At 44.0% G+C, this 71111-nt stretch overlaps 4 protein-coding genes and 1 non-coding gene across 9 annotated transcripts; 3 read left to right on the top strand and 2 right to left on the bottom strand.

Annotated features, from left to right (window-relative positions):
• Window positions 1-21971: 21971 nt before the first annotated feature.
• On the top strand, window positions 21972-22043 carry TRNAW-CCA. The gene has a single exon. It is a non-coding gene; the product is annotated as a tRNA-Trp (tRNA).
• A 149-nt stretch (window positions 22044-22192) lies between these two features.
• On the top strand, window positions 22193-28567 carry LOC101764860 (origin of replication complex subunit 3). 2 transcript variants are annotated; one of them, XM_012848858.2, is made up of 18 exons: window positions 22193-22353; window positions 22436-22549; window positions 22628-22852; window positions 22971-23145; window positions 23236-23405; window positions 23494-23624; window positions 24054-24327; window positions 24437-24511; window positions 24686-24762; window positions 24835-24925; window positions 25063-25256; window positions 25719-25788; window positions 26314-26393; window positions 26486-26563; window positions 26762-26837; window positions 26989-27116; window positions 27662-27829; window positions 28091-28567. In XM_012848858.2, the coding sequence occupies exons 2-18, from the start codon at window positions 22499-22501 to the stop codon at window positions 28194-28196; spliced, it is 2169 nt and encodes a 722-aa protein (XP_012704312.1). In that variant the 5' UTR covers window positions 22193-22353; window positions 22436-22498; the 3' UTR covers window positions 28197-28567. The 2 variants fall into 2 exon arrangements, with proteins under 2 accessions (XP_012704312.1, XP_004983136.1); XM_004983079.3 differs by having other exon boundaries at window positions 22427-22549.
• A 1068-nt stretch (window positions 28568-29635) lies between these two features.
• Window positions 29636-32557, bottom strand: LOC101753527. Its single transcript, XM_012849009.2, has 4 exons — window positions 32030-32557; window positions 31293-31438; window positions 31113-31223; window positions 29636-30401 (listed from the first exon to the last, which is right to left on the bottom strand). Exons 1-4 carry the CDS (start codon window positions 32523-32525, stop codon window positions 29802-29804), a joined length of 1353 nt encoding a protein of 450 aa, XP_012704463.1. The 5' UTR covers window positions 32526-32557; the 3' UTR covers window positions 29636-29801.
• A 5699-nt stretch (window positions 32558-38256) lies between these two features.
• LOC101763505 (uncharacterized protein C18orf8) lies at window positions 38257-45611 on the bottom strand. Of its 4 annotated transcripts, XM_004983076.4 has the most exons (15): window positions 45351-45611; window positions 44378-44479; window positions 44191-44250; window positions 43788-43867; window positions 43435-43679; window positions 43099-43358; window positions 42710-42863; window positions 41748-41857; window positions 41563-41650; window positions 41177-41488; window positions 41017-41091; window positions 40307-40914; window positions 39854-39962; window positions 38702-38881; window positions 38274-38600 (listed from the first exon to the last, which is right to left on the bottom strand). In XM_004983076.4, the coding sequence occupies exons 5-15, from the start codon at window positions 43588-43590 to the stop codon at window positions 38439-38441; spliced, it is 2214 nt and encodes a 737-aa protein (XP_004983133.1). In that variant the 5' UTR covers window positions 43591-43679; window positions 43788-43867; window positions 44191-44250; window positions 44378-44479; window positions 45351-45611; the 3' UTR covers window positions 38274-38438. The 4 variants fall into 4 exon arrangements, with proteins under 4 accessions (XP_004983132.1, XP_004983133.1, XP_004983134.1 ...); XM_004983075.4 differs by lacking the exon at window positions 44191-44250 and having other exon boundaries at window positions 38257-38600; window positions 45351-45610; XM_004983077.4 differs by lacking the exons at window positions 44191-44250; window positions 44378-44479 and having other exon boundaries at window positions 45351-45610.
• A 22684-nt stretch (window positions 45612-68295) lies between these two features.
• Window positions 68296-70187, top strand: LOC101763102 (tyrosine decarboxylase 1). Its single transcript, XM_004983074.2, has one exon. It carries the CDS (start codon window positions 68381-68383, stop codon window positions 69875-69877), a length of 1497 nt encoding a protein of 498 aa, XP_004983131.1. The 5' UTR covers window positions 68296-68380; the 3' UTR covers window positions 69878-70187.
• Window positions 70188-71111: the final 924 nt, after the last annotated feature.

The following is a 71111-nucleotide window of genomic DNA, read 5'->3' as shown; positions in this document are numbered from 1 at the left end:
AGGAGGGTTCAATCGAGTACTCGTAGCCATTGACAAGTTCACCAAGTGGATTGAAGTCAAACCAGTCACTTGCCCCAAGGCCGATTGAGTCCTCGACTTCCTATATGAGATTGTACATCGCTACGGCTTCCCCAACAGGATCATCACTGATTTAGGATCCAACTTTAACAATCATGACTTCTGGGAATACTACAAGAACAGCGGAATTGATGTACGATATATCTTCGTCGCTTACCCAAGGGCCAACAACCAAGTCGAGAGAGCCAACGGCATATTACTCGAAGCTCTCAAGAAAATACTGCATGACATCGGCAACACGAAAGGAGGCAAATGGCTTAAAGAACTACCCAATGTTCTTTGGGGACTACGCACTCATCCATGCAAGACTACTGGGCACTCTCCCTACTTCCTTGTATATGGGTTAGAGGCCCTCCTCTCTACAGACATCATGTGGCAATCTCCCGCAGTTGAGCAGTATGATGAAGGAGTATCAGAGGAAACAAGGCGCCTAGATCTAAACAGTCTGGAAGAAACAAGATGTGCAGCACTGGTTTAGTCAGTCAGATATCTTGATGGGCTTCGATGCTATCACGACCGTAATGTCAAGGAACGTTCCTTTAACGTGGGTGACATGGTCCTCAGACGCATTCAAGACACATTAGGGCTGCACAAACTCAACTCGCCATGGGAAGGTCCCTACGTCATATCCAAAGTCACAGGGCCTGGATCGTACCTTTTACAGGAACTCTTAGACGCAGAAGTACCAAACTCTTGGAATATAGAGCATCTCTGTTGCTACTACCCGTAGCAGACTACAAGACATGTACCCGGGTCCTCACCCATAGTTTATTAAACTCTTTGGCAAACACTACCTACATTTGCCTCCGCTCGGCTATTCACAGCCACTCGAGCTCTTCAGCTCCACTCCATCAAGTCTCTTCGAGTTATCACAACTCGTCGGCTACTCACAGCCACTCAAGCTCTCCAGCTCCGCGAGCCCCAGTGCTCCACCCTCGACTTGATTACATCAAGTCTTTTCGAGTTATCACAAATCGTCGGCTATTCACAGCCACTCAAGCTCTTTAGCTCCGCGAGCCCCAGCGCTCCTCCCTCGACTTGATTCCATCAAGACTCTTCGAGTTATCACAACTCATCGGCTATTCACAGCCACTCAAGTTCTTCAGCTCCGCGAGCCCCAGCGCTCCGCCCTCGACTTGTTTTCATCAAGTCTCTTCGAGTTATCACAACTCGTTGGCTACTCACAGCCACTCAAGCTCTTCAGCTCTACGAGCTTCAACGCTCTCTCGCCGACTCATCTCTACAAGTCTAAGCGGCTTCACAAAGCCGCAACTCAAGTCATTCCACTTACTGTGCTACAACGCCCTACCCACAACTTATGATAACAAGCCACGACTACAGTGCTAGTCACTTGTTCTTCAAAGGCACAAGACTGCCACAACTATCAGTCAAGGAGTACTCAAACTAACTTGCACTTTTCGCATTAACAAAACCCCGTAGGATTACAATCGACTACCCAATAAAGTCAGAATATACAAAGTACAACACAATCACACAATAATCGACAGTGACAGGAAGAGTACCCAACGCAGGATCAGGATCAAAAGCACAAGATGAAGTGCACTCCCCAAAGCTGCTCCTTGGATAGCTTCAGCGCACAAGTACTTACCGTATGCCACACCTCCACCTCTAATCAGGGAACCGGATAAAGACCGCGGAGCTCATCATCCTTCACTTACGAGTTCTAGAACGAACTGAGCTAGATCACGAGTTGCAAGACAAGGCATGTGGAAACCCCTCCTACAAGGATTCTTCTAGCATCGCGGCTATCCCTACGAGCGTGATAGTATGTGGAGGAAAGGTGGCACTAATCTACGAGGAATCTTCTAGCACCGGGACACTCATTGGATGCTCTTTACTATCAAACAACAGCAACCTAAAGCAAGCCATCGCTATACTGAAGGGCATGATCTTGATCGAGTACCTAGAGGCTCATTTATAGCCGAAGGGTTGCAACTGCCAACTGCTTGCAGTTACTGCTCACTCGTGACAAATAGCCTCAGACACTGACAAGGGCCAGACAGACGACTTAACTCCATGCATGTAACCACATTGAGCACAACGGACAAAAGTGAACAGTGTACCCGTGCACCCTCTCAAGTACAAAGCAATAATAGCTACACTACCCTCATCAGCAACTCAAATAATTGAAGACCACACCGGATACTACAACTACTCGATTACTCGGATTTGTTTTCTCGACTATGAGGTCAACCAACAATTCTCTAGGAAAGATCATCAATCACATCAGAACTCAAATTTCTCAATAGAGCAAGATTTGCAAGACCATTGTTCGATTACATCCACAAATATTCGGCAAAAAAAAATACAACACGAGTTCAAATGATTAGAGTTCCTCCAAGGATATGAACTCGGTCATCCTCGCCGCAATGGGCTTAGGCTCTTCAACATACTGTGCATAGGCGTCCTCTGTGCAGTTTCAGGCAATACCATCTCCAGCCGCCGACAAGTTTGCCCTTGGGTAATACGACTTGACAACTGCGAGGACTTGCTTGTAGACAGTCTTGCACAGTTCAGCGACTCTACCCGGGTTAGCTCTTAGTCTCTCAACCAACGAGCGAGGCTCAGCATCATCTTCGAGTGGAGCAATAGCATTGACTGCGTCCTGAGCAGCACTAGTCAACTCTTGGAGATCACCCTTCAGCTTCTCCACAGTTTTAGCATTACCTCTACAGGACATCATAGCCAATGCCAGCATCACTCCCATCCGATGCTTTCTCTCCTTCTCGCGCTCATAAGCCACCTGAGTTTCAGCCAGTGACGCCGTAAGGCGGACAGCCTCATCGGCTACCCGGTCGTGAGCATTTCTCTAGTCAAGCAGTTGGCTACTCGCAGTGGCCTCCTTGCCTTTGAGCTCTGCAACACACAGATAAGAGAAGAATCTACGACTATGATTAAACATACTCAACAACTACGAGTACTCACCCTGATATCTCTGATTCAAAGATCTATAGCGATTCTCCAATCACTCCTGAGGGACTTCATGATCGCTCCTTTCAATCGCAAAAGACATTGCAGCCTCCTCATGAACTCTCAAGGAATCTGTAAGGCTGCGACACTCTTTCTCCAATTGTGCCACCCGCTGTACGGCTTTACTGCGCTCCTGAAGAGCCTGAGTATTTTTCTGGGCCTTGTCATACAGATCCTACAACAACACAACACAAGCATCAAAGACTTGCCAAAATATAATTACTCGAAGAAAATGGGTTATGTACGCACCTGAAAGCTCTAGATAGCTCTCTTGATCTCTGATTCCAGTGGTAGCTCGAGTACCGGACCCCCAATGCTCTTGATGACTTGAGGATCTAGCACTTTACCGATTACAAACCATGACAAGAAAAATCAAGGTTAGCTACTAGGTATAAGGGAGCCCCCCCTCAACAGCATCTCTACTCCAGTAACATACCTGTTGTGCTAGCTTCGCCTACTCCTATCGCAAAAATCAGTGCCAGGGCATCAGCACCAGTCACGCTCACAGTTGACGCAAGTTCAGCCGTTGTAGGCGGCACACCTCCAGAACTCTCGGGGACTGTAAGATCCTCCACTGAGCGGATGACCTCCTGCAGTATAGTCATGGAAGCACCCACGAGACTCACGTCTTCGATCTCAGGTGCATCATCCATAGTCAAGTTGACTACGAGCCCAGAAATGGTAGTCGACAGACCAGCCTCAACCTCCGTCTCTACCTCGATGGGAAAAATGTCTTCGGCATCCCTGGATCGATCAAGTCACAAGATTATCATCCGGCTACAGAGTACAAAAATCATCAAAAAAAAACAAAAGACTTCACAAGTCCTTACTAGGCTGATCGCGGTGGCAGACGAACATGCCTCTTTTCGACTACCACCGGTTGGTCACTCGGTACTGGCTCCACAGGGGCCACGAGAGGAAACTCCTCCACATTCTTGCTAAGTCCTGAAAGAACCAAGGTTGAGACTACGTACGCATGACTACTACTAGAGCAGATCGCGTACTCACCACTAGTAACATCCTCGAGCAATGAGGCGTCAGCACCTACTTCTGGTCGATGGCTCTAAGACCTCGTTCATCAAAGCGGTGGCCTCATCACCTACTAGGTTAGTAGCCTGCCCGAGGGCTCCCAGCTCAGGGGCTACCGGCTCGGGGGTTACCTGCTTGGGGGCTGCTGACCCTAAGTTTGACGGCGCCTCCTGCACGAGCAGCTCTTCAACGGCCGCGACACTTGCAGCCGCATCTCTGGCAATCGTGACTACTTCAGCAGAAGTAGCCTCGTCATCACCAAAAGTCAAGTCGACGGCCTTTTCAACATACAAACTAATATCATCAGTATTCTACAAGTAATACGACTAAGTCAACAAGAAACACAAAGTACTCAAACAATTACAACGCACGACTACGCACCTTGGTACCTTGCGACTCCTCGGGGGTCAAGTCCGAAGCAGTCGCAGCATGCTGAGTAGCGGGTTTTTTCCGCAGTACTCGACGTTTCTTAGCTGGAGGAGCGGAAGGAGCATCTTCAGTTTCATCCTTTGCTACCTCCTCATCCGTGGAAGGCGTGGTCCAGAAACCAGCCTGCACCCGGGACTACAAACCACAAGACAACATTGTTACTCGAAAAGTACTACTTGTCAACAAAATCAACCGACTACATCTTCGACTACACAAATGAACAAAGACAAGCAAACATACCTCTGCTGGTTCATACCAACCGTCCAAGTGTTGGAGGACTCCTAGGAGTACTAGCACTCCTCGATAGTTCTTAAAGAACTTACCCAACAATGCCTTCACGTCATCGTCAGATACGTCTTTAGGGGACATACGCGACGGGTCATTAAAACACATGTACTCGAATTCCCAATGAGCATGCTGCTGCAGGGGCTGTACTCTGTGCTTGAGGAAACTGGCAGCTACATAGATCCCAGTCAACCCTAAAGTTTTCAACTCGGTAATCTTCGCCAACAAATCGGTGACCTCACGGGTATCCTCAGGCTCCGTTACCCAGTTGTCTGCATGTTTTGGAGCATGGCCGGTGACTACTAGCAAGACAGGATCATGGTTCCCATTATAAAACCATCTCTTTTTCCAATCGTCGTGGGAATCAGGCAGGTCATACTCGAGATACGCACCCAAGTTTCTCAACTTAAACCTAGCTCCTCCAAAGACTTCTGTCCTAGTCCCACTAGGTTGTGGCTTACACCGAAACAACTTCTTGAACAAGTCCAGACTAGGCAGAGTACTCAAGTAAATTTCCCACAAGTGTACAAAGTTAGCCATATGCAGCACACTATTCGGATTCAAATGGACTAGCTGAAGATTATAATACTCGAGAATACCTCTGAAGAAGTCAGAGGTAGGCACCGCTAGGCCTCTCTCGACAAAGTGAGCCAGCATCACTGTCTCCTTGGTGTGTTCGTCGAATTGCCACGCATGTCCATATGCAAACCTTCACTCAAGCTCCACCTTCAGTTGGAGCAGCTTCGCATCAACCAAGGCTTGAACCACTGGCTCCTTCATCATAGAATGCTGCTAGGTGGCCCCAAGAGGTGGTGGCGCAGCCTGGTTCGTCGGGCCACACTTGGGCGCCGGCAACTCAGGCTCCTTGCCCTTCTTGGATCTGGATCTCCCCTTGTTGGTGGTTGTGGCCTCCCCTTGGATCTTCTCAGGCTTCTTGCCCATCTTATTGGTACGCATCAACTAATCTTAAGGAAAAAAGGGGGTGAGGAAGGCTGCAGTGATTTCTCTTCAAAGCTTGGGTGAGGCAACAATGGCAGCGGCGGCGCAAAAAGAATTAGCAACGCTAGGGTTGCAAAAGGGCGCCAATTGCAGATCTGCTGAAACAGGCATGCCAAGAATTAGCGTTGGGCCCCCCTATTATATCAGCAATATTTCTGGGATCCACCCGTTAATCAAGCAATGGTCAGATACGATGCAGATTTACCACCAGATAGTGTCCAATGGCCACTCTGACCAAGATATTGATCCCTTTCCCAACTACAAGTAGTAGCCCAAGTGCTCGTGGGCTGCATATACCATACCCGTTGGGTAAAGTTTTCTTTTTCTGAAGACTAAGATAAGTCAAAGCAAAATTACAAGTTTGACCCTCAGTCTGATTCTTCAATTCAACCTAAGGCTCGGGGGCTACTCCATATGGAGTGCGATTGTCATCGCACTACCATATAAAAAAGTTTCAAGACAAAAGTTACTCGAAGCAAACATCGGGAATTGCTAAGAGTACCTTCCAGTCACGGACATCTCCAGTACTCGAAAGATTGGACGCAGCAAGAAGTACTCGAGGAGCACTAGGAGACTCGGGCGACATTCTTCAAGTACTCGGAACTATTCCTCTCGACTAAAAAGTACTCGGGGGATTGTCGGCTAGGCACCCTCGAGCCCACTAGTAGACTGGTACGGACCCGATCAAGGGAACGTACCCAAAACCTGCTCGGAAATGAAGACTATCTGTTGGGCGCGTAGGCTTCATGGACTCCCCCGAAGACTTGCTCGAACATGAAGACTATCTGCAGGGCGCGTAGGCTTTATGGTCCCCCCGAAGACTAGTCGGGTCCAAAGGAAACTACTCTACCGAGTTAGAGTATGACTCTGTAATGAACTCGACTAGGACTCCTACCCTATAACCCTGCTCGCCCGACTATATAAGGGCGAGCAGGGACCCCCTCCAAAAAACAAGTGCAACTCAACACAAGATCAATACAACTAACACACAGGACATAGGGTATTACACGATCTAGCGGCCTGAACCTATCTAAATCGTCTTCCTTGTGTCACCATCGACTCCTTGATTCTCGACGACACCCACCACACAAAAGACCACCTTGGGTACTCCCTAGGCGGGTTGCCGGTCTAAAACACCGACACCCCCCCCCCTTCATTCCATTGTGTGAAATGCGTTGGTGCCCTTTTTGTATTGGAGATTGTGCCATCCTTGGGACCTTTAAATTTTGAAATAATTTCTGCTAGAGGTTTTCATATTCGAGTATTCTAATGATAAGTTGATAAAAACTTGTTTTCAAGTTTTGTGGACTTAAAAATTTAGCATAAAGTTGGGTCGAAATTGCAACACTTGGTTGCTTCAATCATAAGGCTTGTAAATCTGCGAGGTTGGATAAAATTTTGTATAAATGTCGATTATGTATAGCTTGTAATCCTGAAGCTTGAATAAATTTTCTCACGCAAGAATGCGTGACTCGTTTGCACAGAAACGCTAGTTTTCGAGGTGTTTGAAAATTAAAATTGGTGCTGCAACTTTTTGTTGCTTTTGCCCAATGCTTGCGCAGAAACGCAAGTTTTTCATCGCATAGAAATGCGAGGTTTCGCCGCAACTTATTGTTACTTTCGGGTTTAGCTTGCGCGGAAACACAAATCCTGCTTGCGCAGAAATGCAAGTTGATAGCCTCTTCGAGGCTTGACAAACATAAGATAAGGGGGAATTGTACTTCATTAGAATGTGAAAGATTTACAAGGATCCTCCTTGTTAAAAGCCTTGCCTCCAGTGTGGAGCCCCCCTAGCAAGGAAAAGAGTGCAATCCATTTGCGAAAAAGTAAATACGATAAAGTAAATTTTGTGCCCTCAACATTGTTTATAGATTCACAAGTCGAAAGCTTTTGTAAGTGTAGCGACTATGGGTAATATTTGCGTAAGTTGTCCACATTCCAAGAGTGTGGCAACTCTACTCCAAGCTGATCTGCAAGGTAAAAGGATCCTAGCCTGTTGCTTCGAGTGACAACATATGGCCCTTCTCAAGTTTCTTGTAAGTTCCCGAGGTTCTCCCAGTTTTTTCTCTTTTTGATAACTAGATCTCCCACCTTGATTTATTTTTTCACTACCTTCTTATCCCTCCACTTTCTTGTTTCTTGTTGATACTTGTCAAGGTTTTTTGCTGCTTGGAGTATGTCAAGCTCTATCATGTCTTTATCGATCTTTTCATTGTTTGAGGAAGCCTCGATCTTTAGCACTCTTAAGCTTTCGTTCTTGAGTTCTTTAGGTGTCATTGCCTCAAAGCCATACAAAAGCCAGAAAGGTGTGAAGCCTGTTGCTCTTGAGGTTGTGGTGTTGTGAGACCATATGACTCTTGGGAGCTCGTCTACCCATCTGCTTCATCATTTTCTACCCGTGGGATGTGCAATATGGTGAATCCCTTGAAATATTTCTCCATTGATCTCACTGTGGCTAATTACTTTACGAGCTCTGGCTCTCTAGCCTCGCTATCTTTCTTGATGTGCTCTTGTATCACTTTTGAATCTGATTTCACAATGAATACTTGTCGGCCCAGGGCCCTCATTTTCCTTAGCCCCAAAAGTAATGCTTCATATTCAGTAGTGTTGTTGGTCGACCTTGCTTCATTTTTGAAATCAAGCCTTGCGGCGTATCTGATTTTCACACCCGATGGTGAAGTGATGATGGTGAACACTCCAGCCCCCATGACACACCAAGCCCTATCGCAGTGTATGATCCACGGGACCTCGATCTCAGTTTGGCTAATGCATGGAGATGTCCAATCTACTATGAAATCAGCTAGAACCTGAGATTTGATTTCGCTTTTTTTTTTAAGTCCACCACGTACTCAGACAGCTCTGATACCCATTTTGTTATTCTTCCCGAGGCTTCCCTGTTTGTGAATAGGTTGTGAAGTGGATGGTTGGTGACCACTTCTATTTTGTGATCCTTGAAGTAATGCCTTAGCTTGCGTGCTGCCATGATTACGGCATAAGCTATCTTTTCTAACTCTGAGTAGAACAGCTTTGACCCTAATAGTGCTTCTGATGCGAAATATATTGGTGTTTGTCTTGGCTTGCCCTCGATCTCCTTTTCTTGTACGAAGGCGGCACTAACTGCGGAGTTCGAGGCTGACAAGTACAGCAGCAAGGGGGACTTTGGCTTGGGCGGGCACAGCTTTGACATGTTTGTTAGATAGTTCTTTAGTTCTGTGAAAGCTTTGCTCTACTGTTCCCCCATTCAAATTTCTTGGAGCTTCGCAACACTTACAAAAAAGGTAGGCTTCTTTCAGCAGCTCTTGGGATGAATCTGTTGAGAGCTGCTATTCTTCCTATCAACTTTTGCACATCTTTTACGAAAACTAGTTCCATCGTGTTGATGAGGGCTTGGATTTTATCTGGATTAGCCTCAATGCCCTTGGTTGGGACCAAGCATCCCAGGACCTTGCCTCGCTGAATTCCAAATACACATTTTTCCTAATTCAGCTTTAAGTTTGCAACCCTCAGATTGGCAAAGGTTTCCGCGAGGTCATGAATATGATCTTTTCATTTGTCACTTTTTACAACAATATCTTCCACGTAGGCTATCATATTTCTTCGAAGTTGTTTACTCAGGACTATTGCTATCATTCTTGAGAAAGTCGACCCAGCATTCTTGAGCCTCTCAGGCATTCTTACAAAGCAATATGTCCCGAATAGAGTTATGAAACTTGTCTTTTCCTCATCTTCTTTTTTCATTCGCACTTGGTGACAACCTGAGAACATGTCTAGTAGTGACAACATTTCACTATTTGCAGTGTCATCTACCACTTTGTCAACCCTTTCTGGTGGGAGGTCATCTTTTGGTCAAGCCTTGTTTAGATCAGTGAAATCTATACACATTCTCCATTTGCCATTCTTCTTCTTGACTAGGACTGTGTTTGCTAACCATTCAGGGTACATAACCGCGCGTATTACATTGGCATGAGCTAGCCTTTGAACCAATACTTTCATAGCTTGTATCTTGTCTTCTGATATTTTTTGAAGCTTTTGCTTTTTGGGTCTCACGCCTTTGTTTATTTCTAGCTTGTGTTCTATTATATCCCTATGGATCCCTTGCAGGTCACTTGCGGACCATGCGAACACAACCTTATTTTTGTTCAAGAACTCAATTAGCCACTTTTCTTCGTCGGGCTCGAGGTTGGCCCCTATTGTTACAGCTCTGTCTAGAATGCAGTCATCTAGCAGCACTCTTTTGGTTTCGCCATCGGCACTCATTTTCACCTTTTCTTTGTCTCTTTTAGGTTTGATGTATGGTTTTTTCTTTTCTAATGGCTCAGTCTCGTCCGGGCTTGCTAGGTGGTGTACATTTTTTTGGCCCGGGGTTGCACCTTTTTCGATGTTCCTAGATGTTTGCTCATCGCCGTAGACTTTGATGACTCTTTTCATGGCTGGGATTTTCATACACAAGAAAAGCTACCTTATAACTGCGTCAAACTTGTTAATGAATCCCCAGCCAAAGATAGCGAAGTATGGATAGTACATCTCCACAACGTCGAACATTATATGTTCTGTTTTGGCAATGTCTAAGTTTCCAAATGATACCGGTAGTGTTATGATACCGGTAGTGTTATTATTCCTAAGGCTCATACTGGTTTTCCACCAAAGCAAAGCAGTGGCACTTCTGTCAGCTGTAGTAGGTGAGGATCGATTTTCATTTCTCTAAATGTGCTTGCGAAAATGATATCTGCTGAGCTTCCGTTATCGACTAGCACTTTTCTGATTTTCCATCCTACAATGATAGCCTCGATCACCATCGCATCATTATGCGAGGCTGTTTTGAAAGTCTTCTTCCGTGAAGGAGATGGGCATGTGTGCCCATTCTAGCTTGGCTGGTGGCCCGTCAAGGATGATGGAATGGACTTGTCTGAAGTAATTTTGCTTTTGTATTTTGTTCTCAAACTCTAGAGAGGATCCACCTGCTATTGGTATGATCATGTCGTAGGTGGGCAAGGCGTTTGAATTGGTTTTTGGATTTTCGAGTTCTTGTGAGGATCCTCCTGATATTGGCATTATCATGCCGTAGGTGGTTAGGGCTTTGGGGTTGTTGTTTTGGGTATTGTTAGGCTCGGCTTTAGGTATTTGATTGGGTAGATTTGGTGGAGGTTGTGGTATCTCGTGTAGAGGCTGGAAAGGTGCGAAGCTTGCAGTTTGCGAGGCTTGCTGGCTTTAAGGTTGAAACTGTGGTGAAGGTTGCCACATCATGGTAGGTTGGTAGTTGAAGGAAGGATTGGCAAATGAGTTTGCGAGGTTAGGTGTATAGGTAGTTTTTGGGTTTGTTTGTGAATAAGCTTGGAAGTATGGCTATTGCGGTCAAAAAGAGGTATGGTGGATGGTTTTTGGTGCTGCGGCAGCTCTTTTTTCTTCAGTTATTCTTTTGAGGGTCTTTTTTGTTTTTGGGCAGAAGTCGGTCACGTGATCTAGTTCCTTACCATGAAATGTGCAATAGAACATTCGAGGTTGATTGTTTTGATTGTGCGGCCTCAGAGGTTCTCTGCCTCGACCTCTCCCTCTTCTAGAATGACCGCCTCTTCGCCCATTGCCATAGCTTGTTTACTGTTGTTGTTGGGGTTGTCTATTATGATCTTGACTTTGCTGCTGTGATGATTGAGTACCCTCGATTGGTAACATATGTTGAACTGGGTATGGCTGTTGGTGTTGTTCGAAATTATTTTTCGAGGCATGCCAATTTTCGTATTTTTGAGCTTGCCTTCGGCGGTTTCTCTCCATTACTCTCTTTCTGTGGTCCTCATCTGACCTATAGTACTTTTCCAACTCGACGAACAAAGCTTCCATAGCTTTCGGCTTTTCTCTTGTTAGGTGCGAAGCTGTTGGGCCTAGTGTTAGCCCTCTGATGCAGGCTGCTATGGCTACGCTTTCATCCACATCCGGAGTTTGTGACTTCAATTGCACAAATCTTCTGACATAATTGGCCAGGGGTTCTTTGTCTTTTTAGATGCAATGGAACAAGTCACTTGGGTCTGTTGTTGCATGATGGAAGCCTTGGAAGTTTTATATTAGCTTTGTCTTGAGATCCATCCAATTGTATATTGACTGTGGTGGGAGTAATGAGTACCAGTTCAGTGATGCTCCCTCGCAGGCTATAATTAGGGACTTGGCTAAGACAACATCATCTCCTCCAGCTAATGCTACTGCAGCTTCATAGCTCATGAGGAACTGGCGAGGGTCATTTTGTCCATTGAACTTTGGCAGTGAGACCGCTTTGTAGGTTGGAGGCCATGGAGCCGTTTTTAAGCCCAAGGACAATGGAGAATTTTAGTCAGCTGTTACATAAGCGCTTGTCATCATTGGGACATTGTGCCCACCGAGGTTAGGATTTCCCTGCGGGATGCATGTGTCGTTCATGACATGCTTCTATCTCGAAGGTGGTGGTTGCGGTGGCGTGTTTTGTAAGTAATGAAGTTCATCCAATTCTTCTTGCAATTCTGGTAATTGTTTTTTTTCTTGATTTAGTTTTGCTATTATCCTGGCCACTAGTTGTTGTGCTTCCAGCTCTTGAGCAAATCTTTCTTTTTCTTGTTTCAGGGTTTTGAGCTGATTTAGCACTAAGGCCAATTCTTTTTCTGTTGCTCCGAGTAAATCGTTTCTTGTGCTTGTCTGATTGTGTTTGGTTTGTTATCTCCGCCCTGGCCCTTTTTTTCTCACTTCTCGTTCATAAGTTGGCCTCAACTCTCTTTAACCTCTCTAAGGAGTCTATGTCGTTTTGATCAATAGGAACAAGTCGTCTCTCTTGCTCTCTCTCGCCCTCAATGGCTTCCTGCGGTGCAATATTCTTCTTCTTTGGCTGTGGCATCGTGGGTTGTTTTGTAGCTAAGAACACGGTGGGCGCCCTGTTGGTCTCAAAGGAATTTGACACCGAACAAACTGATGAATAAAAGAGAATAACCCTTGAAAAATAGAAAAGCAATGTGTCTTCCTTTCCAATGGGGTAGGGCTCTCCTTTTATAGTGACCCATGAGCCATTTTACATTCCAAAAATATTCTTCCTCAACCACTACATTCCTAGGATATGCCATACATAAAGGTCATTGGCGGTATCGTGTACAATTGAATTCCTCCACGTGGCCACGTTTCTCACGTCTCCATCCTTCTAACCTCGAGACTTCGCCCTTGCGTCAGGTCGATCCTCTAGCCTCGTGTCTCCATCCTCGATCCGAGATGGTCGTCTAGCCTCGTGACACCTAGTTCGTTAAGCTTCTTCGAGAACTCATAACTTCATGAAGTCTTCCTCTGAGTATTAATCCTGAGTAAAGAGCGAAAAGGTAAAAGCTTGGTGTTCGGGACCAACTCCGAACATCCAAGGGTTAGCTCAGTCGGAGTTTAGTCATCAGTTATCAGTTGCCAGCTTCGAGTCCCTCCAGTAACAAAGAAGATGCGAGGGTACGAGTTTTATTGCTAGAGGAGTTCCCATGGAACGTGCGAGGTTAGCTAAGTTCTATCTCTTAACTCAAAACTTGCGAGGTTAAAGGATTTTTTCCGTACGACGCTTAAGGGTGTTTAGGTTCTGGCGATCCCCAACAAGTTTAAATAGTGTAAATAATTAATTTATTAGCAATATTAAAATTAACATCATTTGTAATTAGTATTTAGTAATATAAAAAAAGTATTAGATAGCTTCATTTGGTACTTTATTCTTTGCGGAAACGGATAATGTCGGATATTTCACATTTTGTCAAATACGAATCTGGAAATGGATAGAGACAAAGACTTAAAATCGAATCCGGATACATCCATTTGACATCCACATTAAAAACGAATACGAATACAGATATCCATATTAGCATTATTAGCGGATACGAATTCGAATAATTCGGGTTTCTAGACATCCATATCCATCCCTAACCGAATCAATCGGTGAGCCCTGAGCCGTAGTCTTGCACTGCCTTCCATCACTGACTGATTCGCTGCTTGCTACTATTACCACCGTATGAATTAGTGGATGTAGTGAAAACATCCCGAGCCAAAACTGAGCTGATGTTGAGCCGAGCCGATGATCACCGATTGATTCCGTGATGATCACTGTTGGCACCGAATGAATCAGTGCATACAGTGCACGCTCCTTCTTAACTAGCTCTGCTGCTATTCCTCTTGTCACCGAGTGATTCAGCGACCTCTCCAATTGTCACCGTATGAATCGGTGAAATGTGTCGGTGCACATTTGCAGCAGGATTCGCTTTGTGTCTTCACGTGTCTTTGTTTTAGCTTTATTACCATCATTTGCATACCTTAGAAAAAGAATCTCTGGATTTTCACTATCATCTGGATGCAATAGAATTTTCTAAGTCTTTCTTTTTCTTCTCATTTTGATGGCTTTGGAATTCATTTTGTGACCTATAAAAGATCTACAAAGTACAACACGTTAGTCCAATAACTATGTTATCATTAATCATCAAAATTACTGTGATCATTTTCGTAGTTGTACGTAAAAAACCTTCCGTTAGCTTTCTTGTCCGTATGTCTACAAAATAAACTTGAACACTTTCTCCCCAAACTTTTACCATCAGTACATCACGTGTCCGATCGAGCATATCTTTCTCATGCCCTCACGGTACAACCTCATGCGCGTGGACGGGACTTGGTAGGAGGGGCTAGTAATTACAGCCGGCGTTGCCATACGTAGGCGCCATAGCTAGATGATGTGGCCCTCAAATCTCCCTCATCAACGACGACGACGCTTGGCCTCAAGGACATTGTAGCTTCAACCACAAGGAGATGATCCCGGTGGAGGAAGAGCAGCCACTGGCTACCGAAGAGGACATGCTGCCAATCGCATGCAGCCGTGGGCGGACAACGCAGATGGAGGGGACGAGGGCACATGAATCCCATGGGCTTATTTGAGGCCTGAGATCTAGAGAAGTTTCCGCTGCATTGCATCGTGCGTGTGTCTAAGAGCAGAAACAGTAACAGTTTCCGGCGGTTTGTGTTGGTACGCAGAACCGGCTCTGTCTTCACGTTTCCGCAGCCCATCACGCTGAGGAGCTTCCAGTTCTACAGGCCAACAATCTATAGCTGTCTGGCGATTTGGGTCGCTACGTACTCGATCTCTCATAGTAGTATAGAGTAGGTACCTACGAGCAACGATACCGATGGCATTCAATGTCGGATGTCGACTTTTTCGTGTATATCGATGCTGCAAGCTTCGTCCAAACGACACCAGAGAGGTCGACCCACACAGACAAAGAGATATTGACTTTTTTTCACATCTGTAACTACATTTGAACATTTATTTATTTTTTAAATTTCTCATTTAATTTAGGATTCCCCCTCGGGGAAATGGAAAAATCCTTGAGGCTTGGCGGCCCCGGGACATCATTTGTCATTTGTCAAGTATCTGCGAACTGAGCATAGCTCATCAACCGATATACCACCCGCTAAAGTTTAGCACCTGTCACATCGGATGTTTGGATACTAATTAGGAGTATTAAACATAGGCTAATTATAAAACTAATTGCACAGATGGAGTCTAATTCGCGAGATGAATCTATTAAGCCTAATTAGTCCATGATTTGACAATTTGATGATACAGTAACTATTTGCTAATGATGGATTAATTAGGCTTAATAGATTCATCTCGTGAATTAGCCCAGAGGTTTTGCAATTAGTTTTATAATTAACTCATATTTAGTCCTTCTAATTAGCATTCGAACATCCGATATGACACTGCTAAAGTTTAGCACCTATCAAACACCCGTCTTTTTTTTTAACCTATCCATTCCGAGTTTAAGTTCTCGACTGTACCTACGAGCAACGATACCGATGGCATTCAATGTCGGATGTCGACTTTTTTGTGTATATCGATGCTGCAAGCTTCGTCGAAACGACACCAGAGAGGTCAACATCATTTGTCATTTGTCAAGTATTTGCGAACTGAGCATAGCTCATCAACCGATAAGTGTCTTAGTGTCTTTTTTTTTTACCTGTCCATCCGAGTTTAAGCTCTGGACTCGGCATAGTTACTCGTATTATTCTGAACCTGTCCACCCGAGCATAAGTTCTCGACTCGGTATGGTTACTCGTATTTTTCTGAATTTATTTCAAGATTTAACGAGCATTGTTCTTTTAGTGATAAACAATGTGCTTATAAATAGCGAGGCACCACTACATCAATCTCGAGATCTGCGGGCTCAGTATCACGGATGTGCTCATAGAGGTAGGGTTGCGTGCGTATTTTATAGGGGTGAGTGTGCGTGTATTTGTGATCGTTTGTGTGTTTCCAAAAAAATAGATTCCACGTATTTGGAAAAAAAATTGACCATTGATTTATCTTGGAATACATTATCAATTATTATAAAATTAATATCATATTGAAAATATGTGAAATAGCTGTATAACTCATTTCCACTAAGCATAGATACTATTTAACTAATCGTTGATCAAAACTTATGAAGTCAGACTTTTTCAAATACTTAATATGCCTTAATAAGAAATAATAGAATATTTCTTGGCATGTCTTTAGTACATCCTCCTGTTGGTCCTCTCTTTGCACCAATCTCCAAAAGCGTAGCCAATAAATCCACCTGAAAATTGCGAGGATTACGGTGACATTAGAACGTTTAATGAAGACAATATCATTACGAGACAACCATATGGACCAAAAAACTGCCGCTACCCCTGCTAAGTGTTGAGCCTTGGTAGTATTATTGCACTGCTGCATCCAACCACCAATTACATGATGCATATTACTAGGTTTTTTAAAGAATTATTTTAACCCATTTTAATCTAAAATATTCAAAAAAGTCTGTGCCAAACTAAATTTCCAAGAAGTAGCCCATTTGATCACGCCAAAGGCTGCGGCTCGACTAATAGGGCGGTCGCGCTACATCACGTGGCGCGACTAGCCCTCCACGCTGGCGCGGCGCGTGATGGGAGGGCAATGTGGATGCTGAGCTAGCCAGGCTGAATCGCGCCACATCCTTGGCGTGACTCAATTGCGCCAGGGCGCATGGCACGACTCAACCCATTACAACCAGGTGCCGCCGGGCCCTCCCTTTCTTCCTCCTCATATCCTTCCTCCCGTTCCACCTATCAAGCTTCCTCCACTCTCCCATAGCGCTGCCCCTCCCACTCCCCCTCTAGATCTGCTCCATCCCCTACCAGATTCGAGGGGGAAATGAGTGGAAATCGATCCTTGAAGGTACCTCCTCCACTTGAACCAACTAGTTTTTCTTTATTTGTGGTTTTGTTGGGATTTGAGGTGGTTAGGGTTTGGGTAGGTTTTGGGTTAGAATGTGTGATTGAGTACGGCACCGTTAGGTGCCTTGTATCGATGAATTGATTGATTGTAATGCGTGTCTATCGTGTAGTTTGTATTGCATGCTTGGATTTCCACGGCATTTCATGCTGTAGATGTTGTTGTTAAATTATAGCATGAAAAAATGAAATGTAGCATTGGGAATGTATTAAGTAGAAGAAATGGTTTATTGCTGTTCACGGAAATGTAGAAGTTATGAATGGAAGTGTTTATTTGTCGATAAAGATATAGAATATTAGAATTGGTTATTACATATGTTTTCATATTAAAGTTATGCTTATTACATTTGGTAGTGGAAGTAGTGTAATATTAAATGTGCAACATTGATCCTTGATTATGTTATAGCACATGCCATATGGTTAAAGATTTGCATTACATTGCTGAAATGGTTTTTTAATATTTAATTTAGTAAAATGGCGCACAATCCGCGGTACCCCTCCTTGATATGTTCTATGATGAGCACCACCATGGGAGGATGCTTGAAGACGTAGAGATGGGCAACCGGTAACCGGGAGCATAAAGCCGGGTGGATGGAGGGACAGGGTGCATATGTTGCTTGGAGTCTGGCTAGAACATCCTGCACAAGATGTGAAGGATATGAAAACTACAGGAGTGAGTTTGGCTTGGCTGGTCCAGCACTTTAGTAATCGACCACCCGCTGATGCTCAGGCGGGAGTTATTGCTAGGTACTCCCGTGCATGGTTGCGGCATATAGTGTCTCTGTTCCTATTCTCCGATTCTAGCAGGAGCACCATATCTTGGATGTGGCTACCAATCATTGGGCAAGAGTGGGAGAACATTGGCACTTATAGCTGGGGATTGCAACTCTTGCATGGTTGTATCGTAGGATGTGTGATTCCTGCAGGAGTATCGGAAATAATGCTAATCTTGGGGTTGTGCCTACCTTCTTCAGTTGTGGATGTGGGAGTGCCTTCCAATAGGGCAGAGCGCCTTCCAAAAGGGTTAAAATACAAAATCTTGTTTTAACTCCCAAAGCAATGGTAATTATATGCCATATAGTATTAGCAAAAATGCACTAAAAAAGGAGGTATTTGATAGTCTCTTTATGGTTAAAAAAACACACTTTAGGCTGTCCTACCAATTCCTTTTGGCCAAGTTGTCCTTGGTCAAAATAAAACCTTTGCCTAAGTACCATAAAAAAAACCCTACATCTTGAGAGGTAGCTTTAGTTTCCATGATCATTTTGCTTGGACTGAAACGGGTTGAAGAAGCATTTGCTTATACATAGAGTGTACTATGAAACTGCACTGGAGTGTAAACCCCATTTAAATGTATCTTGCCCTTCACATGTAAGTGAACATCAACTAATCTTTCAACCATATGATTCTAAGCATTTAGCTTATCCCCAATTATTGGTCTTCGGAAGGAGAGTCTAAGCAGGATAGAGCTCGTTACCTCCGACACGATGGAATTTTTCCATCTAACCACAATATACAAAGAGGGATATTGTTGGCTTAAAGAGTATCGCCCAGCCAAGTATCATTCCGTAATCTAACCTTGGCCTCATTTTTTATGTCGAAGGATCCCGTTTAAAGTAGCCATGTTTCACTTTCATAAGTCCAGCCTAGAAGTGAGAATATCACCTGGCCGACCTTGTGCTTGTGTAAGTGTGTTCCCTTAATTTATATGCGTATGAGAAATGAGGTGGTAATGGACTAACTCATTCTGTTCCTCGAACCACATAAGAGTTGAAGCAGTGAAATAGGATGAATTATTTCATTCTTCAAGCAAAGCAGCATATTAATTCACATGCACCCCATGTATGTAACATGTAGACGGCAATACCACATGCCACTCCACTCTTTACCATAGAAAAAAACCGAACTGGACCAGTAGTTGGACGAAGAAACCATGAACAAGTGACGTCTCTAGTCGGGTCACATAAAAGATTGGTTAAGAAAAAGAACCGGAGATAAGCGGCATATGCTATTAGACCACAAGACGGCCAATTCTTGTAGGCCCAAAGCCTAAAATTAAGGGAAACTTAGAAGAAAAGGTACAAAATTGGGGTTCGAACCCACTACCACTTAGAAGAAAAGGAATGGAGTAGTTGTGTTGTGCGAGCGGGCAGCCCAGGCGCAAGGGTCCTGGCCTAGCATTGAGGTGGAGCTGACCATCGAATGGACGACAGGATCTTCATCGAAGCTGGACGCATGCGTGCAATGGCGCGAGCATACGCAGACACGAACACAATCTCCATTCCACACGGAAGTGACTAGCTAACAAGAACAGAGCAGCATATGAGAAAACATGTGCATTCAACTATATGGGCTTTCCAAGTCTTTCATTTTTTAATCAATAGTGAGATGGATCATAGGTAGATGAGAAGTATATGGGGTAGGTAGTGAATCAACAGTTAGATGAAGAGAAACCAATGGGCAAGATAATCTTTGTGGTCACATATACATGTGGATTTACGTTTTCCGAGAAACACAATGACAATGGAAAAAACTGATATGTGGACCATACCCTTTTGCAACAAAAAAATAGCATTTCACAACATTTCTCTCTCCTCTTAAGCTGTAAATGAATTTTTATTTGGTTCGGTGCCTACCGATAGGGATGAAAATGGGTCAGATACGAACGGATATATACGGATGTTGGTGGTTGAGTTCATGTGATTTTGACCACCAACATGCTTTGGAAATTCATGATCTTAAGCCCCATCGTAACAAATTTCATTTAAACTGATGAGTTCCACAAGTTTTGGTGACTATTTGGTTTCAAGGACTCACCAAGCAAAATGGGTGAAAAGGGGCAAAGTGGCCCGGCCGCCCGACCTTCCTTAGGTTGGCTAGCCTAGCACTATGGCCCGTCACGGCCACCTTCCTCCTGCATGCAAAAAAGCACACTTTAGAGCCAATCCAACCATCAACCGATCAGGTGGTGCATCCTACGGCCGAAAGGCTTGACCTATGGATTGAAGGACCCACATGAAGCGAGAGACAAAGGCTTCAGGCTCTGAACCACCACTCAGCATACACGCTACAATTTGGCACATGTAGTCAGTTAAGAAGTGGAGATGAAGCAAAAGAAGCTGAGCCGAGGCCAGCCGGACTCCCCCGGCCGACTGGCCTAGTCAGGAGAATACCCTGCAGAGATGCCCGTACAACCGCCATCCAGGGAGTAATCAGGAGCATCTGCAAGAAGGCGGTGCCAAGTGGCACCCATTCCAAGCCGGCTAGCCTCCCTTTGGTGCCGCTACGTGTTGCCTTTGTGGGCGGGCCACTTAACTGCCACAACTGCCTCCTGTCCGAGCAACCGACTCCTAAAGGCTATAAATACCCTCCTAGGCCTCCACTCTCAAACACACAATCTTGGAGAGAAGAAGAGTCTCAAGGCAAAGCCCTGCTCTACTCAAAGTAGAATTAGGGAGAGTGCGAGGTGAGAGTCCAAAGACGAGCTAGGTTTATCGCCCATCTTCAACTTTATCGCCTTGGAGGAATGAAGCTATATTGAGTTATGTTCCTCATCTCTCGTTGGTAACTCGCATGTCTTTCTGGTACTTTAGCTTCTTGTTTTATTTACCTACTTTGATCTGCAGGATCCCTTGACGGCGCAAGTAGCAAGTTCTGCTTATTTGCGTATGCTCTCTACATAAGTACACGGTAGGAGTATTTAACTAGCTAGTTTAGGTGTGGTGCCTAGGCTCGTTTAGTTATCTTGGGTTGTGTTCTACCCTGTGGAACTATGTGGTAGGTGGTTAAGTGGTGACAACTATGTCTGTCCATCATATTCCACCATGTTCGGGTAGTATCATAGGAGTAGTAGCTGACTGTTCGAGATTCCCTTCTCACCCATGTCTGAATCCCTTGCTGAGACCCCCAAAGTAGATCAAGTTTGCAAATTGCAAGTTGTCTAGGTAACTAGTTGGCTAGCTAACATTAGACCCTCTACCCATCACCTCTCTTGTCCCAAGTTGGTCCGGTTGAACACTTTTCTAGCTACTAGTGTAGGTTATCATTCCACGAATTTGATATCCAGTTTACTACTCGGTGAAAGCTACATCAGTATCCGTGCGCTTACAGATTATATCTATATAGGCTAAGGCTGCCAATAATTGATACGGATACATATAGTTATTTTTTTCTCGAAACGAATTCAGATATGAACAGTGCCCAGATGTGTCAAATATTAACATTCATCCTATTTGTATATTATATATGCAACTTTGAGTATTTAGATTCGGATACGGTATGGATATTGAATGTCCGGATTTGGATACAAACCATTTGAGTGTCTAGACCTCTTCGGTCGGACATACGAATAGATAATATTCGTACCACTTTCATCCCTACCAACCAGCAAATAGACACAAAGGAGGAGTGTTTATCACCGAATCCAACATTAAACGATATCCACTGACAAATGGCATTTTTCTATAATACCCAAGTGCAATTACCCTTACTCACTAGAGCTCGGTATTAGTCAGGCCGGGTCGGGTCAAAAAAAATTCCGATTCATTTTGAGACAAAAAATTGTGCCCACGACCATCCCATAGGCATTGTTGGGCCGGGCCCGAGCCGAGCTCGAACTTCCCATTATTTTTTTAGTTGAAAATAAATCAAATAAATTTTTTGGACAGGACCCAACCTGAATCTTTTTCGAGCTTGGTTTTTGCTAACCACATCTAGTCCCATAGCAAGAGAGGCCGGGCAAAAAAAATGCTCTGGTCTATTACTCACTAGTTGACCACTGTCCACGGCATAGGGCGCTTGCTTCTTGGCGCTCCGAGAGAATCACTTTACAGCCCGGCCGTAGGAGGGCACCACCCGTTTATCGAGTCTAATAGTATCAATAAGTATTCCATGCCTAATTTGTAACAACCGGATCCGTGGCGCAATGGTAGCGCGTCTGACTCCAGATCAGAAGGTTGCGTGTTCGATTCACGTCGGGTTCAAAACCCCGGTCCATCAAACGGGTTCATATTTTTTTATCAAGTTTATTAGATGCTCGGGCTACAGGGCCGTTTCCTTGTGCTTGTCTCGTGGGCCGGGCCCAGTTTGTCTGAGCCCCCATGTTGAGGCGCGGCCAATTGCGCGCGCTTTCTCCCACAATCCCGCGCCGCTTCTTCCTTTGGCGCGCTCAGCGGCGGCGACGCACGGCAACTGCAGCAGGGCTCCTCCCTTCCGGCCTCCCCCGCACTCCGGCAACCCCCAAAGGTGCTCCTGACCGGCGTAGCCGCCGTAGTCCCCATCGAATCCGAGCAGGTGCGAACTTTCGCCCTTGTCTTTTACATCTCCTCCTCAACGCGCCTCCAACGCCGTCGCTTATTGCGCCCAGATCCGGCAGTGAAGCTCGCACTGCTAGCGTTTTGTTCCGTTCCGTTCCGTTCGCTAGGTCTGCGCACCAGCCATGGCCGCGCCCCCCGGCGACGCTCCCCTCACCGCCGCCAACAATATCCAGGTGCGCTGTCCGTTCCCGACTCGCCTTTATCCCCTCCATTCACGACTGCTAAACTGATCCCTCGCCGTTTCTTTGCAGCCGTTCTTCGTCCTCCACAAGGCAGCCGCGGCCGCCGCTTCGTCGGTGCCATCCTCCCGGGCTCGGCGGCGGATCGATGCCTCGCTCCCATCCTCCCCCAACCCCAAATCGGCGAAGAGGTCCCGTGACGTTGATGTGCAGGATGAGGAAGACTCGGAGCTGTACGAGCAGCTCCGCCTGGAGGCCTTCCACCGAACCTGGTCCAAGATCCAGTCCACCATCGATGTATGCACCCTCTAGCATCTCTTTAATTCCATTCCGCGTCTCAATTTTTACAGGCTCTGATGAGTGCGGTTTCTCATCTTGGAATTTTTTTCTTTGGATCCTTGTCGATTGCCACCAGGAGGTCCTCAGGGGCATCAACCTCAAGCTGTTCGACCAGGTGCTGCAGTGGGCGCAGGAATCATTCTCTGCAGTCCGCGCCATTGCAAAACCCTGCCACGCTGAAGTCCAGCAGCCGTACCCTCTCCTAACTGATGTGATCTGCAGAAGGATACCGACTTCATTTGTTCTCACCAGTCAGTGCTCCCTGACAAATGTCCAATAGATGATTGTCCCCATTGCAGAAGAATTGCATATTGATGCGCTCATACTTTGGTCTTTTGCAGAGAATGCGGAGTTTGTTGATGACATCACAACATTTCGGGATCTTGCGGAGCATCTCCAGTCCAATGGATGTCACCTGGCCAAGCTGTCAGCAGCTGAATTGTCAGTGAAACATGGAGTTGGGGGTTGCTTTAGGAGCCTGTTGAGGCAGCTACTATCAGATGTTCCAGATGTGAGTGACATGACTTGGCTTAAATCTTTTATGGTGTACTGGTAGTCCTAATTAAGTGTTCTCATGTGGCCTATTCTCACTACAAAAGGTTGCTGATGTATATTCGCTGGCATCTTGGTACTGTGAAGCTGAGAACTATGATCAGCCTATCGTTATCATAATTGATGATTTGGAGCAATGTTCCGGTGATGTCCTGGGTGAGCTTGTGATGATGCTGAGGTATTATATCCCATAGCATCCATGCATTTGTTCAATTCCTTCGGCATATGCGTCCATCTTCCATGCTGACCCAAACATAAATAAGTACAAACTTTTCTAAAAAAAAAGTCCATGTTGTTACATCAAACAAGGACCATGTCTTTGTTTCAAGTGACCAACCTATCCCATTATGATCGCGTTAGATTCCTCGTTTGATTTTATCTGGGAAAGCATAGATGCGTATTGTTGTGGCCCTCACCTCACTTTAAATGTGTTTGTGCTCCATGGAACTCACCTTACCTTATCTATATCTTTGTTGGAAGACTGTCAATTACAAACATAATATGTAGTTCAACTAAAAGCTCAAAGTTATATATTCTGTATGTATAGACTACATTTGAGCACATACGTAGTATATTTGCAGCTTAATACATGATCTCTGTGTTGCAGTGAATGGGTAATTAAAATTCCAATCTTCTTTGTGATGGGGATAGCAACTACCCTTGATGCACCTAAGAAACTGCTCTCGTCAGAGGCTCTTCAACGATTAGATTCCTGCAAACTTACCTTGGGGTCTCCCTCGGATAGAATGAATGCACTTGTTGAGGCTGTCCTTGTTAAACCATGCGCTGGATTCTGCATCAGTCATGAAGTTGCAACATTCCTCAGAAATTACTTCTTTAGGCATGATGGAACAATAACTTCTTTTATTAGTGCGCTCAAGGTTAGTGCTTAATATTCGAGTATTCTTCCATCCCCCTTTTATGTTATTGATTATGTTGTATCTGTTTTCTTCATATGCTATGGGCAACTAGGACTAACTCAAACATCAGCTTGCATGCAGTAAGCACTTCTCCATGGAACCTCTGAGCTTTTTGTGCATGGGAGTACTTGAGGAAGATTGTGAGGTTGCTGTTATTCATATTCTGAAGATCATACAATATTAACTATTTACATATTACTACTAGTATCTATATTAAAATTTTTAGTCTCTCCTATATTTATTGTCTAATTACTAATTGATGTATTTATTTTGACTTCATTATCCAAATCTGACTTATGGTTGATTTACTGTCATTTAGGAATTTTGGCGTGGTAAATTTGAAGCACTACCTCAAGTGATATGGAAATACGCTTTTGGTCTTCCCTCATGTTCAAGGTATAAGACTTGGAAACACAGTTTTCGATAAGTATTTTAGTGTAAAACTTTAGTATAATGTTTGCATTGCAGTGCAAAGAACTCAAGCAATTCTAGCAATGACATGGTAAAAGGATTGTCTAACCTACTGAAATTACAAAAGGATTGGGGTTCTGTTCTATTGGTAAGCTTTCATTGCATCCATGAATTGTTGTATTTTTCTGTCAATTTTTTCAGTCATTGCAAGTTGTCAAAATTAAATCTTAGCTCAACTGCCATAGTAATAATAATATATGTGGTTTATACATTATTTTTACACAGTGCCTGTATGAAGCTGGAAGACATGACAAAGTGCAGCTTTTAGATATTTTCTGTGAGGCAGTCAACCCAGATCTGCGAACTCAAAATGCATCAAACAGTGATCTGTTCGTCTCTAAAGTGAACAGTGAAAAATTATCAGGAGTGAAGCCAGGATCCGGTGATGTGTTTATGGCCCAAGTAATGAATGCAATAAGGTAATATGTTAAAATTTGGTTTCAGGATTTGGATGCACCAATCTACATTATTACCATTATTAGAACTGGATTGTTCGAGGATGTGTTCTGGTGCAATGATCAAGGGCTGAGGCTACATGATCGGCAACCTGGGTTCAGTTCATGTTGAATTATATGCATAGGAACTCTTTCCTGGACCTGATAAAGAAAAGGAAGGAAAAGGCAGCTTAACTGGGGATGAGAAACAACAAAAACAAAACTAGGTCCAAAGAATGCCACTGTTGCTGATCCTATGAAGCAATATCGAGTCATTGACACAAGTAATTTTTGTATGAGTCATGCAGTCAAACTTACTGATTTTGTCGTTTGAATAACTTTAAAGGAAGTACATTTTAAAGTACATTTTTCTGTAAGATCTATTTCCACTTGCAATTATGTTATTCTTGAGAGTAAGAGTGACTGAAATGTGTTCTTCTGGATCAGGTACCTGCCAATGAAAACTTTATTGCATGTCCTTGAAGTTTGGAGCAACTATGTAAAGGGAATTAGTGAGGTAAGCTCACTTCTGCATTATTTCTTCTGACAAACAGTTCGGCATGCATAGTACTGAGCTATAAGCTAGTTGAGCTTCTTGAATGCTTTTTAATGATCTCTTTCATATTGCATACTGTTTATTGGAAAATACGTATGCCATCCAGTACCTTAATATACCAGAGATTTTATGTCATTTGTTTCTCTATAGTAAACCACAGGAATTGATTTATTATATTTTGCTATCCAAATTCATTTCTGTGAAGCTTAAACATTTAGTTATTATAGGTATTTCTGCTTACAGTGATGGCTTTTGCTATTTCTTTTGAAAAATGAGCTATCTTTTTGTTCCTTGATGTTCAAATCATAGTTTTTTTTTCTTTTGTTAAACTACCTTCAGAAGATTTTTCCTCTGACACCATCTTTGACCAAATGGATACATTAGCCCTTAGTTTAATTGAAGTAACCAGATTTGAATTGCGGAGTTCAGACATACTAGTTGCAAATACAGTTGTGCTAGTTCTCAGAGTGCTTATTCCCTTTCTAGATCAATGAGAAAGTGAAAGAGCTTCAGTCAACCACAATTGATGCAGATAGTGCAAGGACCGCAAAGGAAAAGTGGACTAGGTAAGCCCTTCCCATGTAAAATTTGACCAAATGGATACTATTTTTTTTATTACCTGAAACTATCTCACTATCAATTTCTTATGCTACATCAGGAGATCAACTGGCAGTGCTGGAAATGGGACAGCTCCATTAAATGAGAAAGCTGCCATGCTATTACAGGATGTTACTAGGTAAAAGATATAGAAAAATTATTAACTCTGTATAATTAAACCTAGTTTTTCACATGACCTGTAAGATAAGAAATTTCATACACATTGAGATTGTGTTGACATCATCAAAGAAACCACTTTTATCATTTTATTTTAGAAAATTCTTTTATTTTTTCAGTTAATTTTTTTCTCAACATCTGAATTCGTATATTCAAACAGGAAGTATTTGGTGCCTGTTGAGTGTTTACCTTTTCATGAAATTATCTGCTTCAAGAATGTTAGTGTTCTGCAATCTGTAAGTTCACTTCTGACTTACTGATGGTGTTAAATTATCTAGTCCTGTTCTGAAAACCAAATTGGTGGTATCATGTTACATTCAGTTTTATAATAGTAGCAAACCTGTATAAGAACATTATCCTGATTTCTAGCATTGCATCTCAATCCAGGCGCTGATTGGAAATCCAAGAAGAATGGTTCAACTTGATCTACTGAAGTCACAGAGCCATCTGAAATGCTCTTGTTGCAGTAGAAGTGGGACTGCTGTGTCAGGATCATTGCATGACACATCAATTATGTAAGTCCATATATTCATTTAAATAACATTTGACTGGTTTCTGTAAAGTTGTGATTCTTAGAATATAAATGCTACTGCGCCATGATTAAGGGAAAGCAATGACAAATAGTTTATTTACCCCTTATAGTACAATTCCAATAGAATATATGCTTTCAGTTTTATCAAAAAATATATATATCGATGAACCTTACTGCCAAAGGTAAGGATTAAGGAACTTTATTGAATTTGTCCATGTCTCTAGATGAACTGCTCATTCAGTGGGGACCTCAAGTATGTGGGATGAAAATGATTGCATGCTACTTATCCTTATGTAAACCCTAATCAAAATACTCTTTCCTACATGCAAGTCACCAATTACCCACCCTGTGAACAGTGCTGTGCTGCCAGTTGGGCTTTGCATCCATCCAACAAGCTACCATTTCAGCTTAAGTTTGAAGGACCCTACAACATTAAGAGAATAGGAATCCAATTGAATTTTGTAATGAACTCTGGAGATTAATGTTAATTAATCTTGGTGAGATGAACTGTATCCTTCTGCTTTGCAGGTGCAATCTAGCCCAAGAGTATGGTGATGTAATTAACCTTCATGATTGGTACATATCCTTTGAAGGAATTATCAACAGCACAAATTCAAAAGTCAAACGGAAATCATATGGTTCTCCCTCAAAGAAGAAATCAAAATCTACACCTCCGGAGAGTGAAGCTATGATCCAGTATCCTTCAACTATAAGCTGTCCATAAATATATTTCTGTAGTGCTTCTTTGCTCTCCAAAAATAGGAAATCAGAAATTTGAAAGCATGATAAGAGCCTAATTTGGACAATCCACTATTCTGCTACTCACTACTACGTTTAGAATCATGCGATTAATTTGTAGGGGAGTGTGGAACCACTGATATTTTCCTTAAAATATTGGTTCATTGTATCTTATACATGATTCTAAGTCAACATAATCCTTAACACAATGTCTTCCAGAGCAAGGTTCTGCAGAGCTGTTACTGAGATGCAAATCACTGGCCTTCTTCGGATGCCAAGCAAGAGAAGGCCTGATCTTGTGCAGAGAATCGCCTTTGGTTCTTAATAGTTTTGTGTTGGCATGCTATACAGGGGTGAAGAATTCGCTACATATGGGGATTGGAATGTACCAAGCTGAGCAAGCTAGATTACTTAGTAACTAGTGGTACTTTTCTAAGCTCTAAGATGGCTTTATTGTTGATGGAGTCAGAAGGCTCATGATAGTAACATGTGGAAGGTTCAATTTGTATGGGTACATGTAAAGAATGAAGGGTCTCATGAACCTTAAGATGTGAGCAACGAAATGATGCAGCGGCCACCTGACGATAGCTTTGTCCCTTTTTTTCTAGGGTAGTAATGAACATGACCCGTGGGTTACTGACATTTCTTTTCCGTAGAGGCGACTTACTCAATGAAGCTCTGGTCAACGTTCTTGTAGTGGAGTATACTCCGTTTTTATTTATAAGGCCCACACGTATAGCAAGATTTAAACTTTGCAAATTTTGACCAATAATTTGATTATTAATTTTTTTATAATGTAAACTATATGTATGGTTGGATTCATGATCAAATATACTTTACAATGATCATAATCCGTCCCGCAAAGAGCCCAAAGAGTGTTTGTTTAGAAAATTTCAGACATATTAGTAGTGATGAGAAATGTCTATGTTGCCCTTAATAACTAATACTAATTGTGATTGAAAATTGTGTTGTCCCGTTTAGTTTTCTGGATGCTAAATAAATGCATGTGCATTGGAACTAGAGAAATAACATCAACTGGTCATTTGATTGGCTCTACACGCTTCTTCATATGATTTTCTTTATTGGTGTGATTGTTGCTTTAATTAGATAATGTTTACCAGGAAGTTAAAAGACACTCTTTGTAGGACCAATTTTAGACCAGTCTCAGTGTACAGTTTGATTGCACAGTTACCAAGACTGAGAACTAGATAACTGTGCCAGAGAAGTGTCATGTGGGAGGAAACTCCTCTCACATCTGATGAAACTCTCCTTATAAATGACTTTGCCAAGTCAGCAAAAATGTTGATGTGACATAAAATTTAATGCTAATGAAATTCTTCATGAAACTCCATTGAGATTGGCCTTAGAGTTAAAAGTACACTCTTCGCGGAACGAAAGAGTATAATATAAAATAAATGAATGATCAAAATGTTATTTGAAAAACCATGTCAAATCATGCGCTACACCATATGGACGGCCGAAGTATATACTTTGTGTCACTAACTGCATGTATTCCAAGATTATGAACCTCGGGAACCGAAACGATCATGGGTGTATTCCCAGGCAAAGCAGGTTGCTAGGACAAAATAGCGAAGCATTTTGATGGAATCATTGATAAATAATAAGATTCCACGTTATTTATTACTATCAAATGGACCAAAAAATTAATGCTAATGCTTCCCCTCCGCATATCTCAAGGTATGCTATTGATTAACTTTATTTTTGTTAAAGCAACACCCGTTATATGAGCAATGCAGCAAAAAATAAGCAGCAGATGGTAATCATCACCATTAGCATGTCCGCGAGCATACGGATGCCTCCTTCACAAAATTCACAAAATCGAGGGGCATATGCATAAAACACAGGCCTAAAATACTATCCGAAAGAGCGTAACATCCAGTAAATGCTGCAGGACAACTGTAACAATAGTTCAGAAGCTGCCATCCCCCTGCTTGGTAATGGTCAAAACAAGACCAAAGTGGTCACTAGGGAAGACAGGCAGTTCAATCTTCCGGATCTCTTTCCGAACCTTCTTCTCCTTGAAGTATGACACGCCCGGTATCGCCTCCTTCCCGATCATATCAATGTTGTCAATCTTGAAGTCTTCCAGCTTGCACAGAAACCGGTCCATTCGTTTCTGCAGCTTGCGGTTGCCTGACAGCATGCCGTTGGCCTTCGTGTCGTAGGTCCAGCCATTCTCTCCAGGCTTCAGCTCAACCCAAGCATCAATCCACCCGTCCTGCAGAGGGAAGGGACCGTCTCCTTTATCATCCCAGTTCATGTCCCCACAGAGTATTGCATTGCGGCAATGTCCCAGAATTTCCAGGGATTTCTTTGCCTGATCTACGCGTTCTTTGCTGTACATCTGGTCCCACTTAGGAGGTGCAGGACATGGGCTCTCTAGGTGGGTTGTGGCTAACACCAACTTCGTCATCTCTCCTGTGCTAACACTTGCGATGCAAAGTTCCCTTCCCATTATTGAGTTAGAAAATGGGATGTATTTAGATAGCTCAACTGGCACTTTGCTCAACTGCAATTGTTGAGGTTGAAACAAATCAGTAAAAATAAATGAACTGCAGAAAAAGGATATCTGGACCATAAAGGGAACAAAGCAGTAACACTAGGAAAAGATCAAAGTTGAGGAATCTAAACTAAGCACAAATTGTGAGAGGGATTCATAACACCTGAATTCATAAAGGACAGCTTGTGAGCATGATAATGTCTGGAATGTGTTAGTGTCCATGTGTTGGCAGTAGGAAACCGCGTGGTGGCACCAGGTCAATGATAGCTCAAGTTTTTTAACATTACAGACTGTGGGATGGTGATGGTGATTTAGCTCCACACTATTGAATTTGCCCATAGAGTTCAACTATAGACTTGAGGTGAGTACATCAAGTAACCATGATACCACATGAACCCAACACAGCATAAGTTTTTTATTAAGTTTAGCTATGAAACATGCAGTCAAATTCTTTAAACTTGACAAATATATGCAGACTTTTGGATTGACCATATGAATATGAAAATATGCATAACTCTTTAAACTCCTCCATATTTTGCAGGCCTTATATAAAATGAAAAAATGTCTTAAGAGGACATGAAAAGAAAAACATTCAGTAACTTCTTTTGGTGAAGTTAGAAATGTTTTTTTCTATGCAGGTTCTGTTGCAAGAAGTGAAGCCATTCATCCCATATATCTGAAATCATATATATCAAACATGAAGTTGGAGAGAAGAACTACCTGCATGCAGTAATATGGCTTCAGAATAGCCATCTCCTGTGACAACAAGCATTCGTATTGTTGCCACCATTTAGATTTTTGCATAAGAAGATGTATGTATGGTGTAACCTCCTGCAGATCCACATATCAGATTCCATTGAGAAGAGAAAAGGAAAATAACACAAAGCTCAAAATGGGGACCTGGAAGCATATAAAGTCCGGGCTGTGGTGCTTAATAAGATCTCCAAGAGCATCCATTCTTTTGCTCAGTTCCATATCCTCCCGGAACCAGACATTGTATGTCATGATTTTGAAGGTCTTCTTATCCAAATGAATCCCTAGATTTGCTGTGGAAGACATTTTGAGTTTTCATGTGACTATACTAAAACCAAAATGCACAAGTAACAGCTTGAAACAAAAGCAATATTCATAAGTAAGAGCTTGAAAAAAAAAAGAGGCCAGGAAAGAAAAAGATAACAGCAAGGTCTACACAAGTCATACATCCATTCTGCTTAGTGGTGCATCATGCAACAGAAATATAGCGACATGGCCACATGGGTATACCACCTGAATAATGACTACCAATTGGCAGCTGACATAGCGTTATTACTCTTATTGGGAGTTTGGGACGCTCCTACTGCAATGCCTCATCTGTGGCAATCCATCATGTCCCTTTTCAACACATATTGACCGGGATCAGAATTGTTAAATACTTGTATATTTTTCACCACAAGCCCGCACCCCCACCCCCTCAACAATTGGAATAACAAATTTCAATTCTTTTCTCAAAAGATATAACAGATAAGTAACATAACATAGCACAATGCAGTATATAGGGCAATAACATGACGGAACGGATTGGGGGCAATTCACCAGCTCAAGCAAAAACATCCCAATCTGTCGAACCTGCAATGTAGTAAAGAGGCCCGCGAGCGAACCTTTCTTGGCGGCGGGCGCCTTGTCCTCCCCGTCCGCGTCCCCGCCGCGGCCCGCGCTATCGCAGAGCTCAACGACATCCGGTGACGCAGCGCGCTCCCTCTTCCTCTCGCACCGCCGAGGGGGCGACCCGGAGGCGTCGACCAAGACGGTGGGGGTATCGGTGTGGACCTCCACGGGGGGCTCCGCCTCCGCAACCGCCGGAGAGCGCCCCCTCTTCTTCCCGCACCGCCGCGGGGGCGACGCGGAGGCGTCGACCACGATGACGGGGCTATCGGCGTGGACCTCCACGGGGCGCTCCGCCGGAGAGCGTTCCCTCTTCCTCCCGCACCGCCGAGGCGGCGACGCGGGGGCGGCGACCACGACGACGGGGCTGTCGGCGTCGACCTCCAAGGGGCGCGGGGCCTCGCATGCCTCGCAGGAATCGGAGCAGATGGGATTTAACAGCGTGCACTGGGCGCAGGACCACTCCGGCGGCGAGCGGGAGGGGGAGGTCATGGTCGGGGCTCGGGACTGGAGGCAGAGGCGGCGGTTCTCGGGCGGCGGCGGCGGGGGGGAGGGTTAAAAAGGGCGTGCTGGCTTTTCGAATTTCGAATGGGAATGCTGCCGCTTTCAAACAGAGCGGCCACGGCTGATCTGGCCCGTCTGCTGACCCGATCGGACGGATCCTTTTAACAATCCGTTGGGGTTCCGTCCTGGTGGAATTTAAGGATCGTCTATATTTGGAACAAAATTGTGTTGAGGATCTCTACATATGGTTGCCGTGATGTATTACCTAACTGTAAGTAGAGGAATATATTGGCCGCTTAATATTTCTTTTTAAATCCATGCTTCCAAATTCCAACTAATGGCTGTATCTGAAATAGTAAATCAATAAACTTTACAAAGTTACGATTGTATAAACTACCGCAGAGCTACATTTTGAAATATAATTTTACAAAACTATACTTTGATGTGAAAAGGTAAACAAAATAATAACTATTGCATATTTAAAAAAATGAAAATTGCATTGGAAGAACTATTTCAATCATCAATAAAAAAATATTCTTATTCACATGGGACACTTATAAACAGCAATGTAAAATGATTCAATACGATTGGCGTGAAAGAACCCAACTTTTAGAAAATAGCATCAAAATGGTAGCACCAAAAGACTGCAATCTTCACCCTTTTTTTTTCATGGAACTGTCCCCTTTTTTTTATCCGCTTTTCTCTATGCCAGCATCCGTTCCGTCCGTGCCAGCTCTGAACGTGATGTTGGGTTCTCCCACACACCATCACTGTGTACGCGCGAGCCCGCATCATGTATCAGTATGTGGCGGCAGTGGGGTTGGTACGGATCACGCTTGTACATACCTTTGCTTGTACATACCTTCTCCAGCTCGGTCGCTCCAACTTGTCCAGCAGCTCGGTAGACGCCGCACGGCATGGTACTATGGCAGTGGCACGCGTGAGACTGTCACGGATCACATGATGGACACAAAAGTGTTGTGGTTGCGAGCATTGGCAAGGGAGTTACTTAAGGCTGGACCAATTGGTAATATATACCAGGGTGTTTGGTTAGAAATTTCCTTGTCTAGAATAAAATGATCTGTGAATGCATATAGTTCTTGTTATTAATGAGCATATCAAGTGATTGTGAGGAATGAGATGTTGATAGACTAACCTATTCCATTTCCCAAACTAAACAAAAAAAATGAGAAGATGATGAATCGCACCCATTACCAGCACCTAATGGAAGAAAGAAATACTAAGGCCTCACTTGGTAGGATAATGAGCTTGTTTAGTTCCAATCCTGAGCCAGGTAGCTGCTCTCAGGCATCAATCCTGACCTTAGGCAAAAAACGAAATGAATCACACATTAGGACTAAAAGCAAACCCTACGTACATACCAGATTCCTCATTCTGGAAGGCTGTTCTTGCGAAACGAACCTGCCACAAGAAATCACCTAAAATAGGCCGAGAGCTACCGATTATTATATTAAAAAGATCCCCGACTGGGTACAACAATAGAGTCACAAATGTAACTTCCATAATATAGCTCAACTCAAAACAAAACAAACTCTATGGCCGATCGGGTTGAGACATCGACACACAATGCTAACGCTTCAGCACCGACTCCCACGCCGCACCACCACAACTAGGAGAAAAAGCCGACAAGTAGTCAGCACCGTCATCCTAACGATGTCCTACGCCGAACCAGCTACTGCCATGCAGGATTGGCCGCCACAGTCCGCTGCAAGCCGTGTAGCTACCAGGGCTCATCCACCGTGCCGCCGTTGTCCTCAGGTCACACACATATGATCGTCGATCTCTCAATCCACGGCCTTGCGTCGGTAGAAGTCAAAAGAGGAGCACACTGCACTACATCGAAAAGGCCACCGCTGTGCATGACCCAACGTCGAAGCACCGCTGCAGCACCGTACACACCAAACGACCAAAACACCGCACCAGATCCTGCAGCATCGTACACACCAAACGACCAAAACACCGCACCAGATCCTAGCCCTCCAAGGCAACTCGAAACGCGTGGGGGCCTCGTCACATCCACCGTCGCACACTACTCCTCGGACACATCACCTTAAAGCGAACGGAGCCTCGCCACTTCCGCCGCTGGACTCCACACCAAGGATCCGAACTTGCTTTGCCGCCAAGGGTGATATGGTGCCACCAAGCTACTCTAATAACTTCACCCCCACCTTGCCGACACCGAAATCTCAGCTGTACCATGTGCACATACACAAAGCTTCCAGAGACAATGGCTCATCACTTTAGCAAAACGTATCAAGCGTCGACCATAAGAGGGGGTGTGCCAAAACACAAAGACAATACCTCCAAGAAAGGGAACGGTGCCCAAAGACGTTGCCGTCATCGTAATCGGTAAAACCGATTAAGACTTTCACCCGTATTTGTGCACAGCCCACCTCACACATAGTCGAACGCCGGCATCAACACCACTCCACCACCGACGTAGATCCTCCTCGTCACAGGCCGCTGTCACGGCCCCCACCGCGCACCACTGCACAGCTCACGCCGCCACGACACCACGCGAGCGACTACCGTAGCACGACCATGGCCTCGTGGCCTCTGATCCGCTGCACCTCCTCGCTTGCGTGGCCTCTACCCGCACGTCCTTGCCGGCGTTGCCGAACCTCCTCGCGCCGCGCTGGGTGCCACCACGGCCTCCACGTGCCGCGCCGGTCGCAACTGCACGGCCTCCTCACGCCACGCCGGACCTGCAGGTGCGCGACGTCCACACGCTTCTCCGAGCTACTACCACGTGGCTTCCCCGACCCTGGGAAACGCCGTAGGCTTCCATAGCCCACTCGCGGACGCCCAAAAGCTGCACTTGCTGCAGCCGTTGCCGCCTACGGCAACATGGCCGCCGCAGACCACATCACAAGACGCTCGCCTTCTCCTCCACTGCTTCTTGCCCTCCACGCAGATCCAGCCGGGAAGGCACCGGATTCGGCCCTGCAGTTGCCGGATCTGGCCAGCGCTGACCTCAACGGCGAGAGCCATTGCTGGCGACCGCCACCAACATAGAAGACAAAGAAAGCTGCTGAGACGCGAGGAGAGGAGGGGGCTCGCCGCCGCTGTCCTTGCACTAGCATGGGCTTCCAGTCAGGTGCTCCATCGACGGCGGGAGGGAGGTAAAGAAGGGTGGGGCTCTTCGGCGGCGGCGCAGGTTTCCGCCCTTGTCGCCCCTGACAGGAGCGACGCGGTGGCGTCTGTTCAATTTCCTGAAAGGTTGTTCTAAAGAGTATGGTTGTAGACTGATTCCATAGCAACAGAATGCAAAAGCATGTTATGCCCTCAAATGTCTTGAGTGGTCTATTCACTGTTTTGTGAAATGTTTGCATCTCATTTATAAAATATAAGAAAAATCCAAAATTAATAAATTGAAACAAAAACGCATCATGCATATATACATACTTAACCAATTTTTGGATACGGAAGTGGCACGGGGGAATCACTTCTCAAGTCCGGCGAGCACTGCGGTACAATTGCGGTCCACGACCTAGAAAAGATTAGGTACTGGTGGATTGTTGCATCGTGGCATCTGAATCACCTAGATTGTAAAATCTAATATAAAAAACAATCAGTGTGTTTCAGCTTTAGATTTTTTAAAGCTCCTTTGGAACATAGGATTTATGTGGAATTTTGTAGGATTTGAATCCTATAGGAAATTTTTCCATGTGGCCCTTTGGAGTAGAGGGTTGGCCATCTTCCAATCCTTCAAAATTTCTATGGAAATATGGAATGGCTCAATCCATAAAATTTTTGGAGGAAATCACATGAGGTCTAACCTTTGTAAACTTTCCTTTGTATCTATCTTTCTTCCCATTCCTTTTCCCTACGTTGTATCCGAAACCTTTATTACTGCATTCTCAATTCCTATAAGAATGCAACTATCATGCAAATTTATTTTTATATTTTTTCTATTCCTATATTTTAAGATTCCTTCATTCCAAAGAGAGATGTTCAAACAGAGTGCTTTACGTCCTCTTACGAGTTCTCGTTTCGCTGAACAACAATGGTGAAATGGTACGGTCACGGACTCACGGGTCACTGATTCGCAGAGTCGCAGTTGCCGTTGTTGCCCTCACTGCTTTTTCTTTTTTATTTCGTGCGCAGTAAGTCCGAGTGCGACGCCACGTCGCTACCTACACAGAGAGGTTCTGGCACCCACAGATAGCTTGACACGTCGCAGTCACCCCGCCGCCAGATGTCCATGTTTAACTCAACCGGCGGCGTTTGGGTCCCGTCCCGTCCCCGCGCATGTGGCAGGCTTATCCGAACCCGGCCGGCTCCGCCGAGCAGGTCAGCAGTCGGCGGGGTGTATATAATACAGGGCCACCGGCCAGCTCGCGATCGACTCACCGGAGCCTGAGAGCAGAGTGCAGAGGAGGAAGGTAAAAAAGGTCGCTGTGTGTGAGCGAGCTTGCAGGGCTGCAATGGCGGACATCGCGCTGCTGGTGGTTGAGGAGTTCGAGCGGGGGACCAAGAGGGCAGCAGCACTGAGGCGGGGGAGCCAAGAACCGCCCGCCGGCGACGGTGACGGCTGCGATCGCGCTGCTTCCGCCTACGGTAGGAGCAAGCAGAGCGCTTGGGTGGCGGCATTGGGGGCCGGGACGCGCTCGGAGACCGGGGGGGCGCTGGGTCTGGCCGCCGCCGACGGCTTCTTCTCAGCTTAGCAGTCTCTCATCCCGTCTGGACTCTAGTCTGTAACCTGTGGAGGCTTTGATTTCTCTCTCGCTTTTTTCTTTTTCTGTTTTGTGTATGTGGCGTTTTGCAAACCTGGAAGTTGATTCTGGAATGCGAATCTCGATCACTTTGTTTCTACTGCTTGCATTATCTGTTTCCAAGTAGCATTACCTTGTTTTTTTTGGAGAGAGTAGCATTACCTTGTTTAGTCAGGCGTATAGGAGTATTATACAACGAGGCAAAATTTCTTTTACTGCTACCAAACACCAGTATCGCTTGCTAATTACAGTATGTTTCTAGAAGCTACCACAAACAAGCCCAGAGTTTTCTAGCCTTTGGGGTGGTGAAAATTTTAGCACATGTCACCTCGGAGATTTGATACTAATTAGGATTATTAAACATAATCTAATTACTCAACTAATTGGATAGATGGAGTCTAATTCGTGAGACATCTAATTGCACAGATGAAGTCTAAGTCTAATTCTAATTCGCGAGATATCTCTATCAAGTCTAATTAGTTCAAACTAATTGCATAGATGGAGTCTAATTCGTGAGACATCTAATTGATGGAGTCTAATTCGCGAGACATCTCTATCAAGTCTAATTAGTTCATGATTTGACAATGTGGTACTACAGTAACCATTTGCTAACGATGGATTAATTAGTCTTAATAGATTCGTTTATAAATTAAATTTCAGTAATTAGCTCATATTTAATCCTCCTAATTAGCATCTGAACATCTGATGTGACCGAACATCCGATATGACCCTGTTAAAGTTTAGCACCTCGTATTCAAACATCCTCTCCTTCCCTAGCACCTCGTATTCAAACATCCTCTCCTTCCCTTCGACAACCGCAACACAACTCGATCTGCAGCTCCTGCACAGTGCTCTCCACTGCACGCCATGATATACCATCTTATTCTGGGTGAGCCCGTAAAAGGATTCGATTTTATGGGTCGTCGGATCACAAAGGTTACAGACCACAACGATCGACAAAGATGGTTAGGCGATACACCGGATTATGGACAATTCGTCATTTAGCAACATTTTTTGTATAATATTTTATTTATTTATGCAGGGGCTGCTAAAAATATCACTCCAGCAATGTCAATTATTCTACAGAACGTGCTAAGTCATTTCGGCGCAAGAAGGTTGTACAACAAAAAGCCGCTCAAACCATTTCGTAACAATGGAAAGCCGCTCAGACCATTTCGGACAGGATGTGCCGGTATCTGCCAAAGTCCGACGTGGCCTTGAAGCTCGGGGTGAACTCGCAGAAGAAGCTCAGCACCGCGGCCAGGTTCTGCGCGCTGTTGTTTGCCACGGCTTTCTCCAGGAACAGGGCGGGCTGCACGGTAATAACCTGAGCCAGTCGTCAGGGTAAGTGATCCCATGATGCGATAAAAACGTTTCGGGGAACAAATGCAAGGTGAATTGCTGGCGACGGGCGAGAGGTAAAAGCACCTTGTATTTTCTGGCGTAGCGTAGGGCCTCCAGGTAGTACCCGTCTTGCAGAAGTGCAGCGACATAGTCATGGTGCAGGCTCCGCTCCCTCAGCATGTCCAGGCCCAGCTTCCTTGTTGGAGGGTGATGCTGACCCAGTTCCATGAGTTGCATTGCCAGTTCCTTGGAAGGCTCAAGGATCTACAGGGATTGATCGATAACCAAAATGAAGACATCACAAAGTGTCCAATGATAATCAATATCAGCATCACTTGTCAAACCAGAATGTGAATTCACACTTGGTTCTGCCATATGTTAATACACTGACTGTTAACCACTAACTTTTGGGGAATAACTGGAGGTAGAAAAAGCTTTATGAAGTCAGCCCAGCATTTTACAGAAATACCATAGAAATTTGTGTTCCCAAAATTTGGTGGCCAAAAGAATCCCATCTGTTGAACGATCAAATGGACTCAGGGTCTCAACTAAATAAACAAGCAAAGGGGTCTGGTTACACAGAATTCTTTTGCTCGAACCACGCATGTCATTTCATTAAGGTAGAAAAAAAAGTACACGAGTCTGGTCAGACCCCACTCGAGAAAAGGAACACCACACGCACACTCACTCTAAGGAACTAAAACCGATGTGCCACGGACTACAAAGGGACACGACCAGAGACCTTCAGGGCCTAAATGCCCAAGGTTGGCGACCTGGCCAAGAGCTCCTGGAGCTTTCTTTGCTATGTACCAGTTATTAGACAAAAATCCAAACGCGAACTATTGAACGAAAGGTAATATCATAGGCAACCAACAAGTGAAAAATTCCCACTCTAAATGAAATTACAAACCAATATTTCCACCTTATTTGTTTTGACATTGCCTCTACTTGTTTCCAGTTTTGCAGGTATAGCACTCAGGGAGAATTAGCTCAAATAATTGCTAAATAACACCACAACCATCTTGGACTGCACTTTTACATTCCAACATATTTGGCTGAATGACAGTGCTGTCATCATCTTTTCCACCAGAGTAACAAAGCATGGTATACTAGGCAAGCAAAATTGATGAGAATGCCCAATTTATCATCATTCGACAGTCCATATCCCGTATCATGAAACATAGCTCAATAGTGAACAAAATAATCATAATTGAAAACTGAGAACAATAAACTGACCTTGTTTGATACAAACAGTGCTATTTCAGCATAACGGTTGCTACGAGCTAGCAGCGTTGCCATCATCACATAAATGTTGGGAGGAACCTTGAGGCCAGCCTTTGAGGCGCTGCAAAAAGACAACAAAGTATTTATCCTTAATTTCTTATCTTGTTTTGCCTTGAGATAAGATAAACAGCATGCACTAAAAAAAATCAATGCATACACTATAACTGATGAAGTCAACACAAGAAAATAAAAGATAAAACGGATGGTGGCAGTAATTTCTTAGAGGAATGATCATCGCATCACATTGGCTAGTGTAAACGGAGTGAATGGTTACATGGTCACATTGCATGGAACCACCATGCCAATCACGTGGCGCTATATTGCAGATTTATTGTTCTTCTATATCATGAACAAGAATATTGATACTCCTCAACAATTAATGAATACTAAAACAACAAGAAATACCTCCGCAGAAACTCCATGATGACAGCAGTAAGATATGCGGGGTCACCCATCATCTCATCTTCCACAAGTGCAAAGACAGACTGGAACATCTCAATTGGAGAAATTGCCACACTTCCAGCATGTTGTCCATGCTGCATAGATGTGCCTGAAGATAACGGTCTGCTATCTTCACCTGCAACTTGCTGTCTTTTGTTGATAGCATCAGATGTTTGGTAACCTGATGTTCCCTGACTTGTCACTCCTGATACATTCGTAATCTCATCAGAATCCGAAGATGTATTTAAAGCTGCCCTGTCTATTCCATGATCAACTCCTGAATTTGCCTGCGCAGATCTATTTACAACCCCACCAGCTTGGTCTGGGTTCACAGAAGGACTAACTGTTGTTGCAGGACTAGTTTCCTGAGAAATCACATGGGAACCTTCAACAGGTTGACTACCCAACTGTTGGCTTTGCTCATGTGTTCGCCTAACCCCAGGAAGACCACCTCCCATTTTCATCAAGCGAGAGTAGGAATCAAGAACAACATCCATTGCCTTAGCAACCATGGTTACCGGCCTCCTCTCCAGGATGATTGTACGAACTATAGAAAGGCATGTCGTCTTAACCTGAATCATAATAATAAACATAAATTGGTAAGATACAGGTGATATTTGGCCAAAATTGAACAACCAGATATGCTTATCCGCGAATTAATAAAATATTATTACCATGCTTGCATCAGACTTTCGTCTCTGAAGGAATTCCAAAACAGAAGGAGCGTCAGAACTACTAGCAGCAATAGCCTGTAATAGCTATGCATGTTAGAGAAAACAATGTATTTACAGTGAAAATATTGTATAAAAGCATCAATTATTAGCAATTTCTTACCTCAAGATCTAAATGGAGTCTCCATAAGAGCCCATTCTCAGCATCACAGATCAAGTCAGGGATGAGAAAGTTCCAACCATCTCCATAAATGGTTCCACCATATGCACTAGATTGACTATCTGCAGTCTGAGAAGGTTGCCTACTATTGCTGGGCAGCCCTCTCACTAGCAGTGGAAGTGGTGCAGAAACTGGTGCATAAGAATCCAAGGACACATCATAAAGTATGACTACTTTTGCATCTATTTGATGAACCATAATTATGTTGTCAACCGCACTAACTGCAATTCTGCTTGAGTAAGTAGGCAGGGTACACTGAAATTAAAAATTGTGAGTTAGGGGCCAGACATTCCTTGTAAAGAAAAGAAACAGGGAAAAATAACTCAGACCTGCTGTACGACAGCATCACGGTAAAAACGATACAAATTCAATGACGTACTAACTCGGTCAAGCTGCAAGCAGTAAATCCTACCATAGCTGCCATATTTGAGAATAAGTTAGTGGAAATGTTTTGCAAAAGAAAGACAGCATAAACTGTGATGGCTAAAGTTTTGCCAAATTTGAGAAAGCATACACCGTTACAATGTGAACATCATCTGCAGCTAGAACAGGCTTGTTGTTTGCTTCAGTTTTAGACATCATCATCTCAAACTTCGGTATTTTGACAATCCCACCAGCAGAAAACTGACAGAAAGGAATGATAAGAAACTTAGCACACAACTAACAGAAAAACAAAGCATTTGTTTGGAACTTAAATACATAAATAAAGGCTAACTTGAGAAATAATCACATTGAAGCAATGTATTCAATCTGAATAAATAATCAGCACCCAAAATAAAAGAGAAAACAAGGGAGTTTCTGCAAAATTGATTGTTGTAAGAAACATTTGACATGCTCAAAGTTTCGCATGGAAAACTAAGCTCAATATTGAATTCAGAAAACAGGGCCAGCAGGTAAATAGCATCAAGAATATATTCACATTGAGACTATAGTATATATGTCAAGGTGTCTCTCCTGAATTTGGGACAAGATCCTGTAAAAAATCTATTGGCATATATGCACATATGCAACTATATTGTGTCAATGTGAACATTTGCTTTTTTCCACATAAAAAACATATGCACAGACTGCTGAATGTGCATTTGCTATATTGAAAACAATCCACGTAAAAAATCCTGAATACATTTGCTTTTTCCCTATATTTTTACATAAAACATATGCACAACAAGTTACAATTGCAACTAGAAAGTTTCCTTCCACATATGACATGTTATGTCAGTTATTATCTATAAGATGTTATATACTCTATAAATAAGAAATCTAAATTTACTCGCAAGAAAATGGTAAGCTTCAACAAAGTCGTCGGAAAAATTCTCATCTGGGGAACTACCTTATAGGACAGCCACAGTATCAGCCAGCACGTGACTCTGGCATGGGTCAGGACGGTAAAATGCGAAAGCATCCGAATCAAAGACGTACTAAAGGAATTCATTACTTGGAATCTGGAGGATGTTGTCTCAAAATGGGTGCCATTACCTGATAACCAGTAAACATCGTGCATTGCATTCCAGAAGCAAGAAGAATCAGCCTACTTTCATGTGTGTAGAGATACCAGCTCACATTGAATTTCTTTGATTCCACCAAGCGAAAAGCATGGGACTGAGGCTCGTAGGCAAGCAGATCTAGGCCACTGCAACAGAAACTTACTGCATAAATGACTTAAGAATATGTTTGTCTCCTTTTATCATACAACTAAAATACGAAATAACTTGACATTACTGCTCCGAAATTGATTGACAACATAATAAGAACACAAATAATAACATGATTTATTGGCAAATAGCTAATAGTTACATGCTTCTATAAAGGGGACTCATTATAGACTATCTGTTCATGATGTTGTAGCTGTAACACATTCCACATACCTTGTTTTAACAAGTATAACATCACATGTGGGGCAATCTGTCCAGAAAAAGCCAAGAATAGTTTCGGAATCGGCTCTGCACTTTTTGCTACAGGTCTCCCCTGTTTCTCTATTTCTGAACTCAATTTCATGTCTGGAACGTTGAATCCCGATGACTTTATGATCCAGGGAATATCTAACTGACAAGACAGGTCCTTCATTCACTGGATCAGAATTTGGAGGTCCTGGTGGAATAGATGGAACTATTTTCCAGTACAAAATCTGCAGTATGGACAGGTTAACTTTAGTGATAACCAGATCTTTAGCAAAAAAATCAGCTGATTAAATGTTCATATACCCGATCAGCTGTTGGAGCTATAAGGAACTTATTTGCATCATCATAGAACAGACCCCGGATGTCTGGTATATCGCATCGCAGTGGAGGATGTTGTACATAAGCATGAGACAAAGCCCCAGGAGTGCCCAAACCACCTTGCATCTGATTGCCCAGCATTCTTTGTCACCTCAATTACTAGATAGACTGCTTGTTCAACCAAGCAAATAAGGCTCCACTTGTCGAGATGACTGAAACTAGAAAGGGACCTGCAGTCAACATGGTACAGTTTTTCTTACTACATATAAGTTGATAACAAAATAGCATGATACCAAATATTTTCCTTTGGTTTAAAAATCAAGAGCCAGATTTCTCACCTGAAATCCACAGCAAGTGCACCAAAAGAGATTAAAATTGAACTTTCTACAAATATGGAACCTCAAGCTTTGTTCTTAACCTTTCAGAACAGAAGAGAGAGCACAGTTACAATTGATGACTTATAAACAGGAAAGCTACTCATGTTTCAGACATTAGGGCATCATACAGATTCCAAAGACTAACAGAAAATAGATGTTTCATTTTTGAATAGGAGCTGACTCAACCAATGGACCACGACATTGAAGGCAACAGACACCAATATTCCTACATGACCTAGATATCAGTAGATGAAGTGAGCACAAAGACCCTTTGCCCTTGGCATATAAATTGCCTGCTTCTAACTTTAGGATTTAATTGGACAAATTTAGTAATGAAGCCATAACTCCAAGCCAAGCCTCTTACAGTTTGAATGGACCTCAACAATGTGGTGTTCTCATGTACACACGTTTGTTTCTGGAGGACCTAGAAAACAGGTGATTAACTTATTTAGGATGAAATGATCACTTGGAAACAATCTGGGCACTCAAGTACATGCATCTAACTTTATGATTCAATTGGACCATATATATCTGTTGGCAGAGAAAATTACCACAGTCTGCATGCATGCTCTGAGCGCTAGAAACTCCTTAGAACACATATTATGTTCAATCTCAGGGACCTTTGAAGCTATGCATCTCCCATAATCTTTTGCCTACATTTACATAGCCAAAACAATAGCATCCACAACATAAGTAGAGCAAAGACAAGGCAAGTTGGCACTAGATCTTTCAAAATTAGGCACTCTTCATAAGGTATGCAACCAAGGCATTTGGTAATGTGTACGACCTAACTAAGACAGGGTGTTTAGCATTTTGCTTCAATAAACTTCAAAGCCTTTTAAATACTTGCCATTTGTCTGGCAGGACATACTCCTATTTAGGCACATACTTCAAAGCCTGAAACTAAGACAGGGAGGCGTAACATGCTTTCATAATTAAAAGGCTTTAGATTGAGCCGATTCATATGCTAACATTGCACATATCTATAAGAAATGAGGCTGTATTTTCCTAAATAAGGCACTTGGCCGTTGGTCACAGCAGTAATAAATCGCTACAGGAGGATTTTGGATGCACAAACTCTCAAACTGTGCTAGGATTGGCACTGGTTTCCAACATCAGAACTGAAGTGCTGAGATGCTCCAATTACACAGGATATGAATCACAAGGAAACTACTATTACCGCGAAGAGCAACTAGCAAACATCCACAAGCACTCTAAGCAGCAAATCAGCAATCTATAAATGGTATTTGCAGTTAGACCAAACAAACTAGAACCCATAGCCCCGCAACTCGTCGACTGCTACCACCACCAGAGCATCGGGATCACATGAGCAACGAACTGCTGGCAACAAATCACCACACGGCCAATCAATTCCCCATGCCTGTACCGGCTAATCAGCAACCCTTATAAGCCCTACTAGGTTGGTCGTACTAGAACTTGACGCGGCCGATCGAATCATGAGCCGTCACCCCATAAGCATACACGGAAGGGAGGCTAGCGTGCGAGCGCGAGAGAGAGCGGCACCTGGGATGCGCAGGATGCGAGGATCCGGGCGAGAGCGGAGGAGGATGCCGCCGGCTTCCGCTCCTTCATCCGAGCCCCAGCCGGATACTCAGGCCGCCATGCCCCCCACACAGACCTCACCGCAGAAGCGCCTCCGGGAAGAGCAGAATTCGAGGGGAATATCGCCGCCGGAGTTCGTGCCAGGCCGCGGCCGACGAGTTGGGAAGCGCTCGGGGCCTCGGGGGTTTGGTGGGGCGAGCTCGTGCCGGCCCGGCGTTCGCCGCTTACCTGCCGGTCTCCTGGGAGCGGATGGGTGAGGAAGCTTGGGCTAGGCTGGGCCGTTTGGGTGCTTTTTGCGGTGGGCTTGGTTTCTCTAGTCGAAAGATGCCGTTCAGAGCCCAAACTAGGGAGAAATAGAACGGGACCGTGGAAATGAAGGCATTTTCTAGGGAGAAAACAGGGAAGAAAAATAGACGGCTTGATACTGAGCAGCACAAGGTTCAAGATTATGGAACTTCTCGACAATTTTTGCAAAGAAAACATAAATTTCTCGACAATGTAGTAAATCCTTGAGGTGCCTTTTTTTTTGAGATCGTGGAAATCTCAAGTATGGATGGCAATGGGCACATTACCCGCAGGCGGAGGGTTTACAGACTCGCGCTCACGAGGCAAACTCTGTACCATGCCCGCGCCCGCGCCCGCCGCCAGTTACGGGTAAGAAGTTGTGCCCGCCGCCCATTCATGCGATCTCCAACTCCGATCTCCAACTCCAATTGGAGATAGGTAAAACAAAATCGCTATGAGTCGACGAAGCCTTTCTAATGAAACTGGTGCTGGATTCATCGTTAGATGATGATGATGATGAATTATTATTCTCTGTTGCTCAAGTGGCCATGAATGCGGATAAGTCTGTTGATGAACCAAAACATTATGGTTCCATCCATGGGCATCAAGTACTTTGGCGGGATAGATAGGCAAGGCATCTAGCCATGAATGCGGATAAGTCTGTTGATGAACCAAAACATTGTGGTTCCATCCATGGGCATCAAGTACTTTGACGGGATAGACAAGCAAGGCATCTGGCGGGATAGACAGGCAAGGCATCAGATTGTATCAAGATTATTTTTCAAATGATCCTATGTACGGATCTAATTATTTCATTCGACAGTATGTATACAATAAATTTATTTGGACAATTTTTTTTATAAATTCATATATATGTGTCTCATTACTTTTCACGGGCAGGTTTCGAATGAGGCGTACACTGTTTGTACCCATATGGGATGCCGTAGAACAACATAAAGAATATTTCGTGCAGAAAAGGAACGTTGCTAGTATACTTGGCCTTTCTAGTTTGCAAAAGCTTACCGCAACATTTCGAATGTTAATTATGGAGTAGCAGCTGATGCTACTGATGATTATGTTCGTATTGGTGAGAGTACTGCTATTGAGAGTCTGAGAAGGTTTGTCACTGCTATTGTGGAGGTTTTTGGAGAGTACTTTAGAGAACCTAATGAAGATGATACTGCAAGATTACTTGCAATTGGAGAGCATAAAGGTTTTCTCGGTATGTTGGGGTCGATTGATTGTATGCATTGGAGGTGGAAAAATTATCATTCAGCATGGCAAGGTATGTACACAGTTTGTGGGCCAATTGCATGCACAGAGCACTACACATTAGCAAAATTAACTCAAATCTTTACAGAAACCTAGGATCCAAGAACAAAACATGAATTTGATTGAAGAATTAGGGTAACAGGTTATGAGAACCATACCATTCAGAAAAGTGTTGATGTTGGCCATGTGCTCAAAGGATGCAGAGGGGGCGGCTCTACCAGGGTACTGCTCCGCCAGGGGATCATCATCATCGCCGGCAAGGCCTGCCATCGGAGGACATGGTGGTCGTCGACCCTGCCCTTCACTTCGCATCTCACCTCCACCGGTTTGGCCCAGGTACTCACCACCAGCAAATTGGAAATCTTGGACGCCGCCGTTCCACTGGGCGTTGGGGCCGCCGACGGCCATGACCCGGTGCATCTTCTACCTGCCGCGCTGATCTTGCCCTTGCTGGATGCGACCACTTGACATTGGCGGCTCCTTCTGTAGGCCTCTTGCGCTGCCGCCGCCGCTGCTCAACGTGTTGTCTCTCAAGAACTAGCGCGCGCGGAAAAAAAGACCGCAAATGGATCAGGCGCGAGCGCGGGAAAGGAAGCGCGGGCTGATTGGGGGGAGAAGTGCCATGCAAATCTGCGGGCCGATGGTCTCTCGATGGGGGAAGCCAAAAATATGCGGCGGGTTTGGGGGAAGCGTTGGAGCATCTTTTTTTTCTTTTCTCCCTAAATTAGGTGTTAGGGGTAATTTAAGGGACCTTTTGGAGTTGCTTTTAGAAGAGAAAAATAAAAAGAAGCTGGTGGTGTGGAAGGGAAGCACCATGTCGATTTCACGTAGAAACACCCTCATAAACTCTAGCCTTTCTAGCTCTTTTATTACCACATGTCAATGTACCTTTTCTCTAAGGCTACCACCCCGATTGCCTTGATAAACAAAGTGTTGGAAATATGCGTTTAAATCTACCAGATATAAACATGAGGCATATTATGTAACTCATTGCTACTGCTATGTAACCAAATTCTAGGTTCAAACAAGGTGTAACCCGCAACACTCATGTAAACAATGTGTAAAAGCAGCATAATCAAAGCAGATGTAACCAAAACTTCTAAGCACGTAACTTTCCTGCACATGATGTAACCCAAACTTTAACAGATCCAATCTTTAGACTTACAAATCAGACGCTCCATCCTCGTGTAGACTCGTTGCAGGGTTACTCGGTGTAGTGCAGATCGTCGATGTGGCAGCGTAGAACGTAGTCAATCGATTCGAGCGATCGCGCAGTTGCGCTACCCAGAATCTTATTGCCGTCCCTCGTGCAGGCTTCACGACGGCAACGGCTTAGAGATACCGTTCACCCTCCTCCTCGGTGCATGCCAAGGAGAAGAGCCGGCGATATCCAGCAACTCAGTACCATAGCACACTTCACCAGATGGAAAAAGGGGGAAGAGAAGGAATTCGTGGGTGTCTCATGTGTGTATTCCTCGACATCTCTGGACTTCTTCTAGAGAAGACGATAGCCCTCTGCTGACCGTTTCCCTACAAAATTGCCCTAATAATTGGCAGTAGTAACTGCCCAGTTAATTCTGGATTAAGGCATTGATTGCGTTATTATCACCTCTAATGACTGTTGTCAAAAGATCACACGCAAATGGCAAAAAGGTTAGACCACCAACTTGGCTTGGTTCCTCGCTGCATTGCAAGTCACAAGTTGCGCGGTTGGTTACGTGAAAAGGAACGCGAATACGTGCGCGCATGCATTGTGTAAGCTAAGCCCCATTCTCTCCTTCAGTTACGTGTTCAAAGAAGTGAGAGTGCTCTCCTATTTAAGTTGGCTTCCACCATCTCCAACTAGCAGTATGAGACTATTGAATGCCACTGCACTTTTGCTTTGGGATTTCATTAAATGGGCCTCTCCACCAGTGTTTTAATACCAAAGTAAGAATAAGAAGGATAAAGGATCAATGTGCTGTAATACTGTTAATATACCAGTGTTTTAGTATAAGTCCTATACGGATTGAACTTACACCTAGAACAACAAGGTTCATCTTCCTACGGCTGGAGAATAGACTAGACCTTGAATTCTCAGCTTTATTGTAGTCGGACTTTAACTTGAAGTCATAGCTGATACTAGGCTGCCAAAATAACCTTGCCTAACCGGAGCGTTGATGGTTTGCTCCCATATCTTTTAGTGAGCTTTTGATGAGAGCGCCCTGTCTCAAGAACTACGACCTACAGTTAGGCTCATGTAGGTGTTTCCCTTCAAGATTATCCTGCTGGCTGATATCTTTTTCAACAGAAAACATTAAGGCTTTATGCCAACCTTCCAAGCAGTAAAGAGTACTTGGTGTCATTTGGACATGGGTACATTTTGTTATATGTAAATGTACTCTTTGAGTTACACCCTCAACTTGTTCTTCCTATTACCTACTTCACGGCATCTGCGATCACATAGGATATGTTACCATTGTGATGTAACATACTCAAATGGGCCTCATACCCATGTCATTAGACATCACAGAAATCACATTCCGTGATAATCCATTTGTAAAAGGGTCTGCCAGATTATTTCAGTTCTCACATAGCTCACAGCAACTACTCCGAAGTTTCTCATTTTTCTGATAGATTTAAGCCTCCACTTAATATGCTTGTTGGACTTGGAATTATCCTTTGTATTCATAACCTGAGCTAGCATTGATTGCTTATCGCAATACACTAGGATGGGTAGTACTAGATTCTCAAGCAAAGGCAAGTCCATAAGCAGCTCTCTAATCCATTCAGCCTCATTAGTGGCGGTCTCCAAGAGTTATGTTGAGGGTTCCTAGTATGGGTGCATCTAGGAACAATTTTTTCAATGGGGGTGCCTATCAAAATGTTGAAGTCATAGACTTCAAAGATATGGAAATCAAGGGCAACCTCGACGTTCTTGTGCCATATAGGCACTTTGTGCATAATCCCAACTTCTTCATTGTAGAACGTGGTGCAATCTGGAACGTTTTGTTGGTTGGGGCTAAAGGGTTCTCACCTAGATGACTGAGCGCAAAACATGCGGACATGATGTTGGCTCCAACTGTGGGATTATAAAGGACCTCTACTGCAATTCCTTGGATATGGCATTGGACGGTTAAGGAGGGGGCACATATCTTAATTGCTTGAGAAGAAAGTTCCCCCTCTTGTAGCCATTCACCGCACATGACAGATGTCAACTCTTTAACAGTCTCTTTATGGAAAACCTTATCAAGAGGCCTAGGAGGGTTGATTGGAACTGGAGGTCTCTTTTGGCAAAAGTAATTCGAGGTATTCCCGTAATCTTCGAATGACTCTTCCTCGAATTCAATTGGGAACTCCGGAAGTTCAATTTCTTCTTCCTTCGAAGTTCTAGGTTCGGGGGAAGGCTCTGGGGTTGATTCTGAGTAGGTTAGCAAAAAGGGTGTAGATTCAACCAAAGGGACTTCCTCATGGCTTGACGGTTCTGCTACTGAGAGGGATTCGATAAAAGAGGTATTTTCTAGAATGCGACCTAGAAGCGCCTCTCCTTCGGCGGTGGTTTTGTGTGCGAACGATCCTCCAGCAGTAATATCAAGCTATAGGGCAGACTCCTTGCTAATCCGTAACCAGAAGTGTTGCAACAACATGTGGTTGGGCATAGACAAGTCAGGGTCGGTATGGGTTAACTTTGAAAACCTAGCCCAGGCTGCACCTATGGTTTCCTTCTCTCTTTCCGTAGGGAAGCAATACGAGATATAGGGAAAAAGGCAAGACAAAATCCATCTCTAAGCTCATCCCAATATCCATTTATCTTTCCTACATTATGGTCGTACCATTGCCTCGCTCTCTCATCAAGGGAGAAAGGAAACAACTTCCACCAAAGTGTTTCTTGTGCCATGCCTTGGATTGTCAAGCACGAACACAATTGCTCGAACTCTCGTAGGTGGTGGTAAGGGTTTTTGTCATCAAAACCAGAGAAGGTTTGTTCCTGAACCATGGCAATGAAGCCAGGACGAAGCTCATAGCTGGAAGCTGTGATGGGCTTCGATGATGGTATTGGCTCTAAGAGCTCGCCCTTGGGAGCAAAAAGTTTTTGGATAGAAATATTTTCTGTGGTAAAGAAAAGGATGAAATAAGGAGAAAAGTAAAATAAAGGATACAAGGGCAGACTAGGTTCAAAGACAATTACAACAACCATTCCCCGGCAACGATGTCAGAAATGCTTGTTGGTATTTCTTAACGTTCACGAATAAATCCTCAAGCCCACGGATATACTGTTGTAGCACTTCACCGGAAGAGTATTCAGGGTATCATATTTTCTCAGGGAATGGAGGTGCAAAGGTCTTCTAGCTAGTTTACCCAAGGATAAGAGATAGAATGGCTTGGGTAGTGTGGTTGTCCAAGGATAAGACTCTTGGTAGGATAAACTCGGTTACTAAGTGTTTACTTCAGGGCACCGGTTCACACCTGGTCTGCCAAGTGCCTCCAGCCTTTAGCTCTACTCCATACCTGAATGCGGAGGACTGCAAAGGACGGACATGGCTGTCACCACCTGCCGCCTACCTTATTTCGAATCGTGGAGCACGGAGCAAACAAAGGTTACCTATTAGTGGAGGAGGGGGTCCTTTATTAGTGGAGAGAGAGCCTTGGGAGAGTGGAGATCCTCATGGAATATTCCTTTATTCCCTCCACTTGTGAAGGAACCGATGTCCAGGTACATTGCTTTGCGCCAAACCACCGTGACCGCCTTCAGGAAGGCGGTGGGAGAGTCAACGTGGAAGACGGGCGTGAGTGGGCTCACTGAGGGTTCAACCGAACCCATGAACCAAGGTCAGGCCTGCTCGCAACCGCCTTTCTCCTGTGGGCCTACCTTCGGTTTGGCTGGTTTGCCCTTTCATGTGGATCCTTTTTTCCCTTGGGTTTGTGTAGATTGTTGTGTCTTGTGTTTCTTCTTCATTTAAGCCCATTTTCTCCCTCTATACACCTATGGGTTCCTGTATACAATATTTCACCAAAGCTTATGGAAATAGTTAGAATAAAGCTCCTATCTCTAAGTTGGTGATTGTTATAAAGTTATTTGATACAGGAGTTGATAGTTGAATTTGGTTATAAGGATCGTCAACAGAGATACCGGTCACCCTTCTCCTCGGTGCACGCCAAGGAGAAGAGCCGGTGAGATCCAGTAGCTCAGTACCACAGCACACTTCACCGGATGGAAAAAGGGAGAAGAGAAGGAATTCATGGGTGTGTCGCATGTGTATTCCTGAACATCTCCAGGACTTCTTATAGAGAAGATGATAGCCCTCTACTGACCATTTCCCCTACAAAATTGCCCCACTAATTGGCAGTAGTAACCGCCCAGTTAATTCGGGATTAAGGCATTGACTGCGTGATTATCACCTCAAATGACCGTTGTCAAAAGATCACACGCAAGTGGCAAAAAGGATACACCACCAACTTGGCTTTTCTGCTCGCTGCGTTGCAAGTCACAAGTCATGCAGTTGGTTACGCGAAAAGGAACGCGAATATGCGCACGCGTGCATTTTGTAACCCAAGCCTCATTCTCTCCTTCAGTTATGTATTCAGAGAAGTAAGAGTGCTCTCCTATTTAAGTCAGCTTCCATTGTCGGTGTTTAGACCTGGCAACCTACCGAGGGGGTACCCGAGGTAGTGTTTTATGTGTGGGGCTCACCGAGATCAGGAACTCGAAGGTGAACTCAAACACACAATTTAGATAGGTTCGGGCTGCTTACGTCGCGTAATACCCTACATCCTGTGTGTTGGTTGGATTGTATTAATTGATGATGATTTGGAGGGGGTCCCTGCTCACCTTATATTGTTGGGGGCAGGATTACAGGTCGGTTGCTTTACAAGAGTACTAGTCGGATTTGACTAGAGAGTCCTACTCTAATTGCTACGAGTAGTTTCCTAATCCTCGACTAGTCCTTGTCCTCCACGTAGACCACGCCATCCTGCACCGTAGTCTTCATGTCTGACACATCTCAGTGTCAGCCCCGTATTGTAGGATTGTCGAAACCTGCCGATGGGCCCATAGATGTTTGACCGATATCCACCATCTCAAACTACTAGTATGGGACTATTGAATGCCACTGCACTCTTGCTTTGGGATTTCATTAAATGGGCCTCTCCATGGACCAATTTTCCAACACAAAGAAAGATGTTTCTCTACCAAGACAGTAGCTGAAAAAAGTCACTTATATTGATGGGAAATCATCTACAAAAGTAAGAAAAAAAGGTGACCTTGGAGTAAAGAACATTAGAAAGATGAATGTAAGCCTACTATGCAAATGGTGTTGGCTGTTTGTTTTGGTGCAGACAACATTCCTCGGAACATACAACAATATAAGAGTTGGGTTGGAAAATCGTGTTGGAGGTATGCCCTAGAGGCAATCATAGAGATGATGATATTCCATTTGTATCCATGATTTGTATATTGTGTTCATTGAATATCCATTAAAGGCTACTTGAATTGATTTGCAATTATGTGAATTGTATGTGAAACTCTTTACTTGTATGGTTATTCTAAAGTTGTCCCTAGTCGGAGTTCATGTGAGGACACACATGAATATTAGACTAGCACATGTATTAGTTGATGACTATGTTTCACAAGTCATAGACATGGAGATGTTGAACTAATAATGTGGGCACATGTGGAGACATATGCTAGGACTGACCCAACACAAGAAGTAGTTCTCTCTTTAAACAACATATACGCTTTGTCCTTAGACCTGAGATTGTCGCATGTATTCAAGATGTGGATCGACCTACTTAGGGGCTATCAAACGCTACGCCGTAACAGGGTAGTTATAAAGGTAGCTTTCGGGTTTGTCAAGAAGCATGCTATGAGACATGGTCAATCAAGATGGGATTTGCCCCTCTCTGATTGAGAGTGATATCTCTGGGCCCCTCGAGTGATCGGATCCGAAAATGCATGGCCATGCTACGTACGGTTAAGAGTTAACCTACAAAGGGATTCCGAATCACAGGATCGAGAAAGAGCGGTCGGCTTGAAGCTAGACCAAATATCGTGAGGCAAAGGGAATAGCATGTATATTATGTTGTGATGGTTCGTCTGATATGATCTTCATGTGCGTATAGGAGTTGGCACGTCTTGCTAGAGGCCGCTACTGACTATTGGGCCGAGTAGGAGTACTCGGGCCATGTCTATACGTATCCGAACCCATAGGGTCACACACTTAAGGGGCTGGAAGCCCAATTCGGATGTGATCCGAGTTGGATTAGGTTTAGAAGTACTAATGGGCCTCGGACCTAGAGGCCCGTTAGGAACCTCTATAAATAGAGGGGTGGGGGCGCCCTAGGGTTTTACACCTTTTGGCGAAACACATCTGCCGCGCCTCCCACGCCCTCGCCTGTTGCAACTCGCGGATCTAGCAATCCGGCTTGCGACGCTTCCTCCCTGCACGTGTGGATACCTTGGAGGTGTTGCGCCTGCAGCACTTGGACGAGCCACCGACGAGCCACGACGAGCCGCCGACGAGCCACGACGAGCCGCCGACGAGCCACGACGAGCCGACGAAGAGCCGCGGCACGAGGGCGATCTTGCTGCACGTGGACGAGCTGCTGGGGAGCTGCTGGACGTTGACGTGATCGACTACGTACGACTACGTTGATCAACTACGTACGACTACGTTGATCGTCTTCACTGCATCGACGCAAATCTACATCTTCCGCACCAGTAGTGCGTCGAGTGGTAATCCCGTGATCCTTATACGGCAGTTCTTCCTGGTTTTACACGGTAGAAATTTTGATTTGCGCTAGTGTAGCCTACCTCGTATCCCAACAGTGGTATCAGAGCCGTAGCTGTTTAGTTTTGGATTCGGGATGTGTGCATATGGAGATATGCGAGTTTTCAGTTTAATCTATGTCCTGGTTTCGTGCTCATGCTGCAATGGTAGTGTAACGACATACTCCTACCGGTCGGTTTCCGCCATCGGAGTTAAGTGATACACGTAATTCCAGTTGCAGTGAGCGAAGATCAATATGATTGGTCGAATCGAAATCCAGGGTCATACGCCAGGTGCATTAGATGTGCATTAGTAGATGGGATCTACTACCGGGGTCGGGATTTTTGCCGTATGCGTATACTTCGGTAAATCAGCCGTAACTTTTCGGTACGATCTCGTATCGGGGCGAATTTTATATGAAAATTGATCTATTGAAAAAGTTACACATGAAATTCAACACTTTGCCATTTTCGGCGAAATTAGATTTCCCAAATTCGGCTTGGAAGATGGAGTTTCGAGCATCCGAAGTTTGGAACGTTAGGACGCTTAACTCTGTTTTGCAGGATGTATGTATCTTGTGATCAGTATGGCCCTTTGTGTATGCGATGCATGTGTGTAACTCATTCGTGACCTGTGTGTCGCGCGTACGGCAACACGGCAGGAGCCATATGTGTTTGTCACTTTATTGTATTTAATGGTCTGCGTACCAATCTGTGATGATCCAAGCAACTATGTAATCTTCATTACTAGCTTCTTTACTAGCTATTAGGCGTAATAGCATGTTCTAGTTCTTGGAGGACTCATCACCAGGAGGATGGCGCACATGGAACATGGAGATGGAGATCACCATCGTGAACAGGTTCTATGGAGATGGAGATCACCATATGAAAATGGGCCATACTGTGTCACAACTGTGTGAATGCCATTCTGTTTATATTTTACTTTCTGCATGCTGTGATGTTAGAAGTAGAACGATCCCTCACAAAAGTTTAAGTTAGTATGTCCTCCCAACTAAAACTTGCACCGTCCCATGTCTTGTACAATTAGTGGTGGGTCTATGAAATTAGGGTGCCACTAGTTTTCCTTGACTAGACGGGTTTGTGTCGGACACTTACACGCATAAGGGTTGGTTTGCTTAACAAGGTTATCTTAACGGTTAAGGACCTTGGGGCATAAAGGTTGGGCGCCGAGACATGGAGATGTTACCCAACAACAGGAGTCATATGTGATATGATTAGCAAGAGTTGCTTACCGATCTACCTTGTTTGCTAGCGGTGATGCTAAAGCTCACTAGTAGACTCGTTAGTTGTGGATCCTGAATCACTAAGTATCAATAGAGGGATATTGATTTTAGTGGGAGTAGATTCTGTTAAAATAGTTTAATGTGATTTGCTCTATCATGGATACGTTTGTCTTAGTGTATTTTGCATTACTTTTGTTGTAGATTAAATGGCACCTAGCAACACCACCACATCGTTTGCTTTGCGTTCGGTCCTTGAGAAGGACAAGTTGAATGGAACAAACTACTCGGATTGGATCCGTAACCTGAGAATTGTTCTCAGGGCCGATAAAAAGGAAGATGTTCTAGACACCCCACTACCACCAGTACCTGCTGATGATGCATCTGCTGCCGTCAAGGCTGCTTATAAGAAGGCATTTGATGCTAATCTTGAGGTAAGCTGCCTTATGCTTGCTTGCATGGAACCCGAGCTGCAGATGCAGTTCGAAACAAATCATGAGGCACACGATATGATCGTGGCGCTCAAGGACATGTTCCAGACACAGGCTAGGACTGAAAGGTTCAATGTGTCCAAAGCGTTTCTGGAGTGCAAGCTAGCAGAAGGCGCAGCAGTAGGACCACATGTAATCAAGATGGTTGGTTACACTCAGCGATTGGAGAAGCTGGGCTTCCCAATGGGCAAAGAGTTGGCCACTGACTTCATTCTTTCATCTCTTCCGCCTAGCTATGGGAACTTCATCTCGAACTACCATATGCATGGAACGGAGAAGGGTCTGAATGAACTGTGTGGTATGCTCAAGACAGCAGAGGTAGACATCAAGAAAAGCGCTAGTACCAGCCATGTGATGGCTATACAGAACAAGCCTAGCTTTAAGAAGAAGGGCAATTCTTGGAAGAAGAAGGGCAGGGCTGGAACGTCCAAGCCAAACCCAGCGCCCAAGGTTAAAGCTAGACCTGGACCTGCTCCAGACAAAGAGTGCTTTTACTGTCATGAACTTGGTCACTGGAAGAGAAACTGCAAGCAGTACCTAGCTTCGTTGAAGAATGGCGGAAGTAAGAGTACTTCTCCCTCAGGTACGCTTGTTGTTAATGTTATAGACAACATTTTTCTCACTGATACAATTATTAATTATTGGGTATTTGATACCGGATCGGTTGCTCATATTTGCAATTCAATGCAGGGAATGATAAGAAGTAGAAGCGTGGAAAGAGGAGAAGTTGATTTCCGCGTGGGCAATAATGCAAGAGTTGCTGCGTTGACCGTCGGGACGATGCAACTCCACCTCCCGTCAGGATTTATTATGGAGTTGAATAATTGTTATTTCGTTCCTAGTTTAAGTCGAAACATTTTGTCTCCTTCATGCTTGATGAAGGATGGTTATTCATTTGTGAGTGAAAACAATGGTTGTGTGATCTCTAAGAATGATATGTTTATGGCTTTTGCACCCATTGTGAATGAATTATTTGTTTTAAATCTTGATGGTTCACCTGTCTGTAACGTAAGTGCTAAAAGGCCTCGGCCTAATGATTTGAGTCCTACCTACTTGTGGCATTGTCGTTTGGGTCATATAAGTGAAAAGCGCATGAAGAAGCTCCATTCTGATGGACTTCTAGCTTCATTTGATTTTGAATCATACGAGACATGTGAGGCTTGCTTGCTAGGAAAGATGACCAAGACGCCTTTCACAGGATTTCCTGAGAGAGCAGTAGACTTGTTGGAACTCGTACATAGTGATGTATGTGGACCAATGAGCATGACGGCTAGAGGAGGATTCCAATACTTCATAACTTTCACTGATGATTTTAGTAGATATGACCATGTCTACTTGATGAGGCACAAGTCTGAAACCTTTGAAAAGTTCAAGGAATTTCAGAATGAAGTTGAAAATCAGCGTGGCAAGAAAATTAAGGCCTTACGATCTGATCGTGGAGGCGAGTATTTGAGCCACGAGTTTAGCAATCATCTAAAGAGTTGCGGAATTGTTCCACAACTTACGCCGCCTGGAACACCTCAGAGAAACGGTGTATCCGAGCGATGTAATCGAACTTTGTTAGACATGGTTCGATCAATGATGAGCCAGTCGAACCTACCATTGTCATTTTGGGGATACGCTCTAGAAACAGCAGCTTTCACACTTAATAGGGTATCATCTAAATCCGTAGTTAAGACACCATATGAGATATGGACTGGAAAGGTTCCTAGTTTGTCTTTTCTAAAGATTTGTGGATGTGAAGTGTTTGTCAAACGACTTCAGTCAGACAAGATCACACCCAAGTCGGATAAGTGCATTTTCGTGGGATATCCAAAGGAAACTTTGGGATATTATTTCTACAATCGATCAGAAAGCAAAGTGTTTGTCACTCGGAACGGGGTTTTCCTAGAGAAAGAGTTTCTCAAAGGAGAAAAAAGTGGAAAGACAGTGCATCTTGAAGAAGTTCAAGATGAGCCGATTGGGCAAGAAACAATGAGTGATGCTAATGTAGTAGAACAAGTTGAGATATCCATGGCAAGAGAAGCACCGCCACAACCACGAAGGTTGGCAAGGCTTCGCGAAATGCGGGAAATATTATTGTTGGACAATGATGAGCCTGCGACATATGCAGAAGCAATGATGGACCCAGACTCCGAAAAATAGCAGAGTGCCATGCAATCCGAAATAGAGACCATGGGAGACAATCAAGTTTGGAACTTGGTTGACCCGCCTGATGGTGTTAAAGCCATAGAGTGCAAGTGGATCTATAAGAAGAAAAAGGACATGGATGGAAATGTTCACATCTATAAAGCACGACTTGTTGCAAAAGATTTTTGACAAGTTCAAGGAGTTGACTACGACGAGACCTTCTCGCCCGTAGTGATGCTTAAGTCCATTCGGATTATTCTAGCTATAGCTGCATATTTCGATTATGAGATATGGCAGATGGATGTCAAGACAGCTTTCCTGAATGGAAACCTAGCTGAGGACGTGTATATGATACAGCCCAAGGGTTTTGTCGATCCGAAAAATGCTGGAAAGGTATGCAAGCTTCAGAGATCCATTTATGGATTGAAGCAAGCATCTAGGAGTTGGAACATTCGTTTTGATGAAGTGGTCAAAGGGTTTGACTTCACCAAGAATGAAGAAGAGTCTTGTGTTTACAAGAAGGTTAGTGGGAGCTTTGTAGTATTTCTAATCTTATATGTGGATGACATATTACTGATTGGAAATAACATTCCTATGCTTGAGTCCGTAAAGACTTCACTGAAAAATAGTTTTTCGATGAAGGACTTAGGGGAAGCGGCATATATTCTGGGCATTAAGATCTATAGAGATAGATCGAGAAGGCTTATAGGTTTAAGCCAAGATACTTACATTGACAAAGTGTTAAAGCGGTTCAGCATGGAAGAGGCAAAGAAAGGGTTCTTGCCTATGTCACATGGCATACATCTCAGCAAGACTCAGTGTCCTTCGACTGCTGATGAGCGGGATCGCATGAGTAGAGTGCCATATGCCTCAGCTATTGGATCTGTCATGTATGCAATATTAAGTACTCGCCCAGATGTTTCATATGCGCTAAGTATGACAAGCAGACACCAATCTGATCCAGGTGAGAGTCACTGGATAGCGGTATCCATTTGTATCCATGATTTGTATATTGTGTTCATTGAATATCCATTAAAGGCTACTTGAATTGATTTGCAATTATGTGAATTGTATGTGAAACTTTTTACTTGTATGGTTATTCTAAAGTTGTCCCTAGTCGGAGTTCATGTGAGGACACACATGAATATTAGACTAGCACATCTATTAGTTGATGACTATGTTTCACAAGTCATAGACATGGAGATGTTGAACTAATAATGTGGGCACATGTGGAGACATGTGCTAGGACTGACCCAACACGAGAAGTAGTTCTCTCTTTAAACAACACATACGCTTTGTCCTTAGACCTGAGATTGTCGCATATATTCAAGATGTGGATCGACCTACTTAGGGGCTATCAAACGCTACGCCGTAACAGGGTAGTTATAAAGGTAGCTTTCGGGTTTGTCAAGAAGCATGCTATGAGACATGGTCAATCAAGATGGGATTTGCCCCTCTCTGATTGAGAGTGATATCTCTGGGCCCCTCGAGTGATCGGATCCGAAAATGCATGGCCATGCTACGTACGGTTAAGAGTTAACCTACAAAGGGATTCCGAATCACAGGATCGAGAAAGAGCGGTCGGCTTGAAGCTAGACCAAATATCGTGAGGTAAAGGGAATAGCATGTATATTATGTTGTGATGGTTCGTCTGATATGATCTTCGTGTGCGTATAGGAGTTGGCACGTCTTGCTAGAGGCCGCTACCGACTATTGGGCCGAGTAGGAGTACTCGGGCCATGTCTATACGTATCCGAACCCATAGGGTCACACACTTAAGGGGCTGGAAGCCCAATTCGGATGTGATCCGAGTTGGATTAGGTTTAGAAGTACTAATGGGCCTCGGACCCAGAGGCCCGTTAGGAACCTCTATAAATAGAGGGGTGGGGGCGCCCTAGGGTTTTACACCTTTTGGCGAAACACATCTGCCGCGCCTCCCACGCCCTCGCCTGTTGCAACTCGCGAATCTAGCAATCCGGCTTGCGACGCTTCCTCCCTGCACGTGTGGATACCTTGGAGGTGTTGCGCCTGCAGCAGTTGGACGAGCCACCGACGAGCCACGACGAGCCGACGACGAGCCGCGGCACGAGGGCGATCTTGCTGCACGTGGACGAGCTGCTGGGGAGCTGCTAGACGTTGACGTGATCTACTACGTACGACTACGTTGATCGACTACGTACGACTATGTTGATCGTCTTCACTGCATCGACGCAAATCTACATCTTCCGCACCAGTAGTGCGTCGAGTGGTAATCCCGTGATCCTTATACGACAGTTCTTCCTGGTTTTACGCGGTAGAAATTTTGATTTGCGCTAGTGTAGCCTACCTCGTATCCCAACAAATGGTTGCCTGGAGGCAGGGCAGCATACACTTTTGGCTGTGCTGCTATTTGCTGGGTGATCTGGAAAGGTAGAAACAAAGCCTGCATTGACAAGAAAATAATTAGAAATCCTATCGAAATTCTGATAAGTGCTTGTGCCTTTATGAACTATTGGGCATGTCTCTACAGCTCTAATTTCCACGACAAGCTGCTGGAGGGAGTCAAGACTTTGCTAGCTACATCATCATCCCCGGCAAGGAGGCATCATTGCTTCCCATAGATCCCTCGCAGCCACCATCTCCTCAGAATTCAAGACCGTCATTTCCAACACATCCACCTCTAGGACCGTCATCACCATTGGGACCATCGCATCCTACTCAATCACCATCTCCAACACCATCGAATCCTAGTGGTGCGAGTGACGATGACCAAAACACCCCTCCCCGATCACCGTCTGCATCGCCGGGACTAAACTCTGGTGCGAGTAAGGAACCTGCAGCACCTCTCAAGAAATCGTGACCATCGCCTTCCAAGCCAAGGCAGCCAAAGGCGAAAGAACCTATTAAGAAAACAAAGAAGTCTGAACCCATTAAGAAGCTAGCAGGCGATATGACTCCTGAGGAATTGCAGGAAGCATCGCAAGCACGGGTAAGGGAGTTCTTCCAAGCACGCGCTGAACAAATAAAAGCGAAGATGATGGAGCCAAATCCAGTAGATCCAGTGAAATTAAAGTTTTTATTAGCATGAAAAAAGAAGTAAAGAAGACTTTACTATAGAACTAGGATCGTTCGTTAGTTAAGTCTTATCAGAAGAAAAAACAAGAAGAGTCATCTTCTAGTCGTACTATCCCCCAGCTCAGGCAGCAAGTAGATAAAGTCGCTCAAGCTATAGCAGCTTTGCCCTTAGAACAACAAATCCAAGTCATTAAGTTTATGGAAGATACAGGTCTGTCGCTTGCTGAAGTTCTTGGGCAAGCTGAACCGTCAGGTCTAGAAAAGATTGTACCTAAATGGCCTTTTGAGTTAGGCATGCCTCTAGTCAGATCTGAATTGGCACGGAAGCACTCTACGAAGATGTATGAATTCCATCAATGGTACATGGAGTAGTTGGCCAAGGAAAGGGTCATGTTCGCTCTTCGTGTTAAACCAATTGATTTTTCCGGTGAAGGTGAGAAACTCCTGTGGTTGCAATTCAAGGATATATATGAAGTGTACCATCAGGATGCCCTTGATGTCTCTTTAGCGCCTAGGTTCTGTAAGTGTGTGGTTATCAAAATGTAAATTTTGGCTCAGATCATTATTTTGTGTGTGTGTCGCCCTACTAACTTTATCTTTCATTTTATGTAGGATGCTAATTTAGAGGTGCCGCAGAGAATCCTACTTCAACATTGGCTTCATGGATCCATCGCTTGTTAACCAAGTTCAGATACGGGATCAACCAAAGTCTACATTGGACGCAATATACAAATTCTTGGAGCAACAAAATTACAAGCAATATATGCTACTGCCATATAACTTTAAGTAAGTGTGGGTTTCGTTTATTTTCATTTTTTCTTTTCCTCACCTAAGTAATGTTAGTTAGTTCTAATATGAACATTTATGTAAGCAGTTTCTACAAGATTCTCCTTGTAATTATGATTGATAAAAGCAACGTTATTGTGTTTGATTCATTGAGGAAACTATAGGTGGAGTACAAAGACATTCAAGACATGTTGAACTTGTAATAATTCTGGACCTTTATCTCTATGTAAAAGTTTGTTTCCTAAATTTTCACCTAACACTGTATCATTCATTATTTTAAGTCGCAATGCATGGAAACGATTCCGTAAGACTCACCATGGTGAATTCGAAGAATTACATTCAATACAACATTCCCGGTACGTATGAAGTTTGCACATTTTGTACATTCTATAACACGAATATTTCATAACTTGTTTTTTTCCTACTAAAGTGCTTGAGACAGGAACAAGGCAATAATTTATGTGAATACTACGTCTGTGAGAACATGTACCATTTTGTGTGGGACAAGGTAATATCGGACAATATAACTGTACATAAAATAAAACTATTAATAATTAATTATTTTCTAGCTCCTTATATTTAACTGTTCGTGTAACATTCACATATTTTTAAATTACAGATGTTGCAGATTAGAGAAGAACTCTTGGAGAAGGAGAGGCTTTTGGCAATCCAAGAAACTCTCATAGGATTTCTGGTGGACAAGGTGATAAATTTCGAAGGAAAATTTTATTACGATATCAAACAGCCGAGCGGAGCAACACCACAACGGGAGGATCCTAAGAATGAAGAGGACAAATTATTGTATATATAGTAATTGTATAAATACTAGTTTGATGTGTATAATATACTAAAAATTGTATATATAAAGTAGTTATAATTAATATTATGCATATAATATCATGAAATATATATACAACATGTATACAATACGAGCATGTACATCTAAGTAGTGTACGCTAAGGATGTATACATATATGTACCTATATATATGTATATATATATATATGTGTGTGTGTGTGTGTGTGTGTGTGTGTGTGTGTGTGAGAAGCAACAATTAGCATTAATATGGAAAAGAATTTAAAAAGAAAAAAGGTCTTTAGTCCCGGTTGGTAATACAAACCGGGACTAAAGGGGTCACATGCATGGCCTGCTGGCGGGCTCTTTAGTCCCGGGTGACACTACTAGAAAACCCCCCATGTAGCTACGCGAGACTTAGAGTTTGTACATGCTTTATTTCGTCTCTATGTCAATGTAGGCATGCTTTCATAAAGCGTGTTAGAAGCATCTTCATACGTATCGCGTCAGACCTTGTAGAGACAAATCCTTTAAGCGTTGCTATAAAAGAAAGAAACATTTTATAAACACGTTAGATGCATATCTAAAAATATTGATACAATTTTGCAGACACATGTATAAAACATCTCTAGTGGTGTAGTTACGTAGTATAGTAACGCTTCATTTCGTATTAATAAATATAGACACAATATATAGATACGTATACAAAACATGCCTACTAATATAGACGCGTTTTATAGCGATGTCTTATTGCGTAGTAATTAGTATAGAGACGATTTAGTAGAGCATGACAGGTGACGTGGCACGTGATGTGGCAGATGATGTGGCTGGTGATGTGGCGGATGTTGTGGTGGGTGACGTGGCACGTGATGTGGCCGGTGGTGTGGCGGGTGACACGTTTCATAGTAACACCAAATTGCGTGTTAACAAATGTAGAAACAATATCGTAAATACATTTTTATTACGCGTCTACGGATATAGACACGTTTTATAGTAACACCACATTGTGTATTAAGAAATGTAGAGACGATTTTTCAGATACATCTATTTTCGTGTGTATTAATATATAATGATTCGTTTATTTGCATTTACAAATTCAATATATCATTTTATTTTCGAATAGTTTAATAATATCTAAATAAATTATCCATGACATTGCATAAGAACACCAGTACATTAATTCTTTGCTTCACCAAAAGGAAACTGACCAACAAGTACATTAATTAAAGTACTGTCAACAAGACAATTGCCTTGATAAAGAAACACAGACAAAGTGACAATATCATACAATTATTTCTAAATTTTTTCAATAACAACTAAAACCTACGCTTCACTTCAGTGCCTGTTCTTGCCCCTCTCTCCATCGCAGCTTCACTTCTACCTTGAAAAGTTACATCATCAGGTTGTTTAAGATTTGAACTTGTAGTTTTCTTCACCTGGGCACAAGAACACCAGTAGCAACAACACCTACACACCAAAACTCAAGAAATAATAGAGCCATAGTCAGAGATGAGTAGATAAAAAATGAGCTTGCTGTCAAGCAACATAGATCAAAAGTCCATGAAAAGGACATCCTATATCGGCAATGTTGTAATTCTGTAGAAGACAGCTCAGTCTGCTATCAGGTAGCGAAATGATAACAAAATAGGAAGCAGTTCACTTTTGTGCCATGCTACTGTACATGCTGCAAGTTTCATAACAGACCTCATAGTTGGTTAAACTAGAATTAACTTCTGCAACGGTACTGTAGATTCTACCACATTGTCAACACTAATGATTTGCATGTACAGAACACTAAGCATTACTTCAAGGATCCAAGAACAATAAATGTTTGTGTGTGTCATATGACAGCAAGCAAGATTTCCAGGTTAAAACTTGAAAGCAATATTTCCTTGTCTCCATGCTTGCAGCATATATATTGTACCATGTAAACTCTATTTCTACCACCAGCTAATAGAACCTTGACACAATTTTGTTTGTAATGTCCAGAACTTTCATGCATCCCAAAAGCTGACGTGCAGGATCAACAATTAGAAATACTCCATGGAACACAGAAACACCACCAATAGTATGAAGTTATCGTCAGAACTAAGTTCACAAGCAGAAATGGTTTGGAGACAATGAGTGGTATGGATATCTAACATGTTTGCTTTTGTAAGCGCACATTGCATGGTGACTGAAAAGACTCCATCATAAGATTTTAGAGCAAATGCTGAATATGGATGGGTATGGGTTCTACAACCGCTACAGATCTACAGTTTAAGTGAGAGTACCACGCACCATTTTCAGTTCTTCATTTGGAATTTGGGTACCGAGAACATCACATTTCAGAGCTTTTTTGCTTTATTTGTCCGCAAAAATCATGCATGCAGATCACACCCAATCCTAGCTGTTAAAATGTTGCTTTCCTATAGCTCTAGAGATTGAACTAATCATATTTGTGTTTATTTGGTATGGGTTTAACTAATCATGAAGGAAAGCAGGGGCGGCGGCATCAGGACTTGCTGGGGCGGCGCGTTGGCGGCTACCTGGGGCGGCGGCAGTGGGGGCTTGCAGCCGGCAGCTTCCAGGGGCGGCGGCGCAGGCGGATTCCGGGGCGACGGCGTTGGGGACTTGCAGGGACGGTGGTGCCAGGGGCTAATAGAGGCGGCGATAGCGGGGGCTTCTAGGGGCGGCGGCGAAGGCGAATTCCACGGGCGGCGGCGGCGGGGGCTTCTAGGGGCGGCGGCGCTGGCGGATTCCAGGGGCGACGGCGCCAGGGACTTGCAGGACATCGTAAAAAAAAGCCTAGAATGGCATCTGGGATAGGCCAGGATAGATTGCCAATTTTGGCCCGAGGGTGGCTGGGCGGGTTTTGTTTAGTCAAAAGTAATTTTATTTAGTCACTTGACAGATATACATTGCTAGCTCAATGGTAAGTCTGTAAGACTGGTATTGGCAGCCGCTGTTTGATTCCTAGAAGCCACAATTTTTTTCCTTTTTTTTTAAATTCTGTTGTACACTTTATTCCTGGGAGCCACCATTTTTTTCCTTTTTTAAAAAATTATGTTGTTCACTTTCATCATGTAATGCAGAAACACGCTATTTGTACTTTGTTTGCTCACAATCAAGGATGTTTTTGTGTAGTCGCAGTTAGGAAACTTGTTAGTGGTCTCTCATCAGTCTACTATTGCAATTTACTTTATAACAAACTTTCATCATGTAATGCAGAACCACGCTATTTGTACTTTGTTTGCTCACAATCAAGGATGTTTTTGTGCATTCGTAGTTAGGAAACTTGTTAGTGGTCTCTCATTAGTCTACTATTGCAATTTAATTTATAACAACTTCTGGGCTAACAACTGCTTTTGTTTCTGTTGGAGCATGTCTCCAAGATTGGATATGCTTGGAAGGATTTCATTCCTTTTTCTTTCAACACCTGCCTTTTGCTTTCCTCTAAATTGATCAACCTTGAAATGCACCGTATCAATGATTTTCTCATGTTACATTGTTGCAAAGTGTATGCTAATGTTTTCATCCTGCTTGTCTTATCTAGGTCCCTATCCAATTTTATTTGTTCAATAGTGAAGGCTCAACAGCAAACAACAACTATAATATATGGTAATACAATAGATTGAGACTACTAAATATAGTTAAGAATATGTATTCATGCATACCTTCTTGCTCAACAAATTTGAACATTTTAAGCCTTTCTCCATTACATGATGAAATTGTATATTTATTTTGCCAGTGGGTGCCTATTGATGGTTATTTGATACGCTTTATGATTTATCTACATGCTATTCACGATTGAAAGCATGCCAAACTTTGTATCAATTCGATACGTTTTTCTAATCAAGTAAGAAAGCATTTTTACCTGGCTATAGACAATTGTTTGATACGCTTTACAACGTGTCTAGAGGGTAATGACCCTTTAAAGCGTTTCAAACTTTGTATCAATTCAATACTTTTTTTAATCAAGTCAGAAAGCATCTTTATCTGGCTATAGACAATTGTTTGATACGCTTTACAATGTGTCTAGGTGATAATGACGCTTTAAAGCGTGTCAAACTTTGTATCAATTCAATACATTTTTCTAATTAAGTCAGAAAGCATCTTTACATGGCTATAGATAATTGTTTGATACGCTTTACAACATGTCTAGGTGATAATGACGCTTTAAAGCGTGTCAAACTTGTATCAATTCGATACGTTTTTCTAATCAAGTCAGAAAGCATGCCTACCTAGCTATAGATAATTGTTTGATACGCTTTACAACGTGTCTAGGTGATAATGACGCTTTAAAGCGTGTCAAACTTTGTATCAATTTGATACGTTTTTCTAATCAAGTCAGAAAGCATGCTTACCTGGCTATAGACAATTGTTTGATACGCTTTACAACGTGTCTAGGGGATAATGATGCTTTAAAGCATGTCTAACTCCGTGTCATTTTGAGATGACTTTAATAGCGTGTTAAAAAATATCTTTATATGACTAATAACACTGCAAGTGTGTCTAATATCATAATAGTCTGACACACTTTTGAAATCGTGTCAAAAAGCATCTTTACATGTTGATGTAGAGATGCTTCTATCGTGCGTTACTACTATAGCGTAGCTAAGGGGGGAGGTTTTCTAGTAGTGTGAATGACCCGGGACTAAAGAGAGGGATCTTTAGTCCCAAATAGTTAGTCATGGTTGGTTTTTCGGGAGGTATGAGGCTTACCAGCCGGGACTAAAGCTCGGTTTTCCACCGGTGGAGGTTGTTACACCTTCTGAGAATTTTAAATTGACTAACGTTCCCTACCACCAAGGATCTGTTACATAGTTTAGGAGGGCAAGTTAAACGTGTTTATTCTTTACGATTATAATATTTAAAACTTTATCTATCTAGAATGATAACAAGAAACTATCGACAGCCAAGTCGCTTGTGTCCGTGCATGTCCCTGTCCTGCTGTCCACGTGCTGGTGGCAGTTGAAGTGTTGAACTGCTTGTTATCAGTAATTAAGATCTCGTCTCCACCTAGCAAACGCGGAAAGCATCAGTGCGTAGCCTAGCGTGCGCACTCGCAAATCGCAATATAAGCCACCCCGATCTGCCTGCTGCAGCCGCACTCCAAAGAACTCAAGCCAAAGCAAACAGCCTGTAGCTTCTCGCCTTCTCCTGCTGTTGCTTTGTACTGCTAAGCTAGGCTAAGCTAAAAACTTGTTGGCTATGGGCAGCTTGCCACTCGACGCGCCAGTGCAGCCACTGGACCCCGAGGCCTTCGCCGGCGACTCGCGCGCCGTCGTGGACTTCCTCGCCGAGTACTACCGCGACGTCGACAAGTACCCGGTCCGGGCGGCCGACCTCGAACCGGGCCGTCTCCGCAAGCTGCTCCCGGACTCGGCGCCGGAGCATGGCGAGCCGTTGGAGGACGTCCTCGAGGACGTGCGGCGGGACATCCTGCCGGGGCTCACCCACTGGCAGAGCCCTAGCTTCTTCGCCTACTTCCCCATGAACGCCAGCACCGCCGGCTTCGCGGGGGAGATGCTGTCCGTCGGCCTCAACGTCGTGCCCTTCCTGTGGGCCGCGTCGCCGGCCGCTGCCGAACTCGAGGGCGTGGTGGTGGACTGGATGGGCCGGCTGCTCGGCCTGCCAAGCCGGCTACTCTTCTCGGGCGGCGGTGGTGGCGTCCTGCAGGGGAGCACGTGCGAGGCCGTGGTCTGCACGCTCGCCGCCGCGCGGGACCGCGCGCTGGCCAAGCTGGGACACGAGGCCATCATGAAGCTGGTGGTCTACACCTCCGACCAGACGCACGCCACATTCCAGAAGGGCGCGCGGCTCGTTGGCATCCCGCCGTCCAACTTCCGCGTCATTCCGACGTCGGCGGCCTCCGGGTACGGCCTTACCGCCGACGCCGTCCGCGCCGCCGTCGATCGCGACGTCGCCAGCGGCCTTGTGCCTCTGTACCTGTGCGCCACGGTGGGCACGACGGGGCTCGGCGCGGTCGACCCCGTGCGCGAGCTCGGGGAGGAGGCGCGGCGCCACGGAATGTGGCTGCACGTAGACGCCGCGTACGCCGGCAGCGCGGCCATCTGCCCGGAGTTCCAGGGCTACCTCGATGGCGCCGAGCTCGCCGACTCAGTGAGCATGAACCCGCACAAGTGGTTCCTCACCAACATGGACTGCTGCTGCCTGTGGGTTGCAAGCCCCCGTGACCTAACCTCAGCGCTGTCCACCGATCCGGAGTACCTCAAGAACGTGGGCACAAACGGCACGGGGAAGCCGGCCGCCATAGACTACAAGGACTGGCAGATCTCCCTATCGCGCCGATTTCGCGCCATCAAGCTCTGGGTCGTGCTGCGACGATACGGTGCCGTCGGGCTGCGCGCGCACATCCGGCGCCACGTCACGGCAGCGAAATGGTTTGAGCGGGCGGTGGCGGCGGACGAGCTCTTCGAGGTGGTGGTTCCGAGAAGGTTCTCTCTCGTGTGCTTCCGCCTCCGGGAAAGGTTCGTGGGGGATGACGCGGTGGACGACGTGAACCGGGAGCTCCTCGCGGCGGTGAACGAGAGCGGGCGCGCGTTCATGACCCACTTCGTGGTGGACGGCAAGTTCGTCATCCGGCTCGCCATTGGCGGCGCCTCGACGGAGCTCCGGCACGTCATGGACGTGTGGGAGCTGCTGCAGGCCAAGGCCGAGGAGGTTCTACAGCGTTATCAGCTCTAATAATGGGCTCTTCACTCTCCAGCGTTTGCGAGCAGTGAGCGACAAGCATGCATGCTTGTATGCCGGCCTTCACATTATTCTCTTATTGAACTGTTTCCTTATTGAACTGTTTCCGGCGCTAGGCCATAAAAGATTTATGCTGGGGCTACAAGTGGTCACCCGTCAGCAATCTTGAGCTAGCACAAATACCATATGTCCTGACGGGCGTCTGTGCTGGCGGGTGGTTACAGGAATATGTACATCACCCGCCAGCACAGATGGTTCCAGGAATATGTATTTTCCCATTCAATATATTATTTTCCACGAGTTATTTATAATTTCTATTTCCTGCCAATTTTAACCGTCAAATTGAAATATGTATCTCCAACCACGTAACAACAAACTTGAATAATAAATAATTCACATTATTCAAAACTGCATCGTACATAATATATAATTCACATTATTAAAAGTCCAACATTTGGAATAGAGCTATTCTTTGCCACGCTAATATTAAAACTACTACACCCATCTACGAAGATTTGTGCACTCGTCCGCCATCAACACGCCATCTTTATCAAAGAATGCTCCATCTTCATGACAAATCTCGCTTAGGATGAACCTCGCCAAGTCCGTACAAATGTTGTCGATTTGTTTGTCTTTGATCGTGCTATAGTTTTTGTCGATGGTAGGCATATGTAGGTATACAATAAATGAAGATTAGGATGTATTACCATTAGAAAGTTAGCACATGGTAGTGTATAAGAGACTTACGTCTTCAGGGTTCGTCCAGTACCTCCCATTGTTTCTGATGAGCTCGCACACGTAATATCCGCATAGCGTAGAGCTGGGAGGTTGCTTGTGGCACTGCAATTAATGACAAGTGTACATTAGATGAAAAAAACCAAGTTTTTATGTTCTTACGAATCTATGATATATTATTTTCATAACTTTCTTCCTTTTTGGATTGTGGTCCCCATCTTTTAGTATGTAAAGCTTGTACACACTTTGAGGATATAAAGACATGAGTTAGTAATACAACTTAGGTGCATAGAATGTCAACATGCATTTAAATACTGCCAAGGAATGTCTTACTTTTGTATAATGCCTATGAATTCCATGTACCTATCTCTACTAAAGCTGGCCGAGTCGAGGACCACTGCTTCTCCTAGCTTGGGTAAAATAATGATGGAATCCAGTAGTCCCTGCATTATATTAAAATAATTTATATTATAGATGGCATTAAATTTATATA

The sequence above is a fragment of the Setaria italica genome, chromosome IX, assembly GCF_000263155.2.
Source record: "Setaria italica strain Yugu1 chromosome IX, Setaria_italica_v2.0, whole genome shotgun sequence".
Lineage (NCBI taxonomy): Eukaryota > Viridiplantae > Streptophyta > Magnoliopsida > Poales > Poaceae > Setaria > Setaria italica.
Note: the sequence above shows the minus strand (reverse complement) of the source record. Positions and strands in the feature narration are given on the sequence as shown.

Bases quoted from the DNA above. Each gene is read 5' to 3' on its own strand.
- LOC101764860 (XM_012848858.2), top strand. From the start codon at position 22,499: ATGGCCGCGCCCCCCGGCGACGCTCCCCTCACCGCCGCCAACAATATC. The intron at 25,789-26,313 runs GTAAGCTCACTT...TTCCCTTTCTAG, and splicing joins ATGTAAAGGGAATTAGTGAG to ATCAATGAGAAAGTGAAAGA. The intron at 26,564-26,761 runs GTAAAAGATATA...ATATTCAAACAG, and splicing joins CTATTACAGGATGTTACTAG to GAAGTATTTGGTGCCTGTTG.
- LOC101753527 (XM_012849009.2), bottom strand. From the start codon at position 32,525: ATGACCTCCCCCTCCCGCTCGCCGCCGGAGTGGTCCTGCGCCCAGTGC. The intron at 31,439-32,029 runs GTTCGCTCGCGG...TGTCTTCCACAG, and splicing joins GGCGCCCGCCGCCAAGAAAG to CAAATCTAGGGATTCATTTG. The intron at 30,402-31,112 runs GTAGTTCTTCTC...CAACAATTGCAG, and splicing joins AGCCATATTACTGCATGCAG to TTGAGCAAAGTGCCAGTTGA.
- LOC101763505 (XM_004983076.4), bottom strand. From the start codon at position 43,590: ATGCTGGGCAATCAGATGCAAGGTGGTTTGGGCACTCCTGGGGCTTTG. The intron at 41,858-42,709 runs GTAATGGCACCC...CCTTTCTGTCAG, and splicing joins CGATGTTTACTGGTTATCAG to TTTTCTGCTGGTGGGATTGT. The intron at 38,601-38,701 runs GTGCTTTTACCT...CGACTGGCTCAG, and splicing joins GCTACGCCAGAAAATACAAG to GTTATTACCGTGCAGCCCGC.
- LOC101763102 (XM_004983074.2), top strand. From the start codon at position 68,381: ATGGGCAGCTTGCCACTCGACGCGCCAGTGCAGCCACTGGACCCCGAG.